Genomic DNA, 72,089 nt, shown 5'->3' on the forward strand with positions numbered 1-72,089 from the left:
CTCAGATGCGTTAGTGTACATGTACAAAAACTCAGATTATGCGAGAGCATGATTCATTGAGTCACTGTCTCACGTCATCGACGAACACTGATGCCTCTACCAATGGCAACCGCTGTGGCTCAGTGGTAGTGTAGCGTGACTAGAATGCAAAGGCTGCATGTTCAAATTTTACTAGGGCAAGTCCGAATCAGATCTGGAGGTGTGTCACTAATTAGAGCACGTTACTTCTATTGAATAGGCACTATATACTCATTCATGTCATGTTGTGTCCGGAAATACCAACTAATCAATGATAGAGTACTTTCAAAAGTTTTTTTAGTCGTGCACCTTCCATGAGAGTGCATGCCAACCTTATATAATTTCAGTGATTATAAACGATGGTCTATTATTACGTGTCTAGCATAAAGTTGTGGACAGGTATTGTCTGAACATGGCGTATCCAGTAATTATGTTTGTGCTCTTTACGGTTGTGATTTCGTTTCGGAGAGCAGATGGACTTCCTCTGACATTGTGTCCTAAAGGATTTGGTAATATATTTTGCTGGTTGAACAACCCTACTCTCTGTCTGTCTGTCTCTCTCTCTCTCTCTGTCTCTCTCTCTCTCTCTCTCTCTCTCTCTCTGTGATAACTGTTCATGCCAATCGCTTTTACATATCAGTCTATCTATATTACTATCACTGTGTCAATCGATAAATATATGCATTTTATAGATCGTTGCAACTGCTAAATACGCGCAGACTGGTAGCCGAGTACAGATAAGTTCCCGTATAACAAAGACAAAATCAAATTGTTTGAATTCTGTATATCACCGAGAAATTTAGAATTGCGTAATAAATCCAAATTTTAACTAAAGTATATACCTGGTTGACCAATTATGCTGCGCTCACCGTTATGGATCATTGCCATCTCACCCCTGTCTGAGTGGGTTCGAATCTCAGGCTAGGCCAGCGTGGGCATGTGATAAGACTTGCAAGTAGCTAATCGTGGGTCGGTGGTTCTTTCCGGGGTTTTCCCGGGTTCTTCCACCACCGTTTATACTGGACGCTATGTATAGCCTATTTTGTGCAAAAAATGGCGTTAAACCCTACAACAACAACAACAACGTATGCCGCATAAATGATACAAATACTGTTGGAAACATATCTTAAAGGGTATTGTGACTCGAATCGGCTTCATAGCCTGGGTAAGTGTTGTATAATCAAAAATCACGTATTGCATGTAGTAAGTGAAAACGAGTATGCATATAAGGTGACTGTCACTCGTGGGATTTTGCTGACAGCAAGAAGACCAATATGATTGCCCCCTTTCAGTAGCATTGTGATGTTTACCACAAGCAGTGTACGCGAGGCCCAGTTAACATCTAAAATGTAACGCTCGTTGCATCCTGCTTAGTCTGCATACAACACGATAATTAGTGCAATTGCTCAATTCCGTCTCAATGCCGTGATTTATTGCGCGTAAAAGCAATACCAAAATAACCTTTTTAGATCTCATACATTTGTTTTCCGCAAAACAGACTGCACCTCGCATTTAAATATTTATTTTTCCAAAGGTAATAATTTATTACGTTCTATACGTGGTATTTGGTTATACCACAACCAACCACATTATGAAGCCTATTCGTTTTACTAAGTGATATGTACATTGCTGAGAGAGATCAAATGATGGGTCAGAATTTAACCAAGATGCAAAGCACGTGATTCAAAAAGAAATAGAATAATAACACTATTTAGACGAACCTTTAAAGCAAATTATACAGCGGTCGCGATCATCATAAGGCAAACTTTGACTGGGCAACATGTGCTAACATATTTAACCATGTGATTGTCATGTGTAAATATACTTCGCATTCCATGTTGATAATATGTATATCTACCTACAGTAGCAGAAAAGATGGTAAATAGCCACTATTCCCATCCCATTAAAAGTTATAATTTTCTGTAGTTGCAGAATTGATGACAGCCATCGTACATCATCACCCTCCCATTCACCAAAAATATAATTATTATTCGGCAATAAAAATGGCGAACACCGTGAACGAATCTCGTAATTATGAAGCTACACTCGATTCGCAATAAGCACGATGTTCAGGCAGAAAATTCGTTCATGCGTTATGATGTAAGTAGTATAGTGGGGCTGTTTAGGGTCAATCGACCTGTATGTAAGGCTTTTTAGAGCAGAATTGGACCCAACAAGCACTCAAGATAAATGTCTGTGTTGGAAGGTATAACTACATGATAAGACGTTTCACAGGATTGGGCACTGGTCTTATGACGTCGTCCCAGTTCCGTGCGTACACCCTCATCGGGGCACCTGATTATAGACGAGTGGGAATCGGCCCACACACTCGTCTTTAAATGTCCGATTAGGAAGGGAAGAGATGGACTCAGAAGAGAGGTCCAAACGTCGCCGGAAAGTACATGAAACGCCAAAATTAATATTGCCAAATTCAACCCAGTTAGTTATATAATGGCTATTCCCTATTACCAATTCTGTGTTAGCCACAATCGCAATTAGTCTCGAATTTAAGTATTAAATTGTCCTATCTTAATTAATTCCAAATGCACAAAATGTGCATTAATACTTTAAATCAGACCTAATGAAAATTCTTAAATGTGAATTTCTCCAATTTCTTAATGACACCTTTCCAATTGTATCTGCTATCGTCTTCCCACATCAGCAAAAGTGTGGTACGTTTCGCTTGAGCACGAAGGCTCCATCCTGTGGCGACATTGAGGCTTAACCACCTTATAGCGTTCAAGGCTTTTATAGGGAAAATGGCTTCCATCGCTGACTGTATTAATCAATCTCGTACTTCTTGCTGCTTCGTTAGTCGACGACTAAGCCAGACTGTTAGTTAGTTAATTTGATTATAGAGGCTTGCGCACAGATGTGCATGGGCCTCGGGTTTATTCCTGTACCGCAGGATGATAATTGCTATTGAGGGAAGGAAACTGTGCCTCATCCCTCAGACTTTATGCCCTTAAGAAGTGCTGTTAATTTAGCCGTCAGCTAGCGAAACATGGTGTTTCATGCTAGCTGAATGGAAGGCTGACACAAGTGGGATTGACCTAACACGCATTTATGTAAAATATTTCTGTTTTACTTGATTGTATGAGTGGGAATGGTACCTGCTCTCTCTTATGAAGTGTTATATTCGAACATTTGTATGTGCGCATTGCACGTTGAAATTTGTGTTCTTCCGAGGCAAGGGAGGAAAGGTGAGGGGGAAGGATGTTGTCTGTCTGCAGCAGGCATCCGCTGGATCCAGGTTAGTGTCCGAAGGTAATTTTGAATTCTGAATTACTCATACTATTATCAAAAGAGTAACGTAGTGTATTCTGTGCTGTCTTTTAACTGTTAGTTCAGAGTAAGTAGGTAAGAGAAGAAAGGAGAGGCGGGTTTCTTTGCTGAACTACTCAGGTCACTTAGACGGGTCAAAGTCGCCCGTCTTAACTGTGTTACCTAACGGTTAATTTGGATTTGATGGGGGGGGGGGGGGTAATTTTTTCATTATGTTTTTAAATTTTATTAGGGTAAGACGGTTTTCTTTCCAGAATTACTCGGGTAACTTACACGAGTTAAAATTGCCGGTCTTAACTGGTTACCTGACTATTTTTTTTTTTTTGTTAAATCCTATTATTGAGCCCTGTTGTTTCAAGATATTTTAATATGTTAAGATTTGTTAATTGTTTGTTAGGATTAGCTGGGTATAGGAAGTATGGATATGTATGATGGGATCCAATTTCTTTTTGAGTTCTTTGAAAGTTGTTTCTTGCTATCTGGAGTTTTGTGCAATCATTGAATACATGATGCAGGTCTTCTACAGTGTGACAATTGTAGAAGTTTATGTTGGCTGGTTTTGGGCTTATTTACCAAAACTGCCTGCGAATCTTGTTTTCCCTATCATTATGCGGTTAACGATTTTTTGATCTACATGCTTTTGATTTATATTGGTGAAGCGCGGACGTGAAGGAAAATATCCCATGACATCAAAATTCACAAGGTTCATATGATCACCCATAAAAAAGCAAAATTGTTAGGGCATCTCAGTATGTACACTATGTACTAGTACCATTTCAATTGCTAGTAGTTAAGAACATTATCAGACTCAATTGAATTTGACTCAATTGCACAGGTGGCTTACACAATATTTGTTGTTAGGGTCCATTTACAAACATCTGGACATAATTTGGCTAAGTACGGGCGGGTTGTATGATGCCGGAACTCCCCTCCACTTCCTACGTCCGGACATTCGTACAAAGGGCGGAGATGGGGAACGATTTCCACCCGCCTAAATTAGGTGTCCCAGTTTGACGTCATTGTTACCAACCAATCTCGACTGACGTTACAACTGCATTGGTCGACACCACAGTGACTGGTAAACATAATTTCTTTTTAGCATCATGGGTGCATGGGTCCATTCCCACTCATGAAACAGCCCTCCAATTAGACCACAATGGGAACCAAAAGGATCCACGGCTGAAGGCTATAAGGCTACACACAAACGCCTGGGGGATGAGGCTCTTTTTCCTTCCCCCAGGATCAATTATCAGGTCGCTGTGCGACCATTAACAGTGGTACATGCACAACGTGCGCACACCACTATAATCCAATTAATCAATCAATCAATCACCCCTAAAAAACATGGAATGCGCTGACCTAAAAGAAACTCACTTTTTAATTGCAAGCACTAACTACAAACAAAAACGGACTATACTTTGAGAAGCTACCGAAACGAAATGCTTATAGACACACTTCCATTTTCTTTAACTTACTAACATATAATTGGCAATTAAACTAGTATGTCTTTTCTAGAATATTGGGGTGGCCCTGCAAAGGGCTGTTTTTTGTGGACGGGGAGTTATGGCAGTGTTTTATCGTCTAAGATTGCGTCCCCGTCTGGCGGCAGGCTTTCCCACATGAATGGGGCGTGCATCTTCGGAAAGAGGAGGAGCACTCTTTCGTGTCTACAAAGGCAGTCGACAAATCCTGTCAAGTTCCTGCTGTTGCTGCTGCTGCTGCTGCTGCTGTTCTCTCTGCTCTTTGCTTCTGAAGTCTGTACTACTCCGTAAATTCTTCTTTCTTGACTTCCTTTCGGAAGAGCTCTTTTATCAGATCTTTGGTTACTTCAGTATTCTGGCAATCTCCATTTCTTCAGGCTTTGCCTGACACTATGTAATGTCACGTAAACTTCGTTCAGCTTGGCTAGTCTTGAACATATCTTCATCGGAAGATGAGTCAACAATAGATGGTTTGGCTGATCGGTCGGTCGTTTCAATTAAAGTCTTGTTCGCCCTTACGGGCAAGTACGACTAGTTAATTTCCCGTGTGGGAATAATTGATTTTTTCGAGGGGTAAGGAGTGGTGCCACTTCTCCCAACGCATTAATGCAATAGGGAGCGCTATTTGATTAGTCCGATTTCGGGACATCGATGTCTCGCTGAACTCATGGTTAGTGGTAATGGCCCACACGCACTCACTTATATGGCACATGTCTTTCAGTGGCAAAGGTATGTCGGACCGAGTGGAAGGGATGTGAACGATATCCTGGATTGATTTTTTGTACCCCAGTTTCAGAATAGTAAATGTCGTCGATTTGCCGTATTTGTAATTTGGAAAGTCATTTGTGCTGTTTGTAGGATAAGGTAGCGATGACATGATGAATCTCCTAGTCTATTTAAGCGAAAAATTATTTATTCGAATACTATTTGGGGTTTCTATTCTAATAATTAGTATTTCCGCCTTGTGCGGGGTGCCTGATGATTGATATTCAATCACCTTATAGTTCTAATTTGTTAAGGACATATTTCCTAATTATGTAATTTGGTGCCACATTTTGTAGTTGGTATTGGTGGCTTTGGGTTATTGACCATCATTCGTTGCCGCATTGTGCAGCTGGCCCTGATGGTTGTTGTTGTGGGGTTTAACGCCATTTTTCAGCACACGAAAGGCTACACATGGCAGCCAGTATTAATGGTGGAAGAAGAACCCGGGAAAACCTCGGAAAGAACCACCGACCCACGAGAAGCTACTGGCAAGCTTTCTCACACACCCACACTGGCTGAAGGCCCTGATGGATGTGAGTTAAGCCACTTTATAATATTTAAGTTTGTTGACCAATTTTAATTCTTGTATTTTAAGACAATTCATCATGCCTTAAGTTGTAGGATAAAACAAATAGATGTTGTTAGTATGAGTATGATGGTTACCTAATTACCGATCACCTATTGCATTACGTAATTGATTACACATTTGGACGACTCAGGGTGCTGAAGTGGGTGATAGGTGCAGATGTAGCATCAGCCTGCCTCACGCGAAACACCCCACTACTTGGGCTGTAAACCGTATGCTACCCCCGGCCCTAATTTCCCACCCAGTCGCTCCTAGAAGGATCAGAGTTTGTATAAATGGGTATTAGCTATGTCCTTCTTCTGAATATGTCACTAAGCTGCATTGCTTGTATAACCACCCAGGGTACCGTAGTGTGATGAGTGCAGGTGTAACATCAGCCCGTCTCACGCGGTACATGGTCCTATTCGAGCAGTAAACCGTATACTACCTCCGCACCCACTTCCCCACCTGTTTCAATGCATGAAACTAGCGGATGGGTGATTGGGTTAAGTAAGTGGCTAAATGTAACTATATATAGGATATGTGAGATGTCCAGCCGGTCTGATCATAACAGGTTGGGTTATATTTTTTTGATTTTATCAGTCTCCTTGAGGACGATCAACATGGCATCATTTGTTTGATTGGGGCTGGGATTAGTTTGATAAAGTAGTTCAGGGCAGGTATATGACGAGCCAATTTTCTTCGACGTGGTGGTTAATTGTTTCCTTTGTTCATCATATTTCGGGCATATGCTGAAAACGTGCCTGACGTCTTCATCATCAAATCATTTGGGGTATTTCGCTCCATTTCCACAATTACCCAAGACATGTTTCCTCATGCTACTTGCAAATAGGGATTTCCTGTATTAATTCCGTTAATGATCCGTTGATGGTGTTTGATATTGGTTTTTGGTGCTTTGGGTTTGCATCTCACTGTTTTTTTAGTCGAGTTCTGCGTACGTCCTTTGGGGCATGTATCCAATTGGGTTTGCCATTTAGAGGCAATTTGTTTGGATATCCTGTTGTATAATTCTGGGACGCTATAATCGATGTGGGCCGGTTCTGGTTCGCTTAGTGCGTTCTTTGCTGCTATGTGGGCCTTGTCGTTCCCTGGGATGATTATATGAGACGGGACCCACATGACTTCTGCAATTTGGTCTTCCATGTTGTTAAATACTAAGTTGGATTCTTTTAGGAGGCTTTCACGCCCCTTTGAGGTGCCTGTTTCCAAGGATTTTAGCACACTCAGTGAGTGACTTTTACTGTTTTCTGGAATTTCTGTTGATATGTCTTCACTGCTTCAAATATGACCCAAAATTCTGCTTTGTATATTGAACAGTTATCCGGGAGTCTGCTTCCTATTTCGTTATTCAATTCCGGGATAGTGAATGCAGCAGCAGTTCTGTGTTGTTTGATTTAGACCCATCTGTGTATATTTTGACAAATCCTTATAAAAAAATTGTCTAATATAGTCAGGATCTTTGATCTTATTTCTGAAGGATGTTCTTCTTTGGATCCAACATTTGTTGTTAAGGTGTTGATATTAGGTTTATTCCTTGTCCATGGAGTAGGGTCTGGATATCGTGTTGATATTAGGTTTATTCCTTGTCCATGGAGTAGGGTCTGGATATCGTGTTGATATTAGGTTTATTCCTTGTCCGTGGAGTAGGGTCTGGATATCGTGTTGATTCTGCACGAAGGCAGTCGAGTAATAAGTAGTTCGTTACATAATATGTGGATCTTTTTCCCAGATGGTGGGACGGGGACGAGTCTCAGGCTAAATGGGATGTTGCATTTGTTAATGATGTTCCTTGTGTGATGACTGGGATTGTGTATAGAAAGTCTGGCTGCGTGTCTTAACGTTAATTCTTCTCTTCTTAATGTTAAGGATGTTTCGCCTGTTAGGATCTGTAGTTCTTCCTTAGCTGTATTTTAGAGTGTATCTGTACATTTGCGCAGAGCATTTGCTTGGATTATGTCAAGGCGTTTAATAATTGATGGTTTGGCAGATGCATATATCTGACATGTGTAATCCAGTTTGGATCTAATTAAGGCCCAGTACAGTGTTACCAAAGTATCTTGGTCTGCACCCCATTGTAAACCTTTGATGTTTTTCAGGAGATTAAAGTCTCCGTTAAATTTCGGATTAATTCGGTGATGTGATGATTCCATGTGAGATGTTGGTCGTAGTACATGCCTAAAAATTTTGCGACTTTTCAAATTTGATTGGTTCGCCTTGGATATATAGGGTTGGCGGTTCTATATTGTACCTTTATGGGGAAGGGGGGAGAATAGTATTCCCTTTGGTTTTTCTTTTGAAAATTTGAACCCCCATTTATCGGCCCATTTGCCGATGTTAGTTAAATTGTTTTGTAGTTCAGTTATTGTTTGTTGCGTGGTTTGCCCGCTTTCCATATGCCACTGTCGTCAGCAAATTGGCGAAATTTATTGAGGGCTTTTTTCCTCCTTGATTATATGCTTGCTGTCGCCATTCGCGTCAAGAATTGTTTGGTTGCATTGGTCGATGTCCTCTTCCCCTAGGTCGGCTAGTTATCCCGGCGTGCAAGGAATTGAATGAATGCTAGTTGGCTTTGTCTAGTCTCCATTTGGAAACTTTTGAGGAAGTGGCAACTAGATGGGAAAGGTTAATGGTAATAATAATGGGGAAATGGTCGCTGCCCAACGTGGAGTCTCCATCTACTTCCCCATTAGTCATAGATGCTAATTTGGGTGTGCAAATTGTTAGATCAACTGCCGATAGTGATCCATCCTCTGGTGAAATTCTGGTTTTAGTGCCATCATTTAATATGACCAGATTGTTGTTAAGGACCCATTCTTCGATTAATTTGCCTCACTTGTTTTGGTGCTTTCCTCCCCATCTTTTGCTGTCTGCGTTGAAATCACCACATATCACGTATTCACTCGTTGTGCTGATTAATTGGGCATAGTAAAGAGGTTAGATGGCACGTGGCTTGCCAGGGTCATATATATTAAACATTTCGAATAAAATATGCCCACTGTGGATGAGTATCGATTAATACTCAAGGGGTGTGGGATTGTTATGGGCATTTGTAGCTACAGAGTATTGTTGGAATGATGTATTTTGGAGTGTATCGCAGACAAAGATGGCTAAAACACCCCAACCCCTTTTCTCATTGTCTCTCATGGTGAATGTACTGGTTGAATAATCTGATTTTTGGTGAATGAGGGTTTCTTGGATAACTATCAAATCAGGTTTGAGTTTAGATTGTTGAAGTTTAATCATTAGCTCTGGTTTATTGATACTTAATCCCTGGCTATTTCATTTCCAGATTATTAGATTCTTTTTCCTAGTTTTATCCATTCTTGATGTTATAGTTAATTTATTTTAGTAGATTATAAAGGTCGGATTAGCGTTTGGTTTCGAAGTGTTTTTACAACAAGTCAGATAGTAAATCGTAGAATGGAATACAAATTTCATGATAATTTTGAGAGATGTCTGTGATTCCCACCTTGATGTCCTTTAGGTAGTGAATAATGGTGGCATGTGAGAATACCTCATGTGGGGGCGCATTTGTTACCTGCTTTGCTTACGCCCTTGGTACTTGAATTGTTCGGTAATGAAGGGTCTGCATTTTCTGTTTTGGTTTGATTCCGAACCTCCAGAATGAAGGTAGATATATCAGATTTAGTTGGTTGGATAGTGTTACCATAAACATTAATTTCTTGTTTTAATTTATGTTACACCTGTTTCTTATTATTGCGTGAGGGCAAGTGGGGTCGTCCGATTGTCAGCTGGTTTGTTGGACTGGGGTGGGCTTAGGTAGTGGTCGGATTAGGGTTTGGCTTAGGTAAAGCAGGTATTTATGGTACTGCCTCCTTTTCTTGCACGGTACGTTTCAATAGGCTTGTTGCTTTTGCTTTTTGCATAAGGCAATTTTTGTTCTGTCATTACTTGGATAATTTCCTCTTCTCTCCTGGTGTATGAACAGTCCTTGGAAATGGGATGATGGGGTGAGCTGCAATTATCCCACTTTTGTCCAATTTATGTGCGTTTGATGCTGTGGCTGCCGCCGCAGTTGTCGCATTGTTTTTTGATTTTGCAACTGCTGGCGTGGTGTCCCCATGACTTGCAATGACTGCAAACGCGAGGTTTGACGTTGTATTCAAGTAGTGGGTACGAGTAGCAATCACATTAAACGAGCAGTGGTGGGGTTGTTTACACTTCCAGTAGAATTATGTTGGTTAGTTGTCCTTGATTTGACTTTCATCTGGAATCTCTTGATATGTCTTCTTGGTTTATTAATTCTATGGTCATTGTTGTTTAAAATATTGTATTTTGGACTGAGTTTAATGACCTCTATGTTAGATGTATTTGACTTTTGTCCATTCATCTGTGTCGGTTTGATCTTGGTTATTTTGGCTGAATCGGGTATTTGCTCCTTTTCCTTGACCATGGTCTGGTCCTGCTGAGTTTTGCTCGGCGTGCTCAATGCTGCTCTTGTGGGGTTTAACGCCATTGTTTAGCACACGATAGGCTATACATGGCGGCCAGTATCAATGATGGAGGAAAAACTCGGAAAGAACCACTGACCCACTAGAAGCCACTGGCAAGCTTTCTCACATACCCACATTGGCTGAATCCGGGACTCGAACAGGCGCCGACAGAGGTGAGATGGCAGTGATCCGTAACGGTGAGCGCTTAATTGGTGGTCACTCGGGGCCTCTCGGTGTTTTTTGTGAGCGCCTTGTGCCTTGTAACTTTGACATGGGTTGGTTTATTTGATGTATCTCCATCTATTTGGCTACCTGTCTTGTTGTGCTGCACCTAACTATGATGTTGTTATATCTGAGTCTAATGATTATGAAGGCTCCTGCATAAGTGTTAATATTGATTTATACTAGGCTATTGGCACTATTGTAGATGTGTTTGGAGCTGCTGCTGGCGATGAATATCGTTAGGTCTTTTACCAATTCTGTTATTGTTGATAGATTTTCCTTGTTGGTTGTTTGGTCCCTTCTTTCGTATTATTTACTTTTTGTTGCTTGGTAGTCACATTTCTCTTGGATATTTGGTTGTTGTTTTGGTTGTTGTCTTGGAATGTGTTTTTATTGTATTTTTCCATTTGGATATTGCGTTCATCGGAGTCTTACCCTTCTTTGGTCCAATATCTCCTTTAGTGGTCTCTCCCTCCTCTTTTCCCGTGACAGCATATGGAAACGTTGGCATTCCTGTTCTTTATATGTCCATAGAAGGTCATATATTTTAGGATCTGCTATAGGATTTTCCTTGCAGGGGCCTGGTGTTTGACTAGAGTGGATGAGTTCTTTCGCACTGTGGTGGTTTGTGTTCCTTGATTTTGAGGTATCTGTGTGCCCCTTTTTGTTCTTGTCTTGTGATAATGGTGGGGTTTGAGCCATTTTTCCCGGTTTGACTTTCTTAACCTTGATGCTGGTGGTAGTCAGTGGTTTTGTGGCATCTGTCATTTTGTTTGCCTGTTGACATTGGTGATTAAGGGAATGGCGGTATGTTGGTGATGGTGGTTGTTTTTGTTGTTTGGTTTAACGCCATTTTTCAGCATACGATAGGCTATTATGAACAAATAAGTTGGTATGGGAGTGTTAGGTTAATAATACTGTATCAAGCGTAGATAGAGGTCTGATATGTGACAGTTTAAAGTTCATTAGTATTCCAGGACACGGAACAGTTTCCGTTATTACCTGAAATTCTGCTCACTTTCCTAAGTCCCTAATTACCTCCACACACACCTTTGTCATTAACGTTTGTCCGTACATCCTTAATCATGCAGACCACATATTATTACATTTGTCTTCCTAGAGCCTGCAACATTAAGACGTGTTATTATATTTGTCTTCTTAGAGCCTAACACTTTCAGATAACGGGTGTTTATATTCGCCTTCCTTGAGCCTACAACATTGAGACCACATATATTTATCTTAACATTATGAACAAATAAGTTTGGAGTGTTTGGTTAATACATGCTGTATCAAGCGCAGATACAACACTGAGACCACATATATTTATCTTATTGCAACCTTCACCTTTCAGACCACATGCTATTATATTAGTGTTCCCACAACTTTCACCTTTCAGACCAGATCCTTATATTTGTCTTCCTACAACCTACACTATTAAGATCATAGATTATTATATTTATCATGTGTTAGAACTTTGAGAAATCCTGTCACTTATATGAATTAAATGTGCATTCCTGACATTTAGTATGTATATCACATGACTCATTTTACTTTCAGTTTATGCCGAATGCCGTTTAACTACCAATCCAAATATGAAAGACCTTCCCAGTAAAATTGAAGGAACTGTGTATTTTCGTCAAAAAGTGGTTAGTATGGTAGAGGTAGTTGCGTTGATTTTGTAGTAGTTATGGTGCGCATGCTAGTAGTAGTTGTAGCTATAGCTGCACCAGCTTTAGTGGTGGTGTTGGTGGTAATTAGAATAGTTATATGCTTACTCATAAAACATTTCTGAATGAAGGTTTAATGACGAAATATGACTCGAGACTTTTATATTAGTAATGTAAAAATTGCCCATCCTAGCGAATCCGAGATACGTACATGCATATTGCAATATCGCAGGGACTAGTATATAATGCTTGTAATATCATAAGGACTAGTATACAGGTCTTATGATATCGTTAGGACTAGTATACAGGTCTTATGATATCGTAAGGACTAGTATACAGGTCTTATGATATCGTTAGGACTAGTATACAGGTCTTATGATATCGTAAGGACTAGTATACAGGTCTTATGATATCGTTAGGACTAGTATATAAGGCTTAAAGATAGCAAGGACTAGTATATACGTTTCATAATATCGCAAGGACTAGTACAGGTATATAAGGCTTATACTATCGTAAGGACTGGTATATAAGGCTTATGAGTAATTCCCCACCTGCGTACTCATGTGGAGTTGGACCACCGTAGCATCATAGCCCATTACATCTAAATGTTGTACTGTCAAAAAAAAGTGAAAATGTGAAATATGAGTAGTAGTCAGTCTGTTATCCATGTTTACCTACCATATCACAGTCATCAGTCATATTAGTTAATTTCATGTCACTCGTCACTTGAATATAATTTATCAGACCAAGTATCGTCCAAGCCCATGCCTTATACTTTGTTTTGTGTGTGTATCCAATGCTAGACATATTAGTTATTTACAGCCAGCGGTGGAATTAATGTTTAAAAGTTTGTTTTTCATTTAAATATATTTCACAAAACCCACGATACATTACAGGGCAGAATTGGGTCAAGTGCTGTTTTGGGGCTTTTTTGGGTGGAGATGTGTTCCAAAATTACAAAAGGACACAAACTTTCATCGAAACGTCACGAAAGCAAAAATCTGTATGTTTACTCAAAAGTGTGTATAATGCCCCATAAAGGTGAGCAAAAATAAACCGATGGTCAAATTTCAAGTGACCTGCGGGTGGTGGTTGTCCGAAAACCCTGGATCCCACCCCCCCCACCCCCCCCACCCCCCGCCGATCAGACCCTGGATTATCATCATACTTGGCATGACTCTTTATCGATCACGACAATTAATTCTTAGTCTCTTACGGATATAAAGATCATAGTCATAGTTAAAAAAAAAAGATTCTTCTTGTATTTCATAACTTTGTTCCTATATGTGGAATAAGTTTGTCAAGGTTTTGGTTATTTATTTTATTTATTTGGTTATATTTCATGAATTCCTTCAAGGGCTGCATTCATACTCTGAAAGAGTCGTTATGAAGTTGAGACCGTTAATTTCAAGACTTGCATGTATTACAGCATGCTTCGAGTGTGAACTTGACCTTCTTGCACTTATTTTAATTGTGTTTATTAATTTCATATGTTTCAATTAATATTTTTCAGAGCAGGGATTGCCGAAGAATGGGGATGCTTAACATACGTACGGAAATCCAAGGAATTCCTATGAATGACCAGACTAAGTTACATGGTTTACACGTGCACGCACTGAATAACCTGAGTAACGGATGCGATTCACTGGGTCCACATTTCAATCCTTTTAATGCAACACACGGTGCTCCTACAGATACACCTGAGTAAGTTACGCACACAGGTCACCTGACATGTTTCGTCTAATATTGGGTTTGCGTTGGATAAATACCTGGGCACGCGCAAGTTGTACGCCGGTGCTGATTTTAAGCTGAGGTGTACAATGCACATGCTCGGATGTATATCCAAGTTGATCACCATGGTCGAGGATCGAAGCCAACTTAACCATCTGGCTAAACAATAACTGTAACGTTTTATATTATTTCACTTATATTTGAAATCAAATTCATTTAGATGTTGTCTTCCAAGGTTTTTGCTGATTGTATTTAAAATGTCTAAAGCAATGTTAACTTTGCTGAAGGTCTGATCATTAAGCATCCAGTTGTTTTCTATAAAATCGGTCAAAATAAGTGTGTTCCTTGCATAATAAATGGATCGTACTAATAAACTGGTTGTTGGCGTTTCTCCATCCTTGCAAACTTGAATAATTAAACATCTAAAGAGTGTTGTTTGTACAGATGTCAAATACACTGTCAGGAGTTTTGTTTGCTCCTCAAGAGCTTTCAGATTCCACAGGATTCACAACGTCACAAAATATATTCTCCCACCCAGTAGGCATGAGCCAACACAAACCACAAAACACCAATGAAAGAAGTTGATGAAGAAAGAATAATACATTGGTTGTACTACAATGACAATATAACAGTAAATGTTAATATGAATCTCCCATTTCTCGAGGCTGCACGCTACTTAAAACCACATTTTAAAATAATTGGCTCTTTTGAGTGAACACATATAGTGAAAGATGTGAAAGATGATTTTTTGTTGGCAGAAGTGTTAGTGGTCGCTATTGAAGGTTTTATGGTATAAGGATAAGACTATATAATGGAATAAAAGGATGCCATATGTTTATTCTTAAAATTACTAAATTCGGGCATTAAAAAGTCAGAATAAAGCTAACCAACCATTGCTTCAGCTGCCCCGTCTCTGACGTCACACTCACATGACCATGACGCTCATTGATCTTCAAAACAGTCGAAAGATCACGTATACTTAAGTCGTTTGTCAAGCCCCTACAACTATACGGGCGGCAGTATGCATATGCTAGCTATTTGATCATATATTTAATATAATGCTGAATATCAACAAAAGAAAACTTGTAAAAACCACGAAAGAAACCATTTTAATGAAAGAATATAGTATGACCACACTTCGACATTATATTTTTACTACTCCTACCCCTGGGTCAAGTCCCTGGGCGGGACACTTGAGTCAATAAGGATGACACCTTTTGATTACAGTTTGATTCCATATCTTTCGTTTCAATGAACATTTGTTCAATTCACTATAAAGATGGGACACGGTATGGTAAAAAAAAAATGCCTTTTACCACTAAGGTGTATTGCCTTCCGAATTACGTCAAGAAGTAGGACATCTTTCGGGGATTCGTTTCTAATAGTTAAACATTCCACAACTCTGTTCACTTTTTAGTTCAAATAACAATATTATTTCACACTTCCCTGTCTCACTATTTGAATGTTGTTACGTCAGGGTTATGCCCCTGGATGGAGCCATAGGTATAGATCTAGGACCTATTGGCATAATAATAATAATAACAATAATAATAATAATAATAATAATAATAATAATAACAATAATAATAATAATAATAATAATAACAATAATAATAATAATAATAATAATAATAATAATAATAATAATAATAATAATAATATTATTATTATTATTATTATTATTATTATTATTATTATTTCAATAGAGCATTATCTAGTTTAATGCATATTTATGGCATAACCTGATCGCGTTCTTTACCACTTCTTCACTTTGGTTATTTCCTTGGATTGGACCATTAAATAAAATAGTACAATACTTTGGGGGAAAATGTGGAATATGTAACATCCTATACTTCCCTTATTTATAGCACACTTGCAGTTGAGTCATGCTCCTGTTTGAGGCAATGAGAGTTAGGGGTTATGCCCTTTGATATACGAAGAGCTTATATCGGGTGTATATTACGGGCTTATTAAAACGGTTCATGTTGATCTTAATATTCTCTTCTATCTTGTCTCTAAACAAGATGCATCAACACACAGATATTAATCTCTACCATTTCCAGTATCCACGCTACTGTCCCCCGCCATTTTGAAAATCTAGTTCTAAGAACGATACGGTCAAATTGCAACTGTAATAGGAATAACGAATAAAGCAACGACAAGAACAGTCCTTGGTCCTGATAGACTTGCGTGCAAACATGGTGCTATGTATACTCTTTTGATCGCCACAATAGACTGTGCTTATTCACTCCAAAATATCCACGTATTTCTTAATGTGTCATCTACTGAACGGAAGCAGAAATAACTCCACCTTCACGTAGATAAAAGCCTTGATAATACATCAAATTCATGAGTGAAGCATTCTCTTTTGTTAATGACCCAGTCGCACCATATCTTTGGGTTGTTCTACTTCAATTTTTAAATGCAGGGCTATACTAACTTGCTGTTGTAGTTGTTGCTGATGAATATGATTATGGCGGTGGTGGTTGTGGTGATGATGTTGATGAACAAGGATTTCATCCAATCTTGATTCCGGTGTGGACTAAAAATATTGACAGCCGGCTTCAAAATTATCCATCTCAGACCAATCCTCTTGAAATTTAGACCATGAACGTTCCCTCTCAACTAAGAATTAAAAAGTACACTTGTGACAAAGGTGATTCCCATACTGTGTACATTGTACACTTGTTTAATACAAATTACTTGTTTAATACAAAACACTATTCTAGCAAACATTGTCATTTTTGCTACTTGTACTGTTGTAAGGTCTATGAATGTTTTTCGGATACTGACAGAGTTTTCACACCAATCGAATGAAGAATGTAAAAGTTATTGTATTAATCTGAGACGAAATTATTTATTGTCAAAAAGAGATTTCAAAACTTATTCTTTAATGACCTCAAATAAGTTGTGATTTGTTTTTATATCGTCTACGTAAGAATGGCTAGACACATGTATAACCTTTTTTGGCTCAAAAATGCGTCAGCGACGTAAACTTTAAGATTATTTGCAAAAGGAAAAAGTTTGATAAGGGTCGATATTGGGCCCAAGTCAGAAAGATAAAACTTGCAGATATAAGAGTTCCTCGCTCTTCGTTGAATATGTATTTAATTCTTATCCACGACCACTTTTATTAAATGAAACCAACCATTACAAAGCCAGGGCATTTCGCCTCTGTTAAGGCATCTATATTCGTGGATTATGTTCAGTATGGCTAAAAAGCCAGTTTCAGGATAATGACCTAAACTGATACATCTAGCATTATGCATTTGTATACACTATGCGTAATATTGAATGATTGTATCTATAAGTCTGGCTTTTATTTTCAAAACATCGTTAAATGATGTTTATATTCATGTTTAAGTGCGGTTAATTGCCTCAGTTGATTACCTCTAACACCTATTTTTGTTTTCATTCAAAACGTTAACTTATGTTTATGTTTAGGACTTGCGTGCGTGCCAAGAATCGACAGAAAATATGTATTATGATTACGCAAAAGCCGTGTTGACAACATTCTCATTAGTAATAGCCGGATGTTGTAAAAGCGGATAATAAAGAATAAAAACCCAGATGTTCCGAAAATCGATGACCAAAGTGGTTTTGTGCTTGTAACGGCGGAGGAAGCTTACACTATACCTTATATAGTTATCAATTCAATATAATTATAAAATGATTTTGGTTTAGGAGAAATTATTACCTCTTTTAATACATTTATCTCTACGATTTTCTTGACCGCATATTAATTCTAGTTAATTTTTTCTTTATTGTTTGTTTTTTAGTTACCAAACTGTTTTAGTTGCATATTTGTCGGAATATTTTGTCTTCAGTTATGAAACTTAAAAAGAATTGCTTATATATATTGCATGTCCAAACCCCCCCCCCCCCAACGTACATGATAGAGAGGTATTCCTAGTTACTAATTAGACTATGGAAAAATATTGCTAAAAGTGGCTGGCAGGAAGGAAATATAGGTTCGGCAGGTTCAAATCTACCCGAATATACCAAACTTTTTAAAATCTGATACAACTCAAGAATGTGCTAAGAGCGCTCCGGTGACCTAAATGGTCAGAGTGTACGCCTCGGATGCTGGAGGTCGCGGTTCGAACCACGGCAGTCATGCCAAATACTTACAAAAATGGTGCTAACAGCTGCCTCGCTAGTCGCTCAGCATTAAGAGGTTAGTATCAGGACTGGTCGTCCTGGTGTCAGGATAATGCGACTGAGTGTGACATGATGCTACATGTCTGCGGCATGATGCTCCAGTGCTAGACATAACTATAATCTGCCACACTGCAGAGATCGTATCTATATGAGTGAAAGCTTGTTAAAGCTACGTTAAAAATCCAAATCACACATACACACAAAATATGTGATAAACCAACCTGGGTTGTCTGTATCGTCATATAACAAATCGTCTGCAAATCAACACCTCCTGTAATTATTGCACCATCGAACAGTTTCCATAATTTATAAAGAATGTGTGTCTGCTAAAGTAAACTACATTTAATTTGTTTTAGGGCATAATAATTGTAATATCAAAATTACCTCCCTTGTAAACTCTTTTGAGAATAAGCAGCTGATCCAGTACATAATTAATTTATAAGAATGAAAATTCGTTTCTAAATTAATTTCTGATACATACTTGAAATATATTTAAATATTTGTTTGTTTCTCGGATCTGTAAATTACCGGTAAATAAACAATACAAATACCGATTTTATCTATCACATTAAACATCGCATTAATGCCCATTAATCAGTAATGTCAGCATTCGAATCGAACCATTTTCCTTCAAAATTAACGTAGCCCTCATTTCAGCTCATCTAATCAGGAAAACTTTTGGAAAGTTTAATGACTGCGGAGATAGTTTAATTTGTACTAATGCATTGCAGGTAGCTGCATTTTTCACATTTTCAGCATTCTATAACACAAGCGAGGCCACCGATGACGTCATCTCGAGCGATACATATAAAAATTGCAACTTATTTTTAAAGACAAAGATATGTCAATATGAACTACATAAAACACATTTTAAAATAAAGAAAATAAATATTTGACAATTCTGAGTCCATTACAGAGCTCCAGAGTCCCTAGCTCTTTGCTTGAAAGTCACTGATACAGTAGATAGTAGAAGTATATACCATAGTACATGCGAGACAACAGGTTATGCTAATCGGCGGTTAAAGGTTAATTCAGACCAGTCAGAGCTAGCAGCTTTCGGACGTAGTTAACTTTTGGTCAAAAATTATGATTACCGTAGAATCGAGATTATATTTGTACGAAATTCTTAGTACTCCCGTGTGGCAGATTGATCTAAGGTGCTCGCCTTTACCGATCACTCGTACTTCTGACCTGTGTCCGCTTGCGTTCGAGTCTCGACTAACGGGGTATTTGAGAAATTTGAGATTTGAGAAATCTTGACAGTGGCTTCCACAGATATACTGACCGCCATATATCTTGTTCCAAACAAAGCGTTACCCCACAAAACCAAACCAGTATTAAATTCTTACCTTTAATAAATAAGCGCTTACTGTACGGACTGGGACCTTGCGTGTAATAATCACAAGAAGAGAGAAATGTATATATTGGATTTAAAAACTCAACAAAATCCCCGTTCCATTCCTCTCTCTCTCTCTCTCTCTCTCTCTCTCTCTTGATCGCTTTCATCATCAATGATTAGTTTTAACACTAAACACACGTCTTTTTCCTAGTATACAAATTGTCACACTATGGTCATCTCAAGCTTAAATTTGCATATTTTCTCGGATAATCGATAACAGTGTGTTCCGTCGTAAAAGTAAAATTTATCACAAGTAAACAACGCATTCGTTTTTTTCTTTCTTCGATAAACGTAAACACTTAGGGTCTTTTAAAAGTTTATATCACGGTAAGTATTTATTACTTATGTTTATCATTTGTAAAAAAAATAATTCTTGTTTGAAAGCTCCGTAGAGAACACATCTATACTTCCTTTGGTTAAGAAAATCGAGATTTGTATCAGTTGTGTAAGGCTTTACGTAATACTTGAAGACATTATTTGAAACATTGCGTTCTGATAGTATAGTAAGATAGCGGGTGAATGTTTTTAAATGACGGCGAATACTTTTTCTGGGTATCACACCAAATTAGCCAACCGATATTTAAATGGCGGTGAATAGCTTTATGAAAGAGGTTAAACGATTTATTTTGGAGCAGAACCTGTATTAAGTAGTGGTGAACCCTTAAACAATGCTATTACACAATATATCGGTTTACTGCAATTCTTTTAACGGTGAACTGTTGTCTGAAAAAAATGCGCCCCTATTTTTTATTATGAATCGATATATTATACAAGCGGTTAACCGGTAATTGAATTATCTCTTTATCGAATGCTTTGCAACTGAAAGAGAATGAAGAGACATCTACTTAGTAACTTCACATTTCATGGTAGGTATTTACATATTACGGTTGTTTTCAAAAAATATAAAACACATTTTTTGGACAAAGTCTTTAAATATATCGTGTTTTGTTTGTACAGTAGAACATTGAAGAATTGCTAAGTCATCTTATACAGACATGCGCATGGCAATGTCGGTATTTTTGTCTTAAAATGTTCTGAGTATATTTCCATCAATAACACAGAAACGTATTTTGCTTGCATAGTATACCAAATTATTTCAGAATGCGACACGTGGGTGACTTTGGAAACGTACGCCAATATGAGGCGGGTCATGTGGCTGAGTCAAGAAATGAACATTTAGCAAATCTAGTTGGACCTAACAGTATCATTGGCCGTGGTCTGGTGGTAAGCAATTTATGTCGTTTATTCTAAATTTTGTATTGAAATTTGCTACGGATCTAAAGTGAAATAAAATGACAGGTTTAACATACCATTTACAATTTGAATCATAAGAAACTACCTAAAGGGAAAAATAGTAGTTCTGTTTTTTTTTTGTTTTTTTGTTTGCAAAACATACCTACAGATTATAATGCAATATTTCATAAGCAATTGATTAACAATATATAGCTCAGGTGCTCGCTAACTGTCAGACCTTCAAGGACCTTATTAAAAATATAAATGTTCAATGAACAGGGATCGATCATTTAATTGGTGATTATGACTTCATGGTGTCGGCTGTTTGATTCATTATTCAAACCAGTAAAATGCATTTATCCTGCAAACACAAAAGTTGTTAAATTTCTTGATCGGTTCAAAAATTAAAAGGCGCTTTTCTGACCAGAAATGAATCCCGTTGAAACATCTGGAATCTTTTACCTGACTGGCTTTGATTTGTTATATTAAAAGGTATTTGCGTAAGCTTCACTGATTCATAATACAGTCAGACTCATTTTTAAATTATCACTCGTTGCATAACACTGGACAACAAATTTTTACAAAAGTCATGTTACTGAAATAAAATTAGTCAATTCTTATCAATTTTTATGTGCTGAACACGAATATGACAGTCAAATTGCAAAATTGGCTCTAGTTTTTTTGTAATCTGCAAGAAATTAATGTTTACATAACGAAATGCATTCCAATAGTAAAAGGTCAACTGTAATAGCCTACCTATAAAAAATCAAGTCATTGACTACATCTTAGATTTCTTCGCCTGTCTCTTGTACAGCTGTTCGGGAGCATCTCTGAGGAGTGTCCAGCAGTAGTCAGCCAGCATTGTAGTGGACCATTTTCCCTGGTATCTTTGTTCCATTGTTGCGATATCTTGATGAAAACGTTCGCCGGGTTCATCACTAACAATACCACAGTTGCTAGGAAAGAAATCCAAATGGGAATGAAGGAAGTGAATCTTTAGAGACATATTGCAGCCAAGTTTCTTATACTTCATCAACATGTCTTCTACTAGTTCCTTATAGTTTTCTGCCCTAACATTTCCGAGGAAGTTTGTAGAAACTAGGCGAAAAGCATTCCATGCTTGTTTCGCGTCACCTTCCAGCAAGTTGTTGAACCGGTCATCTTTGAAAAGCTCTCGAATCTGAGGACCCACAAAAACTCTCTCTTTAATCTTTGCTTCGCTGAGTCGAGGGAATTTTTCATGCAGGTATCGGAATGCTGGCAAAGTCCGGTCAATGGCTTTCACGAAGTTCTTCATCAAACCTAGTTTGATGTGAAGGGGTGGTAGCAAGATTTTCTGAGCCTCAACCAGAGCTGGGTGTTGGATATTCTTCTCTCCAATGGCTACATTCTGCCTGTGAGTCCATTCCTTCCTCATGTAGTGCATTTCCCTTGTTCGGCTATCCCACTCGCATAAGAAACACATGTATTTTGTATATCCTTGCTGCAGTCCCATTAAAAGGGCAAGCAGCAGGGAGGGTGTACAGACCAGGTGGCTCAGATAAATTTAACCCTCCCACCAAACATTTCTCCGTAGAAGCCTCAGAAAGCAAAAATAACGCCTCCTGCGCAAATTAATCCGCAAAATTTCAACCCAAAGTGCATTTTCAGACATAAAAAAAAACAGCAATTTTTTGGGGGGGGTATTGTAAAATTTGTTTGTGATTGCAAATTCCGACTGCAATTTTATGAGTAAATTTGATCAAGACCGACTCGATATCTACTACGCGGATCATGAAGATTAATCGTGACAAAACCGTGTGGAGTTGCCTGAGCGTGACTGAAGAAATTTTTAAACTTATTTATATCCATGTCGCCGTTGCACCAAGTTTGATGAATATTCCTCAGCGTGTGAGTATCAACGCCATTGAAAACTGATAAAATATTACAATTATCTCTAATTACCTTCGGAATTTGCGTATATCGTTGCGTCACGTAAATCACATCGGTGTTCTTATGTCGGCCACGCGAGAATATCCTAGCTGGGTTAGTTTGTTTATCCAGCATCACATCATCAAATACGACAAGATTATTAGCATCACCGTTTAAACTTTCCACTGATGGAGCTTCATTGATATCCGTTATAAATTCTATCGTGCCATCCTCAGTATTATCGCTAAATTCTTTTAATACCTGATAACATCGCTGATCATCAACGGACGGCGCAACCAAATACAATTTATCCCATTTTAGCCATCTCATTATCAAATTTAGCAACAATTGCGTTTTTCCAGATCCCGACGGTCCAATGATTATCATTCTAATCGAATTTGGTAATGCCTCGGTGTGCTTTACTTGCTCGCGTTTTTTTGTGGCTGAAAAATCAATTACATTCATGTTATTAGAATATTATGGATTCATATTGTGTTAAGTGTCGCACTCGAACTGCTACGATAAATCCAATCGAAGTCGTTACACGCAACAACAGAAATGCAATCAAGGGAGAATGTGAAGTTTGCAAGACAATTAAGTTTAGATTTGTAAAAAAAAAAGTAGAACCGGAGGAGACATCGCAACCTCCTTAACAAATCTGCCTGGAGCTCCCTGGGCGAAATATCCCGGAGAGAAACATTTACCAGGATATAATTACTGCGGACCTGGTACAAGGCTAGATATAAGACTTAACGATAATAATCAACCAAATCCTGGCGAGGATCCAGTAAACGCCATCGATAACGCATGCTACTATCACGATCTTGCATATCGCAGCGGAGATTTACAACAAAGACATCTCGCTGATATTAAATTAATTCACGCAATAGATGCTATTCCTGATAAAAATTTCAAAGAGAAATTGGCAACTTGGTTAATAAAAGGAGCAATGAAAGGTAAATTAGTACTAGGTGCTGGTAATTTATAATGGAGCAAATATATTATTCTCCGCGAGGATTTTGGCGAGGAAAATCAGCAATAGACAAACTTGCTAAGGCAGCAAAAGTAAAGCAATCTGTCGCTGAATCGTGGCTATCGAGGCAAGCAGTCTGGCAAATTTATCTTCCTCCGCCTAAGAAAATATCATATGCGAGTTTCTCTGTCAGCGTCCCTAATGAAGTCCATCAGGCTGATCTTATGTTTCTTCCTTACGATACCGTTGACGGAGTTACATACAAATATGTTCTGACGGTTGTTGATATTGCTAGCAGATACAAGGAAGCGGAACCGTTATCGAATAAAACAGCAACAGATATTGCTAAGGCGTTTAGCGAAATTTATTCACGATCTCCATTAACATGGCCGAAGCTTCTCCAGGTTGATCCAGGACGAGAATTCCTCGGTGCGGTTACTTCACTGATGAAAAAGAATAATGTTAAAATCCGTCGCGGTATTGTAGGTGTTCATCACAATCAAGCTATCGTTGAGAGATTCAATAAAACTCTTGCAGAACGATTATTCGGATATCAATACGCGAGAGAATTTATTCAAGATAAACGATCTCACGATTGGGTAACAAGATTACCTCACGTGATTAACGCACTAAATAACGAAGTAACACGAACAATATCAATGAAACCCGCAATTGCAATTACAAAACCAAATATACCACTAAAACGAGATTCTACTATTCCACCTGTGTTAGGTAGCGTCACGGTTAGATATTTATATAAGGAAGGAGAATCCGAGGGTGGCAGAAAAAGAGCAACTGATCCAACTTGGAGCGTTACGACACATAAAATATCAGCTGTAACAAGATCGTCAGGAAGACCAGCAATTTATTTTCTAGATTCACTAGCACCACAACGCGGATTTACCAAAGAAGAATTACAAATAATACCAAAGGATACTCAATTACCACCATCGTCGTTAATGTGAAATTTAATTCTACCTAACTGAGATAATTTTCTTACTCGAGACACGGCCAGATAAACTAAATTTGACCAGGAAATTCTATCATCGACGATCCAGACCTGGCCATCTACTGTTAATCCCTGTGATGAATGTATCGTTGCTGCGTATCCGAGTTTCCATGGCGATCTTTCTGCGTTTATTGCATCATTGACAAGATTAATATCAACGAAAATAATATCATTCAAAACTAATATTTTTTCTTCTCCACATGGCAAAATAACATTGATATTTTGTTTCCTAGTATCAGCGGGTCTGTAGCACAACGGAACCTGCAACGTTGGAAATCTCTCACAGTGAAGCTTAAATAATATTTTCTGAATAGCATCGCGAATAATTTTCCTACTAGCAACTATCAAATGATCAGGACGCCACAAATTTAGAAAATTATCCATCGAAGTTTCGTCGATTATTTTTCTCATCACATCACATTGAAATTTATTAGGTTGCAATCGAATCATTTTTTTAAACTCGGTCAGTAAAATATCATTAGATCTATAATCAGCGTCAATTTCTTCATAATAATCTACAAAATTTCTAAGCCACCTGTGAGGAGATTCACCATCAATAGGATCAGGTTGGCCGTGATCGCCGCACATTATTACTGCGGTGTTTTTCTCTTCCAACCAACTTAGGAATGATTTTAGTATAACTAAATTTACCGTGCAAATTTCATCAAATATTATAATCTTGTTGATATATTTATTTCCCATTCGAGCCGGATCCCACAATCCACCACTATATTTGAAATAACTGTGATAAGTACAAGAATTAACGCCACGTTGTTTTATTTCTCGCGCTAATCTATGAGTTGGAGTCAACACGATCATATCAGATTTTGAAAATAAATTTATCGCTCGTGTTGTTTTACCACTACCGCCAGGACCATTTAGGTAAACGAATTTGTTTCGTGAAATCGGATCAAACGCAGATGATGCTGTTGATATTTCATCACATTTATCTTTATGAAACTTATCGCAATCTTCTACATCCGCGTCCTCACAATAATCTAGAATATCCTCGTTTTTTATTCTCCAAGTTCCCCAGGAACCATCGGTGATTAAATTTTCCAATCTGCACTGATATTTTTTATCAATATAAAATGAATCCGTTGCAACCCTTACCGCGATATCAGAAAATTTATTTATCATTGACAGCAAATTAATACTCACATAAGCGAGCATTGATGATCTTAAATGAGTATACTGTGCTGATTCTCCATCGAGATAAGTGATCACGGTACCCAACTTTTCTCCATCAATAATAATATTTTCTCTACTGCAAAATATTCCACGAGACACTGTATCGGCAATAATAAAATCCATCTCGGCATCATTGATAAATAACCTAGCGTGGCGATGTTTATGATCAACTGATCCTCCTTGAGTAAATTTACCAATTATTTTTCTTCCAATATCTTTCGCGTTCTCACAATCTGTCGGCAACCACACCTCGGTCTGCTTTCTATACGATATAATTGCTTCACTTACCGTCAGCGATATCAACATCGACGAATCCAGCATATACCTCAACAGCACTATGGGGACCCATCTGCGTTGAGATAAATGCCGACCAAACCAAATATAACAAATTTTATGCAAATTTTCAGCAAGTTCGAATGAAGTAACATGAGCGAATCCTGTCATTACAAAATCGGGTAACGGTCCGTTAATTGCAACTCTAGTCATCTCGTTGGTGGGATGACCGAATTTAGCAAAGTAATCTGCACAATCACCATATCCAAGGAAACTTCCAGGATAGCATGCGCTCATATCAACGGAAATCATATCTTCGAAATAATATTTGGTATTCCATAATCCTCCATGGCCGTATTCGATACAGCTAAGTTGAATATCATTGAGAAATTCATTTCTTGTGGGTTTCCACGAATTTCTTTCTCTAGCAGCATGAGCAGCAACAGACGGAACAGTAAAGCAATTTGTCAGTAACTGATCTGGATTTGACGAATACTTCTCCGCGATATTTTTCATCGATTCATGTAATATTTCATCTCGGTAAATATCTCCGCGTGGTAAGATAAATTGATCGTATCTTTCTTCGCTAGAAAATAACCAAATCGATATTGGATCGGACTTGGCTAATAGTTTGATATATCTAAACATTGCATCGGAACTATCTTTCCCAGATTCCACGGGATAAAACTTAACAACACGATCTCGCGGGAATATCATTACCGACTGACTCCACGCATGTGAATTATGATCAACAATTTCGATTGGTGTTCCTCGAGAATTATACGGCGATGAATATAATATTTCTCCCGATAGTGTTTTAACCGTAATAGGAAATTTAAGTTTCTTACTTAACGCAGCAACATCATCGATTGATGCGCCATCAGCAACTGTCTTTGCCCATGAATTAATTTTATCCAATCTCAATTGAGTCAGACCAGATCCGCGACGAGCATTCCTCATGTGTTCGATAACTCGTTCAGCTACACAATTTATTATCGGAGATTCCCTCATCGCAGGTAGATTTTTCACATCAGGATTATTATTCAGCCGATAAATTCCATAAACAACAGCACTAGAAGGATACGCCCTAGCATAATAAGGACCATCAATCCCCAGCAGCAATCCCGGTTTCGAATTTTTATCAAGAACAACATTTTTCTTACCGCCGCGTACCGGATCTCGTTTATCACGAATAATCCAAATGTCATCGGGCATTTGTGCAATAAATTTTATTCCGAAAATAAATCTCTCTTCTTTGTGTGAGTTTTTTATATGTTCGATTATCTTCTTCGCTCGCTCCAAATTCATCGTAGCATCAACAAAGTTAGTTTTCCATGTCGACCAAACATGAATCGCTCCATCATCAAAAAATTCCTTCTTCGCACTATCAACTTCAGGAATGATATATTCTGCCTCATCGAGATCAAATAAATCCATTATTATATTTTAGACAAATATCTAAATATAATGAAGCAATGCGCGTGGATAACAGTTGGATCAACAAAATCATGTAACAAATCCTGCAGAGGTGAATATTGTGGCGCTCATATATACGAAATTCGACGAGGTAACAAAGGACCACAGCGATGTTTAGTTTGCCAAGTTGGTATTCGAGGAAAGACAAGATTATGTTTCTCCTGTGGAGGGAAAAAATATCGTGAGTTACGGAGATATTATGAAAAAAGATCCTCCTCGGTAATAAAATGCGAAGAAGATTATATTAATCGTTTCAAAGCAAATTTCGATTTAAACAAAGAGAATATCATATATGGAAATGAAATCAGCGATTCCCACAATGAAAATCACATGCGAGTATAAATCGCATCCCATCATCGAAGGTTACGAAGCATCTGAGGATGGTAATGTCAGAAACATCAAAACAAAGAAACGTGTTGGTAGTATTTGTAATTCGGGATATCTCAAATTTACAGTCCATAAAAGAAATGAAAGAACAGAATGTTATTCGAATCATAGATTTGTGTTCGAATGCTACAAAGGACCAATAGAGATCGGACTTGTTATCGACCACATTGACGGTAATAAACTTAACAATAAACTTTCCAATCTGCGCGCGGTAACCCAGAGTGAAAATTCAAGATTTGGTAATAACCGTGGATTTCCTAATTATTCGAAGACTGTTAAATCAGTGAATCAGGCAACAGGTGAGGAAATCGCGTTTACATCGATGAGTGCAGCAGCAAAACATTTCTTTATTGAACCACGATCAGTACAATTTGTGGCAGAAGGAAAATATAACGCAACATTTTCTTATGATGCTGATTCGTGGATCAAATTCTCCTATGTACCAATAATATTTGATTCGGAGAGTGACGAAGAATAATTGAATATCTCCGCAAAACAAAAAAAAAGATTAATTTTGAAAATTTCCCTGGATTTTATTTATTTTTTTCGCCCATTTTTTCCCACGGAGACAGATTTGGAAAATCTCACTTGCGATTTAAAAATCAGGAATCAGAGATTCTCACGATTTCACCAAAAGATTGATACTTACAGTTTCTCCTCGTATATCAAGTAAATTTCCTTTCTGATCCGTTAGTTTGAAATTTATTCTTGTCAATAATCGATTATGACATCGCAGGTAAAACGGATTCATTGGTTCCTTGATTATCAAGTAACCAGGAGATGCGCTAGGTGAAAATGAATACAATATAAAACCCTGATGAGCTTGATTTGATTCTGACGAATCCACGTTGTAGCTACCCTCGACAACATCCGCGTGAAGATAAATCGCGATAACTTCCGTTATATTAACGATACCCGGCGATATATGTCGTCCACCTTTGTCAGGATCGTTATTGTGTTTAAGAATCAATTCTGAATGTATTTTTTTGGTCCATGCGGCATATAATTTCGGAAATAAATCATCGATGGTATCAGTGACGGATTTTCTCATCGCATCAAAATCAGAATTAGGAAATTTAAAATTTGGCAGTGTTTCCTCGGTTAATTCAAATACTCTCATGAATTTTTGTTTCTCACCCGAGTTCTTGATCAACTCGAATTTGCTGATAGGAAGAACATACTCGGCAATTGATATATCGTCGACTATCGCCCGAATAAACATATCATGATAATATTCAATATCATTTGCAAGTTGATTTAAAATCTTCACGTGCTTTATAATTTCGCTACATGAACCAGATTTATTTAGGATGCATTCATGAAATGATCCTCGCAATAAATTTAATTGTAATTCGTGTTCTTGAATAAACTCGTCTAGTGTTCTTCTTACCAAGATACCGTCTATGGGGGCTATTATCCTGTTAATGTGGGTAGCGTCGAAGATTTTCACATCTGGGGGGATTTTAGGAAGAGGCAGCCATGAGAGAATTCTTTCGTTAATAAAAGTGAAAGCGAATATTACCAGGTTAAATTTGTGGTTATTCATGAGATTGATGGCGCTGTGGATCAAAGGTTTGTGTTTGATATCTCCATACCATCCTTCGTCGGTTGTAAAATCTTCCTTTTTTGGTTCCGGTAGTTCTGGAAGGGTTTCATCATACCAACCTGGAATAATAACATCCGATTTCTTTGGTTTTATCAGAGGTGCGACCTCGGGCCAACCTAATATATTCCTGATCGATGATTGGTAAATATCTACCACGTACGGTGATTTCACTTCTATCATTGACGATAGTGTTGGATCATGTGAAGATATTTTTATTCCCGGAGTAGCATCGCCGGTTAAATTTGATATTCTAGTGGTAAACTCATTATTCAGCTGATCAATTTCGTAACTACCGGTTGGTATACCAACGACGATCCAATCGGGTGTTCCATCGGGTTTATTCTTATTTGCAAAAACAAGTGAATTATTTGGCATCAAATTACCAAATGATTTCGATCTAACATTAGGCCAGCTGTTGTAGACGCGCAATTGTGTTAATGCAATTTCGTTAACGTTAATTGGTGTTGAGAAATTAATGCTAAACTCTGGTTTCGTTGAACTTAGCGATATTAACGTTGTTGTTGGCGGTGTCGTGTTTGTCACGATCTGGGCTAACTCGGACATTATTAATATTCATTTGTTCAATCTCCGAGTAAATACTAATCATTGAAGAAAATTCTAGATCGGATATAATACCATCGTTGAGACTCTCAGAAAGTAACAATGATAACTTCGAGTACGCGTCACTAACTTTAGTTAGTTTATTTTTATATGATGATAATTTTTCACTTGTGCACGAGGATATCTTTTTCGCGATGATATTAAGAACACCCGCGATTGCTGTTGTTGACGAGATTATTATTGTTGCTACGATTGGCGCTATCATTGTTACCGCGGATAGAATTATTCCTGCACCAGCGACTACCGCAGATACCGCGTACACTGCAACATCAATGATAACTAATTTGCGCTGGTATTTATTTATTTTTATCTGATAATCGTCAAGTTGTTTTCGCAACGAATCCTGCCATGATCTCGCCTGATTATAACGGTAATCCGATGCTGTCATTTATTAGTTATTTATCATTCCAAATCAACAGGGAAAAATAACCTTTCATAATCCGAAATATCTTCGGCTAAATATTCGAAAACTATACTATAACCAATTGGTCCCATATTGGTTCTATCTGGTGGTTCCAGCACAAATGTATTCTCGTAACCTGTGTACATAATATAATTAAAAAATTCACCAAAAATTTTACCACCTGCGGCTATTATTTTAAAACCTATCGGAGATTGAATAAATATTCGATAATATCCACTAATTGGCGGTTTAAATTTAAATTTGTTATTCACGGGTGTCCACCATGCCTCTTTTCGTACCTCTACCACAAGTGGCACACTACAGGTAAGATTTTTTGTTTCTACTTCCTTTGGTATCGAAATTCGCGATAATTTTCCAAGGTTCATTGACGATATTTTTGTGTTGATATTGTTAATTTTTGTGGTTATTTCGATAATTTCCTTACCTAATTGCTTTACGTCAGTGGCGTGACCAGTTTTATCGGCGGATTGATCAATTTTTGCTGTTGCAGCAAGAAGTTTCGTGTTTAAATCTTGAATTTTTTCATCGTACGTTGATGTATCTAACTTTTGACGCGCTAATTCACGTACCACGTTAATTTCATCGTTGATGGATTTTATTTGTCCTTGCATCACGTTAATCCCCTTGGTAAATTCAGGAACAACAACATTGCCGAGTTTAATAATTTCCTCGTTGATTTTTTTGTTGAGATCGTCGATCGATGGTTTCTGACCCATCGAGATATTTACTTCGTTAATTTCGGCAAGAATATTAGTAATTTCCTCGTTGATTTTTTTTATTTTTTTGTTGAGATCGTCGATTGATGTTTTATCGATTTTCTGACTCATCGAGATATTTACTTCGTTAATTTCGGCAAGAATATTAGTAATTTCCTCGTTGATTTTTTTTATTTTCTCGCTGAGATCGTCATGTGTTGCTTGATCGGCTTTCTTATTTGATGCGGAGGAAGTATCACTGGATGTTTTTATATTCTCGTCAAATTTTTTCCTAAATTTATCTAAAACATCGTCAAGTTTTTTAAGGTCATTATTTAGCCTATTAAGTCTTTTTGTCATTCTATCCTGAAGATCGTCGTGTAATGCTTTATCGGCCTTCAGGGGTAACTTCGCTATAATATCGGCGATATCAACAACAGATTTTAATACCATCTCCGATTGGCGAGTAAATTGACTAATGTGATCGCGGTATTCGTCTCGCTTGATTATATCAGTTATTTTGACGTTGCTAGTTTGTAATCGCCCTTCGGTATTTTGAAAAACAGCAACTTCACCAGGATCAACTTCTGACAGCGATAAAAGATTGTTAATATCGCTCTTGGTTGCGAATTTTGATGTATCGATGTCGACTACGTCTTTTTTTCTTTCCTAAAGAGAGATCTACCGTAAATGTCAACCATGATATTTATCTACGGTATATTCAAATAAAATTTTGCGATAAGGTTTGGATGATTTTGAAATTTCATCAAGGACATTAATTGTCTCCCGGCCGCATATTGGTGGATCTACTAGTGTTTGTGTTGGAAGTGTTGAATACCAAACTGGAAGTTTTAATTTTGACACATATTTGATAAATTCATTCGGCGGTGCTAATCCGTATGAATCGAAATAGATGATTTCGCGAGGATTAATCGCATACGCAACCCAGTGAGTGCCAGGACCGGAATTTTTATCGAGATTTATTATTCCTGTCTCGGTTGAATTTGGTTTGTCCGGTAGTTGATCTCGCATAAATACGCCTCTAAAAAATTTTATTTTCTTTTTTTTTACTTCACTGATTAAATCTAAATTTGAGGTTGGTAGGCTCGATTTAACCCGGATCCGTACGGGGGTCGTCTTAGGTAAAGGCCGGATCCTTGTCGTTGTTGCTGCATCATCATTTTTGTGAGAATAAGAGGGAGGAGAAGTCCGCCCTTTTTTTTACGATATCCCTTTCCCATAATTTTTCCAACAACTTTTCCTGCTACTGCGGAACCTGCCCCACTAAGTGCACCTAATCCTACTGCCTTTGCACCTGCTATTAACGCTGGTATAAGCGCGGCCAATGGAAAAAAACCGCCTACTTTGATCATATCTCTGATTGCGCCTATCGAGATATTCAGACGAATACCAGTATTTGCCGATCTGGCTCTGGTGAAATGTCCGTGTTGATTTTTAGTTAACGATAGTTTGTTAGGTCCACCGTGAAGTTGATTACTTTTCAAAGTTAAACTTAAACCTCGTCGCGCTGCTGTTGCTGATTGAAGTTTTTTCACCTGACCGGGGGTCAGAGTTACGCTGACGTGATCGTATGGCATATTAATAATCACTTAATCTAAATTTAGAATTTGTTACATGTTCTCTACGGGTGCATCGATGACTCTCATTCTACCACTGATGCCTTCCAGGATCATTGTTCTATCGCTGAGAATAACTGCAATTGCTCTTGCGTTTCCTCCTGTGTTAATTCTGGCTTTGAAATGAATATCGACAACCGACTGCTTTACCAAATCAAGATGTTCCAGGGAAAAATAATAGATAGGATAAAGATTATTAAAATCTAATTGTGATATTTGCAATCCGGTATCAATATTTTGATCACGGCCCATAAAACTCAGTAATCGATGATACGCGCGTGCCGTGGAATTGGTGGCATAATCGATGGCTATTTCCTCGGTTGGCTCCTGTTGGCCATTTATTCTTAATGATATGTTTGTTGCCCCAAATCGATCAAATATCATGTGACTATGTAATTGATCGTATCTATTTATGTTTTGGAGAGCAACAAAGATATGTCTAGGTGCGGAAGAGCCCTGCTGTGAAGCAATTCGCCAGGTAAATATTCCGTTAATATCAACATCGTAGGAGTCAGGTCATAGTTGTCAACCAGGACATGATGGACTTTCCACCTTGATTCATAAACGACAATAATTTTTCTTCTATAATCATCGACGGTGTTATTGCTGGCATCCATAAGGTAATTCTTTCAAGGACAACTTTGCCGATATCAAGGGGATCTACACTTGCATCTCGCCAGATGGCTCTATCATCATTGGAATCTCGAACAAAAACTATCGTATGCTTCGCTCCGTAAATAACTTTTCTGAAATGTCTGCAAAATCCAAAAATATGAGATAACGGAATTGCACAGGAAAATCTTCGTTCGGCGTCTTTTAACATTTTATTTCGTGTGGCAAATCCAAGGTTGTAATTGGGATCAAGGTCAATTATCATATCTTCAACATCATTATTGAGAACAGCTGGATTAGCGCGATTAGTTGGTTGTCTCTTGATAAATTGTTTATTACCAGGATGATCATAGTTATCCTTCGCAAACATCATGCTAGGACCGGCCGATCTGGTAAAATCATCAGAGTATCTTGCTAATCCTATAATCGTCGTTGCTATATCAACGTTATTTGTGATTGATTCGATCTCCTTTCCGTCGATCATGTAAGTGAAGCTCTTGAATAGTGCCATAATTCCATTATTAACAAACCCAACTTCAAAATCTGCTCCAAAATTGGTATCGTTTGTCCTAACAAGCCTTCCAACAAATTCGATATACGCCTCAGATGGAAGAAAATATCTTGTTGTATCGTGGACTTGAATTTCCTTTCGATTTCTTGAATCTGGCTCAACTACCTCGTACGAGAAATACTGGAAATCTCGCACTGATGTATCCCTACCTACTGGCTCGTCCATGTCAAATACTTCATCTGACACTTGTGCGAACATTTATTATTAATAATATCGTCTAAAACGAAGACCATCACCTGAAACAAAACTTGTATTTGCTAGATTTGTCCTAGCAACATTCTGCGCTAGATTTGTATTAGCAACTTCCTGCGCTAGATTTGTTATAGCAGCTTCCTGTGCTAGATCATTTATTTTTTTATTTGCCGCATCATTTATGGCCTTACTGACTTCAGGTGGCATTTCGCTGGTAATGGGTAATTTGACGGGTTGCTTTTTACGTACTAAACTTAATATTTTATCTTTGATAGCGTTGAAGCCTTTACTGGCCAAATTACCGATACCAGAAATGGCAGTCTCGCCGATCTTTCCTATCGCTTTCAACCCAAATTGCTTAATCACGGGTCCAATTTTAGGTATTACTCGCGTGACAAGACTTCCAACGATATCGCCGAATCCATTACCGTGAATATATTTGTATACTGGCAATCGAGAGTTTACTATGCGAACCTGATTAGGTCTGCGTTGATGTTTATGAATAATCATATTATTTCAATTGTATTGATTTAATCGATGAGTTCATCGACAAACTCCTTATAAATGTGAGAATCGATGATACCACCACGGAATAATCGCTGACAAATATCTGATGCTTCGTTGACTATCTCACGGGAATTATTTCCGGCTCGTTTTCCTCCGATTAATACTTCGAGGCGAGATACATCATTGACAACACTGTCAGGGCAAACTGAATATCCGCTTCCATATCCTTTTCCATATTCGACTTTTGTTTCTGGAGATTCCAATGGCGTTACGTAAAATAAATCGTCTGACGGCGTTGAAGATGTCCCTGACGACGATAACCCTGACAGCGTTGAAGATGTCCCTGACAATGACCTTGGTGGCAAATCCCCTGTAGGACTATCTTGTTTAGGATATTTTTCCCTTATAGTAAGATAAGGACTTATTTCAGCTTTTTCAGGAGTACCACTCCTCTCAGGTGACGAATATGGTTCTTGTGGACGAAGTGATGGAAATGGTGTTGGTCTGCCTGAATGCAACGTTGAATAATATTCAGATATACCTCTCGAAATTTCCGGATCAAGTAAATGGCTTACCCTCTCTCTCTTAGGTGGCGAAATTGTCTTTCTCGTACTCGCAGTTCTGTAATTACCAACATCCGATATAAATTTCCCAAAATCTTCATCGGAATATCTTACTGGTTTTCCTAAACTACCAAAATACATTATCGCATACCAATCAACAGTTTTAACTTTATCAGCATCAAATTCTTTTCGCAAAAAGAATCTTTTATTTTCCGTAGAATCATCCGCAGTCATTTGAACTACTGAATCATAGTTGCCAAGTAAATACAACTTGTTTGTATTCAAATAATTATCCGCTGTTACACTAGGATCAATTGTAAACGAACTAATAGCCGGTGATGATATAAATTCGGGAACAATTATTGGTTCATCACTCTGATCTTTTTTCTTTTTTGGTTTTCTTTCCTTTTTCTGAGGTGGAGTTTTTTCTTTTGGTCTAGCTCCTAATTCCTCTGGTTGAAATATTGGCTCCTGTGGTTGAATATCTTCCTGTGATATTTCTTTTCTCCCTCGTTTTTTAGTTTTTTCCTTCTTCTCCTGTTGTTTTCTTTCTTTTTCCTGTTGTTTTCTTTCTTTCTCTAGTTGTTTTCTTTCTTCCGCCTCTTGCTTATTATATCTTTGTGTATCTCTTGCTGTTTCTAAAAATCTTCTGTAACGCGGATCCGTTGTCTTCCTTATTGATGTTGTTTGTGTGTAAATTTTATATACCATATCATACCAACTATCGCGAGTTGCATATCTTTTTTTTCCCACTGCAGTCAAATATTCAGTTCGACCACTAAAATATTCCTCCGCAAATTGGCCAACCTCATCTATATTATACAATGTCGAGAGGGGTTGCGATATTATTTCCCATCCCTCATCGGTGAAATTTTCTCTTAAATTATCAATATTAAACTTCCCTTTTATCATTGCGATTTTTCTTCCTCCCGGTTTTCCATCTCCAGGTTTTCCTCCATCAGTAATTGCAAGTTGTTGCGCCGCTGCTGCTATTGCTAATCGCTCGGGTAATGTTCGTGATTGATCCTCAATACCTTTCAACATAGGAAAGATTCCACGTTTTTTGGCATCTGGATCTTTTTCGTCGCCATATACAACTTGCTCAATTGTTCCGGTTACTGGCTTCAACCATTTTGCCGAAGTTTCTGAAATTCCATGCTGCATATCTTCGTAACCACGAACATTTCTCTTAAATAATTGTTTTGTCGGAATAAACTTCTTTAATGCCGCTAATTGATCTCGCGCTAATCTAGCAGATTGAGGTTCTCCAACTGTGCTAACTTTTCGACTCATCTTATTTTCAACTATATTGTTTTATTGTGAAATAAAATTAGCATCCGCAGTCGGAATTTGCAATCACAAACAAATTTTACAATACCCCCCCCAAAAAATTGCTGTTTTTTTTTATGTCTGAAAATGCACTTTGGGTTGAAATTTTGCGGATTAATTTGCGCAGGAGGCGTTATTTTTGCTTTCTGAGGCTTCTACGGAGAAATGTTTGGTGGGAGGGTTAAATTTATCTGAGCCACCTGGTCTGTACACCCTCCCTGCTGCTAGGGCAACTACCTTCAAATCACCACAGAGGTGCCAGCTGTACTTGTTATACTCAATGGAATTCAGTAGCTGCCTTAAGTTATCGTATGTCTCTTTCATGTGGACAGCATACGCTACTGGAATAGATGGAAGAATGTTTCCATTGTGCAAAAGCACAGCCTTGAGACTCAGTTTCGAAGAGTCCACAAATAGTCTCCATTCTTGTGGGTCATGAGTGATTTTTAAAGCATTCATGAGGCCCTCAATATCGGAACAGAATATCAGATTACTTTCCTTTCTGAAGAAAGGCTCCAATTGCTGGTGGCGCTTTCGATATGCAGTAATTGTGACATCACTTCTAGAAGATTCCATTGTTGGAGTCTTGATCCTAGCAATTCTGCCTTGTTCTTTGATAAGTCCAAATCACGAATCAGGTCATTTAGTTCTTCCTGTGTTATTCTGTGTGGGGTTGATGATGCACCACAGTGAAAATCTGGATCACTGCATGCTGATGGACCAGGAGAAGAACAGGTCGACTCACCTTTGTCTTCGTCAGATGAATCAAGAGAATATTCTGCTGGAGGTTCTGGAATAGGAAGTCCCTCACCATGTGGAACTGGTCTCAATGCAGACGGAATGTTTGGGTAGACTATTCTCGACTTCTTTCGCTTCGTTATTCCGCCGGAAAGAGGAGGAACCAAGCAGAAGTAACAGTCATTTAGGTGGTTGCTTGGCTCTCTCCACACCATTGGGACTGCAAACGGCATTGATGACCTTTTGCAATTCAACCACTGTGAAAGCTGTGTTGTACATGTAGCACAGCATATATGCGGAGCCCAAGGCTTGTCTTGGTCACCAACCTTGCATCCGAAGTAAAGATGATATGCCTTCTTCACTTGAGAATTGATACTTTTCTTCTGGTTGGCAAATGTCACTTCCCCACAAATATAGCAAAAATTGTCTGCGGTATTAACACACTTTCGAGGCATTACTGTTCTTTATTGTACGTAAATGGATAAAATAATAAGTTTTATGTAACAGTAGCTTGAACTGTCTCGCACAACGTCTCAAATATTTTAAATGCTGAACCTATCTGATTGGGCTTTATATAGTACACTGCTTACGTCAGCTTCAGCAGCCGCCTGGCATTAGTATAATAGGCCTACACATGTATAGTACACTGCTGACGTCAACTTACTTCAGCAGCCGCATGGCATTAGTATTGCATTGCATCAGAAAATGATGCAATCAACTGTGGATGATGTGAGCATGATGGTATTATGCAATGTTACATCATTATTCCAGATGTTGCTGCAGTCCTACTGGAGAAATTTACACAGTGAAACATAGAAAATGAGGTATATGAATATCTTCAAAACGAGAGCCAATACAAATTTTTCACGGTTATATTCGTGTTCGGCACACCAAAATACTACAGATTAGGGCCTTTTCAAGTCAGTAATGATTTCACTGTTGACCAGTGTAATCAGTCATCATAATCTTATAAGCATAGTTTAATTATCCAGCCACACAGTTTATCAACCTGACTGGAAAAATTGTCAACCCAAATTGTATCACATTCAGATTATTCCCTTAACCTGTCATAACGCATTTTTACAGCCATACACGCTATTAGTCACAAACTACTGCCCCGCCAGACAAAATCATTTACTACTTGTGCAACTTTAAAGAACCCGAGAATAAGTTTTTCCCGAATCGACGCGCCCAATGAACCAGCAGGTCACATTGTTTCGCCTCATCAGTCATGATGCGTATTTCGACCTGTCGAATTCATATTCCTGACGTCACATTCATCTTACAAGCAGCTAATCAAATCCAGTTGCATATTAACGTTTAAACACATTTGGAAGTAAGTTCTAGTAAAGGCGTCATTCTACTACTCTTGCCTCGTACAGGCAAAGATGTGGGTTTCGCAGCACCTACCTTATGGGACTGAGTATAAGGGTACCCACTTTATACATACATGTACATGAAGTAAACATCCCTGGTTAAGGTTTCTTGCGTTTAGGTCGGGTTTCTTGCACACCATACATACCGCGTTATACCTGAAATCATGAAACTTGGTGAAGGGATGCATCTGGACTACAACCTCATTACAAACTTTGATCAGTGTGATCCATATTTTACTCACTTTGACTAAAATTTAAGTATATTTTATAAGCTATGTTCATTTCGCAAGCTATCTTCATCTTAAAAGTATGAAAATGAATGATTTTATACATCTATATCAGTACACATCCTAACAGAAAGAACGTTAATTTGACCTACATTTCAAAATTTCCTGGGCTTGGGTTAAGCTTGTGTAGAGTCCTTGACTAAATATGTTCTATATAAATAATGTTATACTTATATTAAGGATACATCTTAATAGGTTCTACATCTTTATATAAAATGAGAGTTTTGGAACCTATTGTTCATGAAATTTAATGACTTAGCTTAAGTTTGTGTTCAAACATAATTTATCGGGTGTTTCTTATATTCCAATTATGTAACTTGATACGTGGATGCATCTGTTAGTAATGCACCATTACAGTCAAGGAAAACGAAAGCGTCTATTATCTGATGCTTTTCTTTCATAGGTTAAATAGTAGTTTAACTCATGAGCACGTTTTTTTATGTCACGATGCGGGACACCGTGTGGTTGGGTGGTCAATGGAGCTCGATTTTACAGATTACCCACAGTTCTCTCCCCTGTTCTCGTAAGTCTCTGCTCGACCAACTTGGATATGAGAAACATGCCATTAATTCCATCTGAGTTCTTCCTGCACCAGATATACTGGCTGCCATGTACAGCCTATTATGTGCTGAAAAATGATCTGAAACCCTCAAAAAAGCAAGACGTCCATGCTGTGTGTATCCTAATCTGCTTAGAAGGCAGTGTTTCTGACCAATGCATATGAAATTAGAAGTAAATATGGTTATTCAAAATAAACGTGTTTCATGGTTTCCATACGAGGCCTGGTGTGTAGTAGGCAGCCGCCGTAGCTCAACTGAGTGTCGGACTCGCAGTCCATATGTGGCTGGTTCGATACACACCCAGGCCAGCCAGTGTCGTCTGCCTCTGTGTGCTCTTGATAAAGGCTCTTAGCTTTCATTTCATCCGCTTGATAAAACCATTTATGTGTTTGAAGTGTCTTTAAAAGCAACACAGTCAAATAGATCTAGCAGCTAATACATGTAATTATTGGTGCATGAACTATGATTGGATTATTAAATCTCACTCCAGTGTTACCCAAAACCTGTGACCTTCACGCAGATAAATATGTCTTCCAGAGATGGACACTGACAATGACCTTTGAAACATATATTAGGAACCATGATTTATTTTTAGAAAAATACAAAACCAACATTACTTGTTTTGTAATCATCTCATTGTAGTACCGATACATTGATATGATATAAAAAAGTTCGAATTTTTTTTTTGGGGGGGGGATTTTTTTTACGCCTTGCCACAGAATACATGTATAATATGCGCTAATGTTATGTCAGCACACTACTGGCTATATCGTGCTCTTTTAAAACAACTTAAAATTTTTGAAAAGTATAATGTAAACATACAAGCTGCAAAAACAATTGGGGGAAAGTGTCCAAATTATTTTTCTGCATAAGAATTGTTTACCTTGGCTAATGAAGACATCTAAACGCTTTGTAGAGGTGATTGCATTCTGGTTGTTTAGCTTTCTGACTTTAAAATACATTCTTTAACGAAATTCTTTGAAAATAGCTCATGCTTTTTACGACGGCTTACAAACCGGTTTCATTTTTCATATGAATGCTCACTCGTGTGATACATGCTCTATACGAAATTTCAGCTTCACGCAAAAAAGGATGATCTCGGTCTCGGTGGTGATGCCGGAAGCCTGACAACGGGAAACGCAGGCGCACGTCTCGCATGCTGCATTATCGAGCAAACGCAAACACCGCACTTCTTCTACTAGGCATACCAGATATGGCTTCAATTGATCAGATATGTGAGCATATTAAAAACTTGAAGTTATATTGTGTAATTGTTTTCGTTTCGCAAATTTATACAAAGTATTTCGTCTTTCATTGCCGTACATTCACCTGTCAGTTGTAGAGATCTTTAACAATAAAACATAATGCGGAAGTTGAAAATTTAGACTTATTCGTAGTAGGTTGAACAATACATTTCATAACTTTTTTACACTTTGCTATACGAATGAATTTACAATGTCGTGGTCATGTTTATCCATTTCTTTGTCCGAGACTGAATGGGTGTCAGTGCAATAGTCGAGTTTTATTACATATTATTTCATCTAATTATGCAGTAGTATGCCCAGCGGGAAACGATGTCCTACTGGTTTGGCGGTCGAATCGTCATATGTTAAAGACTCGTCAACACACTAAAGGAAGATGTTTCTCGTGCAATGGTTTTCTATCAGCTTCACTTGTTTCAACAAACTTTGCAGAAAAAAGGGGAACATATAAAAAAGTCTGTATAGTATGATATCAAGTGGCCAAGGTTACAATGACCTGATACAGTAAAGCTAATTCTGGGCAATGACCAGAGTTGCACGTGATGATACATATCAACCTAATGATTTACATATATAGTTCAATGGTCGCGATCAGCCCCATCTAAGAAAAGGAAACTAGAATATTATTGCAAAGTACACCATGCTTATTCTTTATTCGTCTAGTACAAACTTTGAACCTTCATGGGTTTGTCCCAAAGAACAATATATATAGGATCGAGCTGCTCTGGACTCGTAAGTGCATACAATGTTAATGATTGGGGATCTCTATGGCGATTAGGTTATGACACAAGAAGCTAAATAATCGGATGTTAAGGAGGGTGACAGGACTAAAATATTGGTGGTGAAGATCCGCAGGGGTGTGGCATTTTTGCGCTGCTCCATACAGAACATCTCCTCCCAATAATCCAATACGAAGTCTGCGCGTCGTTCCTAGTTTGGTTTAAATCCCTCACGAAGCTTTAAAATGTATTGCATCCGTCTTCCAGAAGGGGCCGAAGGAAGGGATGAAATGCTTTTTTTATTTCAGACGGAGCTCGCCCAAATCGAGGCAGAATTTATACTTATTAGAGAAATATTTTGCACTGTATATGCTGACAAAATGTGGACCCGTAATGTGTGCGAGTGCTTGCGTTGGGAAGAACAGCGATGTGAGGCCGAGGCAACCTAAAACAATGTTTCTTCTTTAAATACTTTGCCCATTTAAAATACTATATGACAACTATTAATACCTCGCAAATCGTCATCCCATATACTACTTTTAGCTAAAGGGAGCTAAACATTGTCTACCGAAATATGTATGTCAATCACAGTTATATCCCCTTAGGTATAAGACTATGGCAAAGCCTAGGAATACCTCATTTAATTCCGCTCGTCACGAAAGATCTCGCAAAAAGCAGAATCTACGTAGAACAATATACCATTATAAGTTTAATTTACCACTTCTTAGGAAAGTATACTCCATATATGACCGCTCCGGTGGCCTAGTGATTAGAGCGTCCGCCTCGGAAGCGGGAGGTCGAGTCATACCAAAGACTTACAAAAATGGTACTAACAGCTGCCTCGCTTGGCGCTCAGCATTAAGAGGTTAGCGTTAGGACTGGTCGGCCTGGTGTCAGGATAATGTGACTGGGTGGGACATCATGCTACATGTCTGCGGCATGATGCCCCAGTGCTAGACATCACTGTAAACTGCCATACTGCAGACATCGTAGCGATATGTCTGAAAAATTGTTAAAGCTACTTTAAAAATCCTAATCATACACACACACAGAAACTCCATACATAATTCCAACTTTTTCTCTCCGTATGTTTGCAAAGTTCTGCCATTACAATTTGCTAACTTTTTTGTCGTCTTCACACACTTGGGTACATGCACGAGAGCCTAAGCGACTTCACGTTCAGTTGGAGCAGTACTTATCTTGCACGCACAAGTCTCTTATCACTTATAAAGCCTCCTAATATAATGTGTAATTCAATTACGAACGAGTACATATTTGTGAGTTTCTTCTTCTAATACATTACCCAATCATAATACCTTAGAGTACTAACAATACCTCGCAAATCTATCCCTCCCAGATACTACTTTTAGCTAAAGGGAGCTGAAAAGTTGTCTGCCGATCGCTGTGGTGGTCTGGCTGAGTGATACCCTGAGTGGGTGGGAGAGTGAGTGGGTGAGTGAGTTCTTCTGACAAGTAGCATCATATATCTATATATATATATATATATATATATATATATATATATATATATATATATATATATATATATATATATATATATATATATACACACATATATATATATATATATATATATATATATATATATATATATATATATATATATATATATATATATATATATATATATATACATATATATATATATATACATATATATATATATACACATATATATATATATATATATATATATATATATATATATATATATATATATATATATATATATATATATATATATATATATATATATATATATATATATATTATTGCGTTGTATGCTTTAACCTAGGCATCCTTAGTGTCTATATATCACGCTTCTATGATCATGCCTGTCCAGGACGTTGTTGACCTCTCCGAACGCTGATATTGGCTCAATTCGTCTGCTAACTCATATTTCCCGATATTTTTTTCTTTTTGGTCAGCTCTGCGCCGTATCGATAGCCAAACAAAACAGGTACAAAAATATTGTGGTATACTTTTAAGTATTCTACCCTTTATACGGATCGTTGACATAGACTGCCTGTTACCACTTACAGGGACAACGCTAAACTTAGCTCGCACCGATAGTAAAACCTAACAAGGTGACAGGGCTAGGCCCTTTATGTTTTCCTTTTCTGTTTATTATACTTACAGATCTAAACTATGGGCAAAACACAGAAACGGAATTCAAATGATGATGACATCATCAGTCTATATGCTGACCTTTCATCCGTACAGGGCGGTAAAGGGAGGCAACTCGATCTCTATCCCTTCAACCACTAAGCGCCAGAAAACAACTAAATCGGAAACTTCCCTGTCACCGAAGTCCCCTCCTCAAGACCCAATGTTACGGGAGATTCCTATCTGACTTGACTCTATTTCTCTTGCTTATCTACGACGGAAAGAGCTTAACCAACAGGCTTTACGTTCCTCTCAGCTTTCACATATACGGCAGGTTACGTGGGTCAAGCATCCCGTAATCTGCCCCGTCTTCGTTGACCAGATGATACCCCTCCCCCACACATGCCCTTTCTCCGTTTCGACCGGCCTAGGCCATGTTCGAATGATCAGGGGCGGCAACATCTTCCTATTAGGGCTCGATCATACAACAGCCCCTACCCCAGTGCGTCGAGACAGATCTAGGTGGACACACCCAGGGACCGTTCCAGCAATTTTTCCTCCTCAGGACTCCCGTCCGGCATGATACTCTTCAGGCTTCTGCAGACATCACCTCACCAATCTCCCGACAACCTACCACAGGAAGAACCTCTATTCTCAGTGATCGTCTGGAGTTCACGGTTTCTAATTCGGCAAGTATTAAGAGGTTAGTGGGCGCCAGATCTAGTCACACTTCAGGCTTACCTCATACCCCTAAAGATAATAATGCTTGTTCTCAAGGAAGGTCGTCGATTCTGGAACTTACGATGTAACGAGAAGATACAGCCTTTCGGGCCTACATTGAGAAAATATTCCACCTTTGATCTCCGGAGTTTTGTCCACCTCCCGTACACCAACACCAAACTGGACTATAGTCCAACCTTCTGTTGATCTTATGACAAAAAAGAGCAGCCTACCTTCAAGTTACTACCGCAGTCAGGAGAGTTACAGACATTCTGAATTGTCTTCATCACCAATTGCAGGATCGCAACATTAACAGACTTTTCTTTACACAAAAACGCATTCCATCTCACTTTCGTCTGCGTTTCTACCGTTGTTACACGCAAGCCGTTCACTTGGAAACCCCAGCAAAAGATCGTGATATCGCCGCTTTGGAGATGTCGAAACCGCACTCCATACGTATGGACCGAATGCCCTTTGATGATACTCAGCAGTTAGTTCGCAACATCGTTGCTATGGACTCTTTACTGGATTTTGTCTCAATGCCAAATTTCCAACAAGTGGAACATAGCCTCTCTCCTCCCACTATAACTTCTACAGGTATCCATGGGAGTCGGTATCATGCATGGCCAGCTTTCAAATAGGGCAGCACAACATACCTTGGCCAATTTCCTCACCTACTCGGCCAATCTAAAATTGGCTGAACGCGTCTCTACTCACAACCGCCACCTTCCTAAATGACCAACATAAAGTCAGACTGCGCACACAACCTTTATTGTCGAACCTTTTGTTTAACGGCACGGTTGAAGACGTTCGGAACAGGCCACAAAAGAAACAAATTTCCTTAATCCGCCACAACAGCACCGTTACACGGATAATATTGAAAATCAGGAAAGAAATCCATGAGTCACCTATAGGACACAAAGCTCCGGAAAAACAGTCCTACAAGAGATCCACACATCGTGATCCGCAGCCATCGCAAACTAAAGCTAATAAAACAGAGATGAGCTTCTCGTTCATTTCAGCTTTTCTCCCCTCGACAATCTACTCCCCTGCAAAATGACACCTTCTCAAGTTTGCCCCTTACTACCATCCCCGTAGGAAGAGAACTTCTTTTATTCGCTGCCGAATGGGACAAACTTTGTCAAAACGATACCATGTCTAGGCAATTGGTTCACGAGGGACTCTGCATCAGGTTTCACAATTCTCCACCTCTGTCCAGAGTTCTGTCATTCAACAACGTCCAATCATATCCACTCAAAGGCAACACATTACGGCAGGAAATAGACAACCTCCTTCGAAAAGGTTGGTAGAACTAGTTCGAAACACTCTCTTTCTGAGGGATTCTATTCTAGACTTTTTTGGTTCCAAAAGCAAACGGCACTCTGTGCCTCCTCATCGACCACAGCCCTTTAATTGCTTCATTCACGCTCATTGGTTCTCAATGAAAACACAACAGTGCATTCTAAATGCTCTCCAAGATAGAGGCTTTGCCATTAGTGTAGACCTAACAGATGCTGAATTCAGTGTTCCTATTTACCAGGCTTCCAGGAAGTTCCTGCTGTTAGCCTACATCGTTGTGGTATACCAATTCAGAGCCCTATCATTGGGTCTCAATCTCTTCCCCTGGGTTTTCACTCGTCTCATGAATCAAGTGATGGCACCTTTCCGGACCATTGCAACGGCTGCAACATCAAGTTGCATAAACGACTACAACAAATCAGGTGAGGTTTATTTTACATCAATTCACGAAAACCTTTGTCATATCACTTACCTATCTGGGTTTTCTCATGAACGAGGACAAACCCGACCTAGTACCCTCTCAACATTTTGTTCATCTAGGCATGGAGTTCCATACACAGGAAAACGTGGTTCGTCTCCCTCAGGATTGGGCATTGAAAGTCCGCAACATGGTGGCTTCTTTATTTTTAAGGAGAACCCTATAAGCACGGGAATCTCTTCGTCTCCTAGGTTTATTCAATGCTTCAGCGGACCTCCTTGTCCTAGGTTACCTTTTTATGCACACGTTACAAACGCTTCTTCTTTCTCAATGGAGATCCATATTTTGCACACTGGACCAACCTTTGCTCATCTGCTCACAGCTCGGGCACCATCTGTATGTTTGGGGCAACCTTTATTGGCTTACGGCAGGTATACCTCTGCACTTGCTACCGCCCGAGATTACAATTTGTACCGACGCAGCATTGAGGGCTGAGGAGCCTACCTCCTATCATTTCGGGACTCCAGCGGTGCATGGTCTCCTCACGAAAAACTTTTGCACATCAATCTAATTGAAATGATGGCCATTGTGAACGTTTTCACTGGTGGCAGGAACACCTCTTTGCCAAAGGAGTCATGATTCTGTCCGAGATTTCTAAAGAAGTGACTTATCTCAAGGAAGAACGAAATCCCCAGACCTTTGCATTATGGCATCATGCCTTCTAAACTGGTGTGTTCAACAACAAATTCACATACATGTTCATTATAGACCGGAACGCTTCAACGTTCTAACCGACTAGTTGTCCTGACACAATCAACTGATTCAGACGGAATGTTCTCTTCATCTCTCGGTTTTCACCCAGATCTGTGCCCGATGAGACCGAACATCGATGAACCTATTTGTGACAAGGTGGAAAATCAAACGTTGTCTCTCCCGTCTTGGATCCAAAAGATTCGGAAATAGACGTTCAATATTTGGATTGTAACAACCGGAGCGCATACGGGTATCCTCCAACACCGCTGATTCCAGAAGTGATACAGATAGATAAGGAATCAGCATGTCGTCTCATCCTCATCGGACCACTTCGATGGGAGAAGTCGTGAATCAACGATCTCCTCAATCTTGCATTAGAAATCCCACAGCAGATTATGGTATTCCCTCATTTTCTCAAACAACCACGACGACAGTGATTCATCACTGTCCAGAACTCCCGAACCTGCACGTCTGAATCGTGTCAAACACGCCCTCAGACTTAACAATTCTCGGAACCACTCGTGAAGATAATCGCTCAGGAACGACGGCCTTCCACTTTGAAAGCGTATGAAGGCACACTGCATATTTTCATCCAGTGTTACGCAAACGAACATATTTACCTCTTCAGGCGTAAATAACACATTTAGCTGATTTCTTCCTCTGGCTCTCTGAAGAATGAAAATTATATCAGTGTACGATCAAAGGCTACCGCTCTAAGATAGCTGGCTCCATTCGTCATCGTGGGCGCAAATATATTGGACTAAACAAGGACATATCCGATTTACTCGGAAACTCTGTGTATACACGGCCTAAAGCGTTGATCTTCTGTCCCAAGTGGGAATTATCTAAAAGTCAGGTGTAGGGCTACTTTTATACATTTTGCTCTATTTTGCCTTAAGAGTATGACAACGCAAAAACACACAGATTAGGACGAAGATACAAGTGGCCTGTTATCCGACCTTACCTCAGTGTGAAAAGTTTGTGGCTGAGAAGGGAGATAAATCAATATACCCTTCAGCCACGAAGCGCCGGATATTAACACCCTATGAAACAGCTACCGCACCCATGTCACCACCAAAAAACTCGGCATTTTGGGCAACTCCCTCTAACTTGCCTTTGTGGGGTTCGACTTGATCCTTATTGCGGAACATCGAAGGACAGAGCTAACAAACAGTCAAGCTCTCGCTCATTCAACACATTTAGGGACAGGTTACATGGAACAAACATCCCATAACCAGTCCCAACTGATTATCCAAATGATATCTTCCCCTCATGGACGAACTATTTCTGCTGCGACCGTCCTAGGTAATATACTAGGAATCGAGAAGGGCCAAAACATCAGTATTACGGGTTCAATTACCAACAGCCTGGCTTCCAGTACGTCGAACTCGACTTGTACAGACTTGTGGAAGGACCAGTCTAACCATCTTACCACCTCGAGACACATATTCGGCACGATGACACGAATAGTTTCACTCTTCAAGAGAAGATACTCTTTACTCAGCGACTGTCTCGAAGTCACGGTTTCAAAATCATCCAGCATCTGTTGATCTTACGATGGAAGTGCGAGTCCGACTTCAGTTATTTAAGCTGTCTGGGAGAGTTACAGACGTTCTGAGGTGATTCATCATCAGTTCTTCCGTGGTTCGGCATATATCAGTACTTACACGTGGATATAGTGATTCCAAGTCTACATAAGTCTTATACAGGAAATTTACGTGAAATTTGCAAGTAATCGGAATATTTGTAGATTTCTTTGTTTGAGATTTATTTTAAACGGCTAAATAACGAAATGATGATAAATGAATGAATAAAGTCAAAATCATCTCGCTGTGTTATCTCACAGGTACCTTTACTGTACAATATTAATTATGTCATTACATAACTGGAAATACATTTTATGTAACATTCTTCTAGTTCTCAAAATCGAAAAGTGTACTGTATTGAGCTGGAGACTGTACGATTGGCCCGTTTAGTTGTAGAAAATGCCATAAGTTTTCACACACAGGATGGAAATTCTCGACACTTAAACATTTGCTTAATGCCTCCTTAATTGATTGCATTGTTTAATCCGTTGGGATGTACTCTGTAAGACTACTTCCCCGCTAGGAGACGACCGTTATCTCTACTATTGGAGGTTGTGGTTGTCATTTGTTGGAACCATTCATTATCGGGTGAATCTGGTATGGTAGGTGTAACATAGAAGCAAACATATATTAAAAGAAAAAAAATATAATCCTAAATACTTTATAGATGAGTAAATGTAAGAATTTTAGATTTCTGTATGTAATTGTACCTCATGTCCGCGTCATTCTCGTGGCTGTACCACTTCTCTATGTTGACAATAATCACCTAAAGGAAGAAATAAGGATAGGATGATTGAGGAGAGGGGAAGGTGGCCATTATACTCCTTCTTGCAGTTATTGCTTTGATTTATCTTTGCTTGAGATGATGTTGATATTGTAGATGTCATTAAAACTGTTGTCATTGTTGAGATGAAAGAGAAGAGTGAGATTGACAAGTATTCTACATGCAGTAAGGAATATGCGCCCACATCTGCATTGAAATATGACCTCGTATCCAATATCCTTTCTTCTACAATATTCAAATCAAATTTCGCCCTTAAAAGTTTCAAATATATTTTTGATTTTTCAATTTATACAATGTTTCATTACGCCGCGTTCAACTAGTTTCTATTAAACTGATGTTGACACGACGATTTGTCTAATATGATAACATGAGATTAAAGGTGAAAACATATCCTCAATCATGTTCGACTTAAAAACATAATTTGAACAACGAATCAAAGTTTGAATAGAGGTCATTTAGAAATACTTGTATTACTTACGCCACTCAAACAATTGACACACTTCCATAGGAGAGACAATACAATTTTCAATTTGTGTATTCTGTGCGTCCATTAAATTGCTTATTATCCACTCCGGTAATAGAAAGCGGTGGAAAATATTGACTCCCAGTGTTAATCAATTTTCTGTCTGCATGTTCACATGGAAATTGACTTTCTTTAGGCACGAGCAAATGTCATACCTATCCGTTTGTCGTTGCGCCTAAGGACACATATACAATAACGATGACCATCGTTTGACGCGTCTTATTGAAGGCAAAATGAACGCCAGGGCATCTGCACAAACAGCAAACAGAATATATATTCAAAACCTGACAGTTTTCTCCCGTAATGCATTCCTCAAGCACAATCGATGTAGGTGGAGCTAAATACGTTTGTCCGCTAGAACGGAAAATACAAATTTATACTTAAACTAGAAGTTCAAGAAACCAGGAGTTGGACTATCGGCAACTGACAAGGTATTACGGATGTAGGCTTTCAGTTCTAGTCTTGACCCTTCTTAATTTACGTCATTCAATCATGTGTCATACGAAAGTCGGTCCCTTCGCCCATTTGTGAATGTGTGTGTTTGTGTGTGATTTAGGTTTTTAACGTCGCTTTAACAAGTTTTCAGTTACATCTATACGATGATTGCTGAAAAATCCAACAGTAAACATTTTTTTTATTGATTTGCAGGAATGACCGTATGAGAACATGCTGGATATATATATAAAATAAATGAGTGATCTTTTATTAAGAACTACCTTACTAAAATAGATAGAAAGACTACGTATCTTCTTTGAAACAGGAATTCAAACATTATTTTTATAAGACAATATTTGCAGCCTAATTATCTGTAACGCAACTATTATCAACAACCTTTTCCCTAAGTAAGTTGGTTATATCAAGTGATAATCTTATTCCGTTGTCGAGGAAATTATAGAATGTGAGATTTTGGATCATGTGAGCAGGCAGTGTGAAATATGTCCATGTACGAAATCCATTTCATTGTTTCTATATTTTAGCTTGTAAGGTTTTTGGTTAAACTACGCTATTTAGTTGTTTATATCTATCCTTCATGTGTTTTGAGTTTGTTACAAATATCGATCGCACTGGTTACAAGTTCACATTCATCAATAATTGCTTACATTTTTGGGCCTTACCTTGAAGAAAAAAAACCCCAACAAAACAATGAGCAAAAGTTATGCTGCATCGTATTGGAAATAGATGCAATTGAACTGACTGGAATAAGTGACCCTTCTCGAACTGACCGAATCGCACTTGGTTGCTTTGTCTTCCTACTCTAAAGCCAGGCTCCACTACTCAACAGACGTTTGATCAGCCTTTGATGCTGCAAGCAAAATAAATGGAGATGCATTGATTTATAAAGATTGCTAGTTGGTGAAGTGGTGAGTTGTTTGAAATGTATACGTCTTTTCATCCCAAAAATGGAAAATTTAGCAAATTTAATGATTTATATGAAAAACTGCGGATTTCATTTGTGATATAGCGATGAAAATATAAAGGAAAAAGAATCAAATATGTACGAATGAGAAAAAACTAGAAACAAAAATAGTGCTCAGCGAAAGTAGTATTATTCGAATGAATAGGTAGTTGAAATTTCTTGAATCAAATGTAAATGAAACAATTTATGTTTTCCTGTGATATCCTCAGTAGTGTATTTAAAATAAACACGTGTCAGGCTATTCCTAAACCTGTATTTATCCGCATGATAGCTGAGGTGGATTCCCTCAATATACTTAAGTAATAGATACGAGACTATAAAAAGTATTAAGAAATGTTCTTTCACAACCAAATTTCGTGTTGTGACCATGAACTGAAACATCATAATGTGTAGCCTTAGAAATTACACCATTGTGCAAGACCTAGTGGTTTCACCTACAGGCCAGAAACGGCAGATCACTGAGATTATGGCTCAATAATATATATTTGAATTTGCATGATGAATCTTAAGCCCACTTGTGCCGACTCATTTGATAGGTTCATGACGTTAGACACTGATCACTGTGTAATAAATGGTTGAAATCACCATATTATCGGAATCAGCATTCACCATAGTCTGTCCTTGAGCGGAAATCGTAGGCCCAGATATTTAATTTTCCATTTGTCTCTTTATTGACTTAACTCGCAGCTGGTGCAGTAGGGTAGAGTCGCGAAAATCTGAAACTGCAGTGCAAATTTGAAGATTGAAAATTCTCTGCTACTTTTGTTTTCATTGTTATTATTATTTACCTTGTAGCTTTCCGAAAATTGTCATGTTGCCTGATTAGGACCAGGATACCATCCGAATAAATAATATACTCGCATTCTATAGACAATGTGTCTGATAAATTATTATAATCGTGTCTGAAAGAAACATTTCTGCTTCGCTTACATTCACTTTAAATTGTTCCATAATCAGTTAGGAATCAGGTAACTATGCATCTTGCTTAACATTCATTACCAAAGATTTCGGTCATTCTCTTCTTAGAATGTAAGAGGGGTTGGGGTTGAGTTTCAACGGTGACGAGGATAAAGTCTGCTGAAGATTATACTTTTGACCCGCAATTAAAATCAAAGACTGTCAAACAAATTAACTTTGGAATCTGATGTAAAGTCATGAAATATGGATACCATTTAAATACATTTATTTCCTTTAACATTTTATTGATTTCATTTTTTTAAAAGTATTTTGTCGCCTTTACGATGTAATTGTAAAGCTGTCTTTGCTACTAATGTGCGATAATTCCATTACTATAAAGAATCCTGAAGAACGTCAATATAGATTTTGTTGAAGGCTAAAACGGAATAAAGAAAGAATCACAACAACCAGTCAGTTATGTTTTGACGGTTATCAGTAAACGATATTGCCTTATTTGTGTGTAATTTGCCACATGTTCTCGCTGAGAGCAAAATAATCCGTGTCGGACTTTAATGACATCCCTAACAATTAATAGCAGATTTTTTTAAAAAATTTGACTGGTTGCATTGCAAGTCAGAAAACGCCAGTAAATATTTATTTATAAAGAAGACCACACATCTATTAAATGACTTACAATGATAAAGCTATGATTAATTCTAGTCATGCAAACTAAAGTTGCTTTTAGAAATAATAGATCTTGGTAGTGAAGCAAGTAAATATGACCAGGCATGATAAGCGTTAAGGTAGATGTATTTCGCTAGGTTCAATGACGAATTTAACCGATACAACAATGGCATTCTTACAACCATTTCAATGAATGAAACCAACATTCAAAATTGCTCTCTCTGTGTCTCTATGTCTCTCTCTCTCTCTCTCTCCCTCTGCGTGTGCTCGTCATGGCACATCAACACTTTGAAGGTAGCATACAGAGGAACGTACTGTAAAGAGTCTTGCTAAAAGAAAGACCGTTGTTCCCTAACCGGGCTGATCCGATGGTGGAAATAACCAATACCCTGCTGGTCACGAGTCGAATGAATATAAGTGTGAACCACCTCTGCTTAAGAAGGCATGACCAGTGTTAGCGAAAATCCGACAGTTAGCTTGTAACGAGACTCTTCTGACGTACAATGTATATTTTGCAGAAATTGCTTTTTTCTGTTATCTGCTATCTCATTATTCAAATGTTGTACCAAAGTCTCACCTTCGATCACAGATATGTCAGTAAAACGTTGCAAAATAAATAATATTGTCAATATAAGGCACACTTTCAGGACCCGGATGATGAAGTTAATGCCTATTAAATAAATCCTTATCGCGCGCTTTCTTCACATAACTTCCTACGGTCTTGTTGTTTCTCAAGTCACCGAGGTGGCGCATCCTGAAAATCATTTTATTACATTGTATAGAAATTAAGTTTCACTATCGTATAGAATGCAAATAACCAACCCATCAGGTAGATAAAGAGAACCCTTGACATGTGTTAATAGTACGAGACTAATCTACACGCAAATGTCACAGGACAGACGTACTGACTAAGATACTGACAAGGGCAATGCAAGTAATTGTCGTTTGTCAACCTGATTAGAATAAAGTGAATGAGTAGTTAAACGAGGATGGCTGTGATCAATAACTTTTTATTGATCCAAAAAAGGGGTGAAAGTGACCTCATCAAAAACCTTATCAATACATGTATCAGCTAAAGGAATACGTTCCTGATCAACATTCTTCTCAAGAACTTTCTTTGTCATAGCTCTGACAACTGCACAAGCTGTGAATAAATCAGGGAATTCATTTTCATTTGAATCGACTTTCTGATCCAAGCAAGGCGTGTCAGTTACCACTGGATTAACCACAATCTTGTCGAACTGGAAAGAGATCATGAGATCTCCTGTTTGTTTCGAAGGGACATTAGTGAAATGGAAGCCACTGAAGTTCCTGTCTGTTATTTCATTAAAAATGGAATTATGTATAAGAAATGGAGACCTCCCGAGATAAATGCTGTAATGAGTGGTCAGTCAACTGTCAAATTGTAGTTCCACAACCTTACAGGCAGGTAATACTTAGTCTGGCCCATGAAACTATTTTGGCTGGTGATTTAATGATTAATAAGACTTAAAACAAGATCGTGATTCACTTCTACTGACCGAAAATCAAAAGTGATGTTTTGAAAATACTGTAGATCTTGTCATACTTGTCAATTGGTAGACAAACCCAATCAGAAGATACCCAAAGACTGATCTGGAACCTATTCCTTTCTTTGGCGAACCATTTAGTAGAATTATGGTAGGTTGTATTGGTCTCTTACGTAAGACTAAGTCGGGTTTACAATACCTGTTGACCATTATGTGTGCGTCAAGAAGGTTTACAGAGGCAATTCCTTTAGGGAATACTAAATCTATAACAATAGTAAAAGCTTTGATAAAGTTTTTATTTTTTTAATCAATTTGACTTTCCCAAATCTGTCCAGCCTGATCAAGGCTCACATTGCATGTATGGAGTTTTCCTGTAAGTTACATACGAATTAGGCATTCAACAATTCAAATCTTCTGCTTATCACCCTGAGAGCCAAGGGGCATTATAAAGATTTCATCAGAGTTTGAAAAATATGATTCGGTCATATTGTTTTGATACGGGTAAATATTGGGATGAACGCATTCCATTACTGTTGTTTGCTGTTAGGGAATCGGTTCAAGAATCTCTAGGCTTCAGTAACTTTTGATTTGGTTGTGGACATACAATACGTGGACCATTGAAGTTGTGGAAAAAGAAACTTCTTTTTAATGAAGATACTGAAATCAATCTTCTTGATTATGTTTCCAATTTTAAGTACAAGTTGTCAAAGGCTTGTGAGGCCTCAAGGGCAAATATGCACTCTATTCAATCAAAAGTGAACTCAAAATATAATAAAAACTTGCAGGAAAGAGGTTTTCAGCGTGGTGATAGAGTCCTGGCTCTTTTGCCCCCGCCACATAACCCTCTTAAGGTCAAGTATTTTGGTCCCTGCACAGTTGACAGGAAACTAAATTATTTAAATTACATCATAAATAATCCTGGGAGGCGAAAAAAAACTTTTAGAAATAAACATGATAAAGGAGTATATTGAACGAGATAACGATGTTAAATATGCAATTAATTTAGTTGTTTATTGATACTTAATGCCTGGCTATACCATTTCCAGATTATTAAATTCTTTTTCCTCGTTTTATCCATTATTGATGTTATAGTTAATGTATTTTTGTAGATTATAAAGGTCAGATTAGCGTTTGGTTTAGAGGTGTTTTTACAATAAATCAGATAGTAATTCGTAGAATGGAATGCAAATGTCATGATAATTTTGAGAGATGTCTGTGATTCCCACCATGAGGTCCTTTAGGTAGTGAATAATGGTGGCATGTGAGAATACCTCGTGTGGGGGCGCATTTATGTAACTTGCTTTGCTTACGCCCTTGGCACTTGAATTGCTCGGTAATGAAGGGTCTGCTTTTTCTGTTTTGGTCTGATTCCGAGCCTCCCGAATGAAGGTAGATATATCTTGTTTTTTCACAGGTAATAGGTCATCAATTCAATCCGAACTTTTTGCTTGGAAATCTCTGACAAGTAACCGTTTCTTCGCTTCGTCTCCACACTTTGAGCCAAGAAAGCTTCGATGTGATGGATTTCTAGAGCAATCAATGGAGGAGAGGAATGATCACGAAGGTCTTTATACCACTGATGCAAGACGTCTTCTTCCGGGATGAGACTCCAAGCTTTGTCCAGATACTCATCAAATTTGTCTTCTTGACACAACATCAGACATTTATCGTTTTGAATTTGACTGGGATGATTGTTTTGACATTCATAGCAATCTTCCTTGATGAATTCCGTAATTGTTTCTGCCAGGTGTTTGGCAAAACAGGAAACTAATTCTTGTTGTTGTTCTGGCCATCTGGACTTCATCACTGTGTCCTCTTCGTCTTTGTCTTGGGGTTCTACTTCCACGGTATCCTCCCATTCCATTTTCAAAGACTCTCCACTATTCAAATGAGGGATTATAGGCTTCAATAGTTTCTAATAGTCAAGAATGACTTCTCTCAAACTGTTAATTTCTATCATATTGTCGAATTCTGAATGCAAGATGACGTTCACCGTGTTATCTGGGGGTAGAGGATTTGCAGACTGAAGTTCCACACGAATCTGGCCCGATTTTATAGGGTGGAAATGTCCTTCGTCGCTGCCTTGGTCTGGAGTGAACTCAAAAGCCCACAAAAGATAACCTCCTGCATAATCATCGCACGCAGTGCCGTGGCTGGTTTTGGTCCCAAACTGTCCGGTGGCTTCGTACAGGGATAAGTACGATCTCAAATAATTCTTGTCATCAAATTTAGGTACAAAGGGTCTGGTACATAGTGTCTTGCCATCGCGACCGAATTCTATATTGGTCACGTTTTAATGCTTAAACTCGATTGGTTTTTGATTGAGGTCCGTTGAAGGCTGAATTATCGCCAATGATCAAACGCTTGGGTAATTGTCTTTGAAACAGATAATCTTCGATCATGGATCGCTGTTCAGCGGGAATGTGAAAGCTTTGTTTCATGCGTCGTATCGGACACTTGGCAGTCGTTCTGTGTGACTGATGTCTTTTCCCACTTTAGGTTGTTGTTGTTATTGTTGTTGTTGTATATATTTAATGCCATTTTTCAGCACATGATAGCTTATATATGGCGGCAAGTATTAATGGTGGAAGAAGAACCCGGGAAAAAACCCGTAAAGAACCATCAACCCAAGAGAAGCTACTGGCAAGCTTTCTCGCATACCTACATTGATTGAATCCAAGGGGGCCCCGAGTGGCCGAGTGGTCTAAAGCGCTATCCGTCACTGATCACTGCCATCTCCCCTCTGTCTGCGTGGGTTGGAGTCTCGGGCTCGGCCAATGTGGATATGTGAGAAAACTTGCCGGTACCTTCTCGTGGGTCGGTGGTTCTTTCCTGGGTTTTCCTGGGTTCTTCCTCCACCATTAATACTGGCCGCCATGTATAGCCTATCTTGCGCTGAAAAATGGTGTTAAACCCTATAACAACAACAACTGAATCCGAGACTCGAACCTACGCAGACAGAGGTGAGATGGCAGTTGTCCGTAACGGAGAGCACTTTAGACCACACGGCCACTCGGGGCTCCTCCCACTTTAGGCAACAGTCCATAAATTTAATACGTACGCAAAAATCTGGCAAAGCGTGACCCGTCCCCCCTCACTGTACATATGAGTAATTTTTACACCCCACCTGCGTATGTACGCTTGACGCACCCCCAGTCATATAGAACGGTCTTTTTAATCTACGCAGAAACCATAATAATAGTATTAACTTGTTTAATAAAACAGTTCACCGACGTTGAATGTCTGGCTGCATCAAAAAAATAAGCTGCATAACTTTAAACAGTTTCTCTAGTGTTCGTTAAAATTCAAACGAACAGGTTACGTATTAGACAAATTATTATCGAGGTTTCAACCACCATCACCACACCGTTTCCCGTGCGTACGTACTTCATCAGTAGACCCCTCCCCTATATGCAAGCGTATGCTTTTGGGTTACCCCTATCTCGCCTCCATGCGTACGTACTAAAAAGACGGCCGCGAACACTTCCACATGACGTACGTAGAGCCTGGCTTCTTGGATGATGGTTTTGTATTCGTTGGCATGGACCATCAAGCGAAAAGCGGCACTGCTACGATTCAGTCTCAGTCTCAGTCTCAGGCGGAATACATTCCGTTCAGCAAATACTTTTCTTGCAATCACATGTCCAAATGCAAAGGATCCGACAGTTCTAAACTACGTCCTTGCAGGATTTACTTTCGACGGTCATTAAATCCCACATTGTGAGGATGGTCATCTGCTGTCAGGACTGTGTCATTAAACGTGTTTTCACCCGCTGTGTCAGGTTTCCATACCACGCAAGCATCCAGATGAGTGTTTTTGGCAACGTTTCTGGCTTCTTGATCGTTGTTGTCCATTTTGATCACTTTGACTTTCAAATACAAGTAACTGATATTCAGATAGATGCAATCTTCGAGCTTTCCTTTGATTTCAAATTCGATGGGAGATAGATCATTCAAAGAGAAGACGGGATGAAATTCTACCCATTGGGACTCTTGCATCGTCGTCATGGTGGGTGGCATGGCTAACATATCCAGTTCCGACTTGGAACAGGCGGAAGACTCTCAGTGTATCTTTTTCTTTCTTTCTTTCTTTCTTTCTTTCTTTCTTTCTTTCTTTCTTTCTTTCTTGTTGTCTGTGTGATTTTTTAATAATCAAAAACGTCTAAATCTCGGACGGTTCTTCTTTAGTTAGCATTTTTAGCTCTAGGAGTGTGAAGTCCTCTGGAATTGTATCTTCGTCGTCTCTTTCTGCAATTGTCCTTGCTGTGGAGTCATGGAAGCAGCGATGCCTGACTCGGCAGTGTCCAAGGCATTTTTAGTAGTTTCTCGTCGGCCGAAAATGTCTTTGAAGCAAGACATTTTTGCATGCTCTCAAGAAAGCTTCTCTACTTGTTATTGTCGATGATGAGATTTTGGAGAAATTCTTTGCAGTGCGTCAATGCAGCATCTTTTAAGGCGTGCAATCCTTGTGTCACCATCGGTTTCAAAACAGGAGCCGCTGAATTAAAAGCCGATAACAACATATCTCTTAAACTATGTCCTCGCTGTCGAATAACTCGTCCGTACGCTGGATACATGATTTACGAGTCGTTAGAGAATAGTTTTCGAAAATTGAGTTTCACCGTGACTTAACCTTTGGTGGTGGAATATTTTGTCCCTGATCTCATTTTATAGCGTTCGTTGCAGATTCCACATTGAAAGGAATGACACGCAGTAACGGCATGGAGGTGTGTCCCACCACGTTGTACGCCACTACATCGGAGCACACAAAATTTAAATTGAGTCCTTGGTTCAGTTCTACTGGGGAACCAAATAACTTGGTACAAATAACGTCGTCGAAAAAGACTGGTGATTCTTTTTTCTTGATCATTGTCATCCTTATCTCCATGTCCCCACCCAAAATGTCAAACAATTCAAGACAAAATAAAATGGACACCACTTTGCTTTCCAAATATTTCAGCATCATGCGAGGAACCGCTTTATGGTACTCAATGGTGACATTTTTTCTGACACTCTTTAAAGCCTTACCAAAGAGTGCATTGAACCTGGTAGCAAACGTGCTCGCCAAATGTTGATCACTAAAATAATAGCCTGGAGGAATTATAATTCTATACTTGGTCTGCTTAGTTTGTGAGTTATGTTTTATTCTCATATGTTACATTGGTTTCCAAGCACGTTTTCACTTGCTGGTCATGAACATCGCCCGCAAAAAAAAATGTTTGATATGAAAGGACATTTAGGACTTGTGTGGTACGAATGATTTCCACCAAAGCCACTTCTCAAAAGGGCTCCGTGATCCGATTATAAGGCCTGAGGTAATTTGGCCGTGAAACAGCACAGTGTTGTTGGGAAACACATCCATGGAACTGACAGTGGGTAAAGTTAAGTAATATTGTTGTTGTTGTTCATAATTCTAGAGTTCTGCTGTCCAGGGGTCACTCCAAATCAGAGGAGTGTCTAAAAGAGGATTATTGTGGTGGTAACTTTGTCTCTATGATAATTTTCTAACAAGCGGAACATAACATCTTTCCTCCCACTACATATTCTACAGGCATGCTTGGGTGTCGGTATCATGAATGACCCGTGTTTTAAATAGGGAAGCACAACACACCTTGTCAATTTCCTTACCTCAGCTGCCAGTCTACAATTGGCTGAACGAGGCTATGTACTCGCGACCTCCACATTCCTAAATGACGACTACAAAGTCAGACTGCGCGCACAATCGTTATTGTCCAACCTTTTGTTTAACGGCCAGGTTGATGAGGTTCGTAATAGGCCACCAAAGAAACAGATTTTCCTAATCCGCCACCACAGCGCCGTTACAGGGATATACGGGAAATCAGGAAAGGGATCCATGAGCCACCCATAGGACACAAACGTCCGGAAAAACAGTTCTACCAGAGATCCACTCAGCGTCAGCCACAGCCATCGCAAACTAAAGCACAACCCCCCCCCACACACACACACAAAGTGGAGTCTTTTGTTCGACTCAGCGTTACTACCGTCGACAGCCTGATCCCCTGAAAAATGTCGCCGTCTCAAGACCGCCATTTAAAGTCATCCCCGTAGGAGGAGAACTTCTTTCCTGCGCTGTCGAATGGGACAAAACTTGCCACAACGATACCTGGACTAGGCAAGTAGTTCACGAGGCACTCTGCATCACGTTTCACAATCCTACATCTGTGTCCAGAGTTTCCTTATTCACCAACGTCCATTCTGATCCACTCAAAGGCAACACATTACGGCAGGAAATAGACAACCTACTTCGGAAAGGGGCGGTATAGCCTATTCTAAACACTCTCTTCTGAGGGATTATATTCCAAACTTTGCTTTGTTTTAAAAGTACTGGTGGCAGTAACACCTTATTGGAAATGGAGTCCTGATTCTGTCCGACATCTCTACAGAAGTGACTTATCTCAAACTACAAGGAGGAACCAAGTCTCCAGACCTTTGCGTCACGGTATGGGGCTTATCTGGTGTGGTCAACGCCAAATCCACTTACGTGTTCGTGATAGACCCGAATGCCTCAATGATCTAGCCGACTCGTCCTGAAAAAATCAGCTGATTCACACGCGCATTAAACGTCGTTATAAGCAGGTTGCTTCAGAAAGATTTATCAAGATGACACACATGAATAAATACCTTGAAATGGTCTATAAGCATGAAACAAATTTCGTTCTCGATAAACCAATCTACATCGGTGCATCAGTATGTAAAATCTCAAAGTGGTTTGTAAAGAACAAGTGGCCAAGTGCAAGAATGTTGTTTACTGATACTGATTCTCTCGCTTATGAAATTGATAGGTCTGATTGTGTAAACAATGACGTCTCTCAGGATATTTACAGTAACAGAAGAATTAGATTTAACAGATGTTGCTAAAGAAACAGGATTTCATGACCCAACAAACAAAAAAGTAATCGGTAAGATGAAAGATGAATTCTGTTTCGAACCTATTATTGAATTTGTTGGATTACCTAGCAAGATGTACTCTGTACTATCCTTAAACACTAAAAAGAGCATGATGAAGGCTAAAGGTATTAAAAAGGTGGTAGTTAAGAAGAATTTCACCCATGATTTATTCAGGCAGGTTTCATTCGGTGAAGAAATAAACCATATTGTATACATGACTGCAATAAGATCTGACAAACATCAAATCAGAACAGATAAAATATTACATCAAGGTCTTGTTAACTTTGATGACAAAAGATTTTGTACTGACGGTATAAATACATTTGCATTGCGTCATTATAAAACTAAAAGTGTTTTCAATCAAATCTTATAATTCAGGATGGAAAATTCTGAAATTGAGCTCATGACGAACAACCAAAATTGATTTTTAACTCTTTCTAAATAATGCTGTTGGTAGGGATATTATCTAGTTTTAAAGAATATTATATTTAAGGAATATTAATGATATTTTAATTTTATCTTTGAAAGGTCATATGTTGATAAAGTCGTTATACTCTTGTTAAAACGCGTTTGTAATTTTTCTTTTTTTAGTAGTGTGTGACTTGACGGCTGTACGATACTAAATTCCAAACTACAAGCAATTTGTTTTTAGCAAGCAATACAAATAATGTTTTTATAAGCGTTTTCACGGGCAACGGACATTATCATTAAAAATCTATCAGGGGTTGCTGGTAGGACACCCAAAAATCACCATGCTATGGTTAGCACAGTGAAATAAAGGTTGCTAGATGGAAACGATGGAAATTGCGCTCATAGCCGTCAAGTCACATACTAATACTAGTTACTAAGGAGCACGTAACTCAAAGGATAGAAGGATAGGTCAGTATAGTATGGTAAAAACGTACACGATGCTTTAGCGATTTTTTGGCTCCACACACTAGGCAGAACTTGTACAGATCTAAATATGTTTACTTCGGCATGAAAATGTTACTCTACAGTTAGCGTCTATACTCTTCGACAATGCAATATTCCATTAGGGAAAAGGCACTAATTGCTAAGTGGATAACACAATAGTTCCAATACTTGGTCCTTTTACATTGTTTTGTTGTGACGAATTGGATTGAAGTATCCTCTGGAAGGAATTTCATACATTATGTGCTAAGTGAATGACCTATTGTATTGATTTTCGACCACGGAATCTGGAGATCGCTGTTAGTCGTAGATCTGAGATTACGTTCAGTATTTGATGATCCTAATTTAATTAGGTTCGAGAAATAATCTTAAGAAAGATCGTTTAAAGCCATATGTTTTTATTCCTTAAAATAGAGAATACGTTTACTAATGAGTAGCTATGGCAGACTTGAAGACCAAACATTCAAAGTACAGTAGTCATAATAGGATGTTTCAATATTAATCGGGCTACCCGTTCCTGGCGTTTTTCAATTCTGGACAGACTATAATTAGATTTTTTTCCCCATATGATACAGCCTTAGTCTATTAGTGATAATATATGTCCCGAAAAAACATTCAAGTGACTGGGCAGGTAGAAATCTCGACAGTAATTATAAGACAGTTTTTATTTTGACTACCATTGCAAATAAGTGATCGATGTGTGCATTTCAGCTGAGATGTTGATCAATGTAGATGTCAAGAAGTTTTTAATTTTGACAATAGGCACGTCTAAACCAATTTATTTGGAAGTGGATCCATGTTAGGTTATAGGCGCTGCCTTGTTCCTATTGTCAATCACTTCGTTTAAGAGACATTAATAGACATTTTGTTTTGATGACACCAAAGTGACATACTGTTGAGGTCAATTTTTTTTTTTTTTTAACGGAGTCGAGAGATTTACCAGATGAATGCAATGCAGAGTCGCATGGCAAGGCGTTGTAATAATTTCGGAAAATATTTCCCATATGATGATGCCAGTATACCCGAAATCCACGACAGAGATGACACATGACTAACTTATTTGACACCATGACAAACCGGTGCTGGACACGATTATTGCCTAAGTTTGCTTCAGACCTGCCCTGTGGAGCTTACTTAAAACAGTTGCAGTTGTCTACAGCGTTGTAAATATACGAGCATTGATGAATCAGTTTGTTACACGTGTATTTGTGGTACACACTCTAAAAAGGAAAAGAAATCAGTTTCAGAGTTTGCTGATTTAGGTTCCAGTATCGATATGACTCTAATGAATGAAAACAAGCATCTGAAGTATTTTTCATACACTGTATAGACGATATTCTGTCTGTGAGCGGAAATCGTAGGCCCAGATATTTCATTATTCATTTGTCTTTTTATTGACTTAACTAGCAACTGGTGGAGTAGGGTAGAGTCGCGAAAATCTGAAACTGCAGTTCAAATTTGAAGATAGAAAATTCTCTGCTAGTTTTGTTTTCACTGTTATTATTGTTTTACTTGTAGCTTTCTAAAACTTGAAAGTTGCCAGATAAGAACCAGGATGCCATCCGAAATAAAATACTCGCATTCTATAGACAATTTGTTTTATAAATTCTTATACTCTTTCTGAAAATAAGACTTTTGATTTACTTACATTCACTTTAAATTGTTCTATAATCAGTTAGGAATCTGGTACCTTTGTATCTTGTTTAACATTCATTATCAAAGATTTTGGTTATTATTTTCTTACAGTGTGAGAGGGGTTGGGGTTGGGATTCAACGATGAAAGGATAAATTGTATGCTGAAGTTTACAGTTAAATTAAAACACTGTCAAGAAATTTAACTTTGGAATCTGATATAAAGTCATGAAATGTGGATACCATTTAAATGCATCTATTTCCTTTAAAATTCCATTGATTTCATTTCTTTTTTAGTCTTTTGTCGCCTTTACGATGTAATTGTAAAGCTCTGTTTGCTACTATCGTGCGATAATTCCGTTACTATAAAGAATACTGAAGATCATCAAAATAGATTTTGTTGAACGCTAAAACGAAATATAGAAAGAATCACAACAACCAGATATATATTATGTCAGTTATGTTTTAAAGGTTATCAGTAAACGATATTGCCTTATTCGTGTGTAATTTGCCACATGTTCTCGCAGACAGCAAACCAGTCTGTGTCGGACTTTAATGACAAATCTAACAATTAATATTATTTTATGTTAAACATTTGACTGGTTGCATTGCGAGTCAGAAAACGCCAGTAAATATTTATTTATTTATAGGGAAGACCACGGATCTAGTAAATGACTTAAAATTATAAGGCTATGATTAATTCTGGTCATGTAAACTAACGTTGCTTTTAGAAATAATAGATCTTGGTAGTGAAGCAAGTAAATATGACCAGGCATGATAAGCGTTAAGGTAGATGTATCTCTCTAGTTAGAATGACGAATTTAACCGATACAACAATGAAACCAAAAGTCAAAATCGCTCTCTCTCTCTCTCTCTCTCTCTCTCTCTGTGCGGTTGCTCGTCATGGCACATCAACACTTTGGAGGTAGCATACAGAGGAACCTACTGTAAAGAGTCTAGCTAAAAGAAAGACCGTTGTTCTCTAACTGGGCTAATCCGATGGTGGGAAATAACCAATACCCTGCTGGTCACGAATCGAATGAACATAAGTGTGAACCACCTCTGCTTAAACAGGCATGACAAGTGTTAGCGAAACTCCGGCAGTTAGCTTGTAACGAGGCTATTCTGACGTACAACACGGTCATTGTATTTTACAGAAATTGCTTTTTCTATTATCTGCTGTCTCATTATTCAAATGTTGTAACAAAGTGTCACCTTCGTTCACAGATATGCCAGTAAAACTATGAAAAATAAATAATAAAGTAAATATAAGGCACACTATCAGGACCCGGATGATGGAGTTAATACCTATTAAATCAAATAAATCTTATCGCGCGCCTTCTTCATATAACCTCCTAAGGTCTTGTTGAAAAACGTTATCGTTTCTCAAGTCACCGATGTTGGGGCGCATCCTAAAAATCCTTTTATTACATTATATAGAATTTAAGTTTCCCTATCGCATAAAATGCAAATAACCAACCCATCAGGTCGATAAATCATTGTCGTGTTAATAGTACGAGACTAAGCAACACGCAAATGTCACAAGACAGACGTACTAACCAGGAGACTGACAAGGATAATTCAAGTGATAGTCGTTTGTCAACCTGATTAGAATATAGTGAATAGGTATTTAAACGAGGATCACTGTGACCAATACCTTTTGATTGATGCAAACAAGGAGTGAAAGTGACCTCATCAAAAGCCTGATCAATACACGTGTCAACTAAAGGAATACGTTCGTCATCAACATCCTTCTCAAGAGCTTTCTTTGTCATAGATATTATAACTGCACAGGATGGGATTAAATCAGGGAATTCTTTTTTCAATTGATTCGACTTTCTGATCCAAGCAAGGCTTGTCAGTTACAAGTGGGTTAACCACAACCTTGTCGAATAGGAAAGAGATCATGAGATCTCCTGTTTGTTTCGAAGAGCCATTAGTGAAAAGGAAGCCACTGAAATTCCTGTATGCCAGTTCATTAAAAATGGAATTATGTATAAGAAAATGGAGACCTCCCGAGATAAAAATGCTGGTGATGAGTGGTCAGTGAACTATCAAATTGTAGTTCCGAAACCTTACAGACAGGTAATACTTAGTCTGGCCCATGAAACTATTTTGGCTGGTCATTTAGGTATTAATAAGGCTTATCACAAGAACTTGATTCACTTTTATTGACCGAAAATCAAAAGTGATGCTTTAAAATTACAGTAGATCTTGTCATACTTGTCAAAATGTAGAAAAACACAATCAGAAGATATCTAAGACTCATCTGCAACCTATTCCTGCCTTTGGCGAACCATTTAGTAGAATTATGGTAGGTTGTATTGGTCTCTTACGTAAGACTAAGTCGGGTTTACAATACCTGTTGACTATTATGTGTGCGTCAAGAAGGTTTCCAGAGGCAATTCCTTTAAGGAATATTAAATCTATAACAATAGTAAAAGCTTTGATAAAGTTTTTTAACACAATTTGACCTTCCCAAATCTGTCCAGCCTGATCAAGGCTAAAATTACATGTATGGAGTTTTCCCATAAGTTATGTACGAACTAGGCATTCAACAATTCAAATCGTCTGCCATTCACCCTAAGAGCCAAGGGGCATTAGAAAGATTTCATCAGAGTTTGAAAAATATGATTCGGTCATATTGTTTTGATACTGGTAAACATTGGGATAAACACATTCAGTTACTGTTGTTTGCTGTTAGGGAATCGGTTCAAGAATATCTAGGCTTCAGTACCTTTTTCACTTGGTTGTGGACACACAATACGTGAACCATTGAAGATGTTGAAAAAGAAACTTCCTTTCAATGAAGCTCCTGAAATCAATCTTCTTGAATATGTTTACAATTTTAAGTACAAGTTGTCAAAGGCTTGTGAGGTCTCAAGAGCAAATCTGCACTCCATTCAATCAAAAGTGAACTCAAAATATAATAAAAACTTGCAGGAAAGAGGTTTTCAACCTGGTGATAGAGTCCTGGCTCTTTTGCACATGCCACAAAATCCTCTTCAGGCCAAGTATTATGGCCCCTGCACAGTTGACAGGAAACTAAATTATTTAAATTACATCATAAATACTCCTGGGTGGCGAAAACAAAAACAAATTTTCTAAATAAACATGGTAAAAGAGTATATTGAACGAGATAATGATGTTAAATATGCAATTAATTTAGTTGTACCTGTCCCACTCATTGAAGATGTAAGTGAAGGAACATCATCGGATTATACTGACACTGGAGTGACGAAGCTTCTAAATTCAGAAATTTTGAAATATCTGGACCAGAAACTTTAACATTTGCATTTAAACAGTTATTATCTGAATATGCGCACTTATCTCCAGATGGTCAGAGAATAACAAACAAAACTTTCCATGACGTTGAAATGGTACATTCAAAACCGGTGAAACAACACCCGTACAGGATGAACCCTCTCAAACATGAATACTTAAAAAAAAAATTCAGTATTTGCTGGACAATGATTTTCTAGAGCCCAGTACAAGTGACTGGATTTTACCATGCATACTTGTTTTAGAAACCAGATAAAACTTTACGTATGTGCACTGATTATTGGAAGATTAAGAGTGTGACAAAAACAGATTCATTTCCATTACCAAGAATCGATGGCTGTATTGATAGGATCGGAAATGCCAAGTATGTCACAACATTTGAACTATTGAAAGGATTTTGGCAAATTCCACTAACCGAAAGAGCAAAGGAAGCATTTTTCAATATAAAGCAATGCCGTTGATGATGAAAGTGTCGCCAATTACTTTTTAACGTCTCATAAATATGATTACCTCTGGTCTAGACAATGTTGATGTTTACCTCGATGATGTCATTATGTACAGAAACACCTGGAAAGAACATGTAGCAACAATTTGGAAATTTGCTGACGGACGCACAGATGCATGTTTGACAATTAATTTATCCGAAAAGTGAGTTTTGCCATGCTAGTGTAACTTTTCTAGGACATATCGTGCGACATGAAGAAGTTAAACCAATAGATTCTTAGATCAAGTTTATATCTGGATAGCACGTACCTCTAAATAAAACGCAACTAATGCGATTTGTCGGTATGGCTGGATACTATCGGAAATTGTGTTAAAATATTTATATAACTGCTGAACCCCTGAAAAAATTATTGAATAAGGAAAACAAATTCCTTTGGACTGAAAAATGTCAGGAGGCGTTTAACAAGTTAAAAGCTATAATTAAAAGCGCGCCAGTTCTTAAAGCACCAATTTCGGCCAATCATTTAAACTGTCTGTTGATGCAAGTGATGCTGGTGTTAAAGCAGTTTTGATTGAAGAAAACGAAAATGGTATTGCTCATCCAGTGTGCAACCTTCTTCGATTATTGTGTTTACTGAGCACATTCTTCTTATTTTAATGGTCAAGATGAAAACAAGCAAAGACTATTATAGTGGAGTGTGTTGTTACAGGAATATGATGTTGACATCAGGCACATCAAATAAAAACATTATTTAATAGCATATGCAATTTCCCGTGAATAGAAATTCATTATTTCATGCACATTTTATATAATTTATGAGAGTTCTTTTTAACCTCATGGATATATAATCTTTAGTCAAATGAAAGTTTGAATAGGAATTTGTTATTTTCCAGAAATTCAGTTTGACATGACTCTTTTTGTGGACTCCTAATAATAGAAACACTGTTTCTATTTCTAACAAAGAGAACACTTTTGATGGTGATACAAATACAGTATTTAATGATGAGTGACTTAAATGAGGAAAGAATTAAGATTAATAATAAGTATAATATCCAAAAATTGGATCAATTAACATAATCCGCACGAACTAAATAATGAAAAGACAAATAAATGTACAGTATACGTCATCGCCGTCCATCTTGAATTTTTCGTCGGGAATCGAACTTGAATTTATTAGAACAATTCATTACTAGGGCTTCTAAAATTTAGTTTGTGGATATTTCTTGGATTGTTTGAGGATTTGATTTATTAGGGCCCAAACACGCAACATAAGACATCCTTCAGTGAAAATCCATTTAAAACAGATATAAAGGTATTATTGCCGCAACTCCTCCTTTTGTACTTGATCGAAAGAGTCGGTCGGTATTGTGATGCCTTACATTGATCTGATCACTTTATCATATTTTTAACACATGTTTTGGTGGCAGTGGCAGTGGTACTTGAGGGACGGGCGTGGAAGCTGGGATTTATTTTAAGGCAGGATATTTATTATTAGTGCAATATTTATTTTAAATAATAGATACTTGATAAAGCTACACAACCGATAGTTTGCATTTAATATGCCAATGTCTTTTCTGGAAACACGCCTAAGAATATTTATATAACAAATCTACTATTTTATTACATACACCATTCCAAATATAATTCATTAAGAGGTTGTCTCGTTAGAATACCTCTTAATCTCTGTTGCACCTCAAACTGTTTTGTGCAGCATGGTTCCGAGAAAGACCTTGCTATCATTGCAGAGAAATATTCACTGAAAATAAAACATTAATTTATGCAAATTTTGAACTATATGTCAAACAAAGCAGCATTTTGTTTAGTTAATACTTTTGTACGGAATGATTGCATTAACTTGGTTTTAACCGGTGTGGTAAATTATTGACTTCCAGCTTTATTGACGTTTATTTCTGCATCTCCTTTTTAGTACTGTTTGACCACTAACAATGGAACACGTTTTGTTGATTGTCTCGACTTCCTTGCTGTGAGATAGACGTTTTACGACGTGAACCCATTTAGGGAACAGTATGAAATTGTACCTCCACATACATTTTGGAACTTTGATTAAATGCGTTTTATGCCATCAAATGTTGGCTAATAAGTAAAGGATTTCTGCATTTGCATACTTTCAGTTTATGTTCTCTTTACTCCCGGTTCAAATTGACAACTGGCTTGCCTGGTTTCATTTGTAATAGAAGAGCTGTCTTTCTTGGCGTTCGTTACTGTGTACTACCGAATGCATGCGATCACATATCGTTGAACTCTTTCTTTGGGCCGTCAGATATTTCGTGCGTTACGTACTCGCGGGTATCTCTTGTAGTCATAATAGTTCTATTGAGAAAGTTAAAATAGGGACTCATCGATTTGAAGTCGTTATTAGTGCCATTTCATTGATAGCCTTGAAACCCGTTATTCGTGACGATTCCCTGGATGTGATAAACAATATGTACCTTCACCAGATTTCAGTACGCAGAAATAAAAAATGAAAAATGGCATCAATTATATTCTAAAATAAATGAAAAATAAATAAATAGGAAAATTCAAAGAAGAGGTTCGGTAAGTCTTGGCCAGATAGGTTAAACTAACGTTTTCTATGGAAATATAGCATGATTTCCCAGTTTTAATTTCCGCTTTTTGCTTAGTTCGATATCGCAGGACAATAAGGTAAAGTCAAAAGCTGAATTTTGCATACGCAGAGGAATCGTCTTACGTCATGCATAGTTTGTCACAGGCCCAAGTGATGGAAAGAAATGTAAACATTTTTTAAATGAAATTTCGTAAACCGTTCTACGTACTAAGGACAACAAATTATGTGGTGACACTACATAGGTGACTGTCGTATGCACACCATCTGCAAGTATATAGTTGAAATGCGCGACTTTAAATATTGAAAGTTATAAGAAGGCGTCTTTTCGTTGTTGTATAAACCTCTTGGTTTTATGCTTTGGTAAAGTATGTAGAGGTTACTGGGAATAGAACGGTAAATGAAATAGCATTCCGGTAAGGCTGAAATAAATAAGCTATCAACTCCAAACTGCCATGACAGGCTCATCCAAAGTGTGTAAACAGTCTCATCATGGATCACAATTATAACAGAACCCAGCTTCTTTAACACACGCACACACATGCGCGCTCGCGCGCACGCACGCAAGCATACATGTATTCATATACTTGTGAGGGTCTTGACATATGACTACATTTCGAGGACCATAAGAACGAATGAAACTATATGTCATAAATTTGAAAGTGAGCTTAACTGTAAGCCAGGCAATATCTGTAGCACTTCATGTTTGCCGTATACGTCTTTAAACATTATGAGCACTACTCTTACTTTACCATCATTGTGAGGACGTCATTGTGAGGACTAATTACACACAATCGAAGACTACCATCAACTTGACAACCTGAATATTATTTTCTTCTTATTGCACCTGTCCTGCACACACATGAGAATATATTTATTTAAAAGATTAGGAACTAAATTATCTGCAATTAAAACTATAGGCAGACATATACACGAGCTTAAATGTTCAAATCGTATTAAAATATAAGTTTAAGTTATTTTGCCCCCCCCCAAAAAAAAAAAAAAACAACTTCAGGCACTGTTTTGCAACTTTGTAACCTCTTTTATTGACACAATCAAAAATTACCATCCGTGGGAAATGTGAAAGGGCATATTAGCAAAAATATGCATAAATTCTAGATAGTGCCAAGTAAAAACTTAAGAATATCAAACATATCTAAATTGTTAATTCAACTATTAAAATAAAAAATGTGATTTCTAAAAATGTAGGTTGACACCAAAGCAACACAAATGTCATAAGTTAGGTTTCCCAATGCAAATTCACTGGAACTGAAGTTGCGTTTGGGAAATCTGCGCTTATCTCATTACATGACAACATATCACAACTAAAGTTTAAATATTAGGCAGAAGAAAACGGGAAGTTAAGGAAATAGCGTTCCATTCGTTTTAGTTATTTTTTATTTTATTACAATCATATACCCATTATTAAAGTTATCACAAAGATGTGTGTAAATAATAAAGGAAGATACAAATGTACGCGATATATATATATATATATATATATATATATATATATATATATATATATATATATATATATATATACACATACATAGATAAATATATTATGGTTTTGAAATATTTAGAATTGAGAGAGCATAGAAAATGGGGGTAGGTACAATACATTGAACTGAAACATTAACTATTTTTTTTTTAAAGGAACCGTTCTTAAATTCACTTTACTACGC

At 38.1% G+C, this 72,089-nt stretch overlaps 1 protein-coding gene across 2 annotated transcripts; it reads left to right on the plus strand.

The window, feature by feature from the left end:
* Window positions 1-211: 211 nt before the first annotated feature.
* Window positions 212-41,201, plus strand: LOC149801292 (uncharacterized). Of its 2 annotated transcripts, XR_016420626.1 has the most exons (6): window positions 212-527; window positions 12,369-12,457; window positions 13,992-14,182; window positions 20,870-20,993; window positions 21,817-22,398; window positions 41,017-41,201. XR_016420626.1 is itself a non-coding variant. In XM_089955348.1 (5 exons), the coding sequence occupies exons 1-5, from the start codon at window positions 431-433 to the stop codon at window positions 41,140-41,142; spliced, it is 627 nt and encodes a 208-aa protein (XP_089811474.1). In that variant the 5' UTR covers window positions 220-430; the 3' UTR covers window positions 41,143-41,201. The 2 variants fall into 2 exon arrangements, 1 of the variants encoding a protein (XP_089811474.1); XM_089955348.1 differs by lacking the exon at window positions 21,817-22,398 and having other exon boundaries at window positions 220-527.
* The last annotated feature ends 30,888 nt before the right edge of the window (window positions 41,202-72,089 follow it).

This window comes from Sinohyriopsis cumingii, chromosome 4, assembly GCF_028554795.1.
Source record: "Sinohyriopsis cumingii isolate HCF-2022 chromosome 4, ASM2855479v2, whole genome shotgun sequence".
Lineage (NCBI taxonomy): Eukaryota > Metazoa > Mollusca > Bivalvia > Unionida > Unionidae > Sinohyriopsis > Sinohyriopsis cumingii.

Excerpts from the sequence above, each read along its gene's own strand:
- LOC149801292 (XM_089955348.1), top strand. The coding sequence starts at position 431 with ATGGCGTATCCAGTAATTATGTTTGTGCTCTTTACGGTTGTGATTTCG. Across the intron at positions 12,458-13,991 it reads TGTATTTTCGTCAAAAAGTG|AGCAGGGATTGCCGAAGAAT; the intron begins GTTAGTATGGTA and ends AATATTTTTCAG. Across the intron at positions 14,183-20,869 it reads GCTCCTACAGATACACCTGA|AATGCGACACGTGGGTGACT; the intron begins GTAAGTTACGCA and ends AAATTATTTCAG.